Source organism: Cajanus cajan, chromosome 1 (assembly GCF_000230855.2).
Source record: "Cajanus cajan strain Asha chromosome 1, NIPB_CcT2T_4, whole genome shotgun sequence".
In the NCBI taxonomy this organism is placed as follows: domain Eukaryota; kingdom Viridiplantae; phylum Streptophyta; class Magnoliopsida; order Fabales; family Fabaceae; genus Cajanus; species Cajanus cajan.
The window spans coordinates 13,614,819-13,686,907 of record NC_138517.1 but is presented as its reverse complement, the minus strand read 5'-3'; the positions used below and the strand labels follow the sequence as shown (position 1 = coordinate 13,686,907).

General features: G+C 34.0%; 4 protein-coding genes across 7 annotated transcripts; 2 read left to right on the top strand and 2 right to left on the bottom strand.

Moving 5' to 3' along the window:
- Positions 1-4,669: 4,669 nt before the first annotated feature.
- On the bottom strand, positions 4,670-6,514 carry LOC145959087 (uncharacterized). The gene has a single exon (XM_083077180.1). The coding sequence runs from the start codon at positions 6,512-6,514 to the stop codon at positions 4,670-4,672; it is 1,845 nt and encodes a 614-aa protein (XP_082933306.1).
- Positions 6,515-25,965: 19,451 nt separating this feature from the next.
- Positions 25,966-28,430, top strand: LOC109818756 (putative F-box/FBD/LRR-repeat protein At4g13965). The gene is made up of 4 exons (XM_020384283.3): positions 25,966-26,099; positions 26,603-27,559; positions 27,679-27,888; positions 28,165-28,430. Exons 1-3 carry the CDS (start codon positions 26,097-26,099, stop codon positions 27,850-27,852), a joined length of 1,134 nt encoding a protein of 377 aa, XP_020239872.1. The 5' UTR covers positions 25,966-26,096; the 3' UTR covers positions 27,853-27,888; positions 28,165-28,430.
- Positions 28,431-36,196: 7,766 nt separating this feature from the next.
- On the bottom strand, positions 36,197-44,815 carry LOC109818747 (single-stranded DNA endonuclease family protein). 4 transcript variants are annotated; one of them, XM_083075378.1, is made up of 15 exons: positions 44,591-44,815; positions 44,348-44,505; positions 42,643-42,704; positions 42,406-42,533; positions 41,873-41,924; positions 41,656-41,728; positions 41,482-41,552; positions 41,302-41,376; positions 40,926-40,985; positions 40,704-40,797; positions 38,621-38,720; positions 38,149-38,231; positions 37,763-37,863; positions 37,138-37,268; positions 36,197-36,906 (listed from the first exon to the last, which is right to left on the bottom strand). In XM_083075378.1, the coding sequence occupies exons 1-15, from the start codon at positions 44,656-44,658 to the stop codon at positions 36,387-36,389; spliced, it is 1,776 nt and encodes a 591-aa protein (XP_082931504.1). In that variant the 5' UTR covers positions 44,659-44,815; the 3' UTR covers positions 36,197-36,386. The 4 variants fall into 4 exon arrangements, with proteins under 4 accessions (XP_082931504.1, XP_020239860.2, XP_082931514.1 ...); XM_020384271.3 differs by having other exon boundaries at positions 41,482-41,555; positions 44,591-44,814; XM_083075388.1 differs by lacking the exon at positions 41,302-41,376 and having other exon boundaries at positions 44,591-44,814.
- Positions 44,816-45,854: 1,039 nt separating this feature from the next.
- LOC109818752 (membrane steroid-binding protein 1) lies at positions 45,855-51,482 on the top strand. The gene is made up of 2 exons (XM_020384279.3): positions 45,855-46,297; positions 50,790-51,482. Exons 1-2 carry the CDS (start codon positions 45,987-45,989, stop codon positions 51,142-51,144), a joined length of 666 nt encoding a protein of 221 aa, XP_020239868.1. The 5' UTR covers positions 45,855-45,986; the 3' UTR covers positions 51,145-51,482.
- Positions 51,483-72,089: the final 20,607 nt, after the last annotated feature.

The following is a 72,089-nucleotide window of genomic DNA, read 5'->3' as shown; positions in this document are numbered from 1 at the left end:
TGATCGATTTAGCATTAAAGATCGAAGTGGCTAGGATCTGTGTTGTAGAAATTTTCTTCCAAGTTTTTCTCTGGCCGAAAGGGTGCCGATGGGTGTCCTTTTTGGTGGGCAAAGCGATTTTGTTCTATTTTGGCCAAGTAAAGGAGTACTCGGCTGAAATGCGATAATTTTAACTTCGGTTGAGGAAGTTCCTGAGGAAGTAAACTTTGGTCCCCCTTAGTCGAACAATAGGTAAAGGGATAAGGTTTCTTCCTTGGCCGAGACGGTCTCGTAGATTCCGTTCGACTTTGGCAGGTAAAGAATGTTCTACCTTTGCCGATAGGATGTTTCGGGAGGGGTTCGATTCATTCAACCTTGGTCGAGTGAGAGTTCTCGGGAGGGATTATCTCATTTAGCCTTGGCCGAGGTGATGTCTCGGCAGGGATTATTTGATTCATCCTTGGCCGAGAGGAGGATTCTCGGGAGGGGTTATTTCATTCAACCTTGGCCGAGAGGATGTCTCGGGAGGGATTATTTGATTCAACCTTGACCGAGAAGATATCTCAGGAGGGATTATTTGATTCATCCTTGGCCGAGAGGAGGATTCTCGGGAGGGAATTGTTTATTCAACCTTGACCGAGCGAGGGTGCTTGGGAGGGAATTGTTATTTCAACCTTGGCCGAAATGGTACTCGGGAGGGAGTGAATTTTTCATCCTTGGCCGAGATGGTACCCGGGAGGGAAGTGTTTATATCAACCTTGGTCGAGCTAGAGCGCTCGGGAGGGATTATTTGATTCATCCTTGGTCGAGAGGAGGATTCTTGGGCGGGAATTGTTTATTCAACCTTAACCGAGTGAGGGTGCTCGGGAGGGAATTGTTATTTCAACCTTGGCCGAGATGGTACTCGGGATGGATTGAGTTTTTCATCCTTGGCCGAGATGGTACCCGGGAGGGAAGTGTTTATATCAACCTTGGCCGAGCTAGATCGCTCGGGAGGGATTCAGTTATTTGACTTGGGATTTAACATTGTAGATAAAAATTTTTTGAGAACAAGCTTGTTTCATTGATATGGTGCCTCGTTAAAAACCTTTTCTCAGAAAAACCTCTTTCCTTACTTTTTTAAGAGGATAAAACCTTAGAGAAGGAAAAGAGTGCACCGAAACATTTATATGGTGTTTGCTCAACTAAAATAATGCTTTAAGTGTGTTGCATTCCATGTTCGTGGGATAGCTTTTCCTGTGAGTTCTTCCAACTTGTATGCTCCGTTTTGCAAATGGTGCATTACGCGATAGGGACCATCCCAGTTTGGTGCTAGCTTTTCGTGAGCCTTGTCCTTTCTTGCTTCGCCTGTGACTCGCCATACTAAATCTCTAGGCTGAAATTCTCGTGGCTTAACCTTGGTTTGATATTTTCTGGTTGACCTAGTCCGGTAGGCCTCCATGTGGATGAGTGTCTGGTCACGAGCTTCGTCGACCAGATCCAGTTCTACGTTGAGGGCTTGTTCATTAGTTCCTTGATCAAACTGCGTCTGTCTTAAAGAAGGTTCTCCGACTTCTACTGGAATCATGGCATCTGTGCCATAGGTTAGCCGGAAGGGGGTCTCTCTAGTTGAGGTTTGCGGAGTACACCAGTAAGCCCATAGGATTTCTGGTAGGCAATCAGGCCACGTCCCCTTTGCTTGTTCGAGTCGTCGCTTCAGTTCCTTAAGTATGACCTTATTGGCCGCCTCCGCTTGCCCATTTGTTTGGGGGTGCTCCACTAAAGTCATTTTGTGCTTAATCCCCAATCCGGAAAGAAAATCGTTGAAGCGACGATCAGTGAATTGTAACCCATTATCTGTGATTAGAGCGTAGGGGATTCCGAAACGAGTTATGACATTCTTCCAGAAGAACTTCTGCACGTTATTGGCCATGATGGTGGCTAATGCTTCCGCCTCGATCCATTTAGTGAAATGGTCAATGGCCACAATGAGAAACTTTAGTTGGCCTTTTGCGGGTGGGAATGGTCCCAAGATATCCATGCCCCATGTAGAGAATGGCCAAGGGGTGATGATGGAGTGCAACTCCTCTGGAGGTTGATGTGTCAAGGGTCCATGCTGTTGACAGGGTTTGCATTGCTGGACAAACTTGGTGCAGTCTGCTACTAATGTCGGCCAATAGTATCCTGCTCGGATGAACTTTGTTGCAAGAGTGCGGCTTCCCAAGTGAGTTTCACATATGCCTTCGTGGATTTCTCGAATCACATAGTGCGCCTGTTCCGGTGTCAAGCATTTTAGCAAGGGCGACGAGATTCCCCTCTTGAACAAGTCTCCTGCGATCAGGGTGTATCGGGCCGCCGTTGTTCTCATCTTCTTTGCCTCTAGGGGGTTGGTAGGCAATGATCCAGTTTCAAGGTATTCAATTATTCCGGTCGTCCAATTGGGTGTCCCTTGTTGAACCTGTAAGCACTCCATTCCCTTGACACTGGGCGTTTGCAGTTCTTGTTGTATGATACTGCGCAAGTGGCCGGTCTTTTTGCTGCTTGCCAACCTGGCCAATTGGTCGGCTCTCATGTTGAGCCCCCGAGGCGTGTGCTCAACGTGGACTTCTTCAAAGTTGTCCTTCAGCTTTTGAAAAGCATGGAAGTATAAAAGTAACGTTGGTTCTTTGGTTTGAAAGGTGCCGTTGACCTGGCCTGTTACCACTTGAGAATCGCTCCAACACTTGATCTTGTTAACGCCTAGTTCATTTGCTAGCCTTAAACTATCAAGAAGAGCCTCGTATTCGGCTTGATTGTTGGAGGCTTTGAAACCGAATCGTAATGATTGCTCGATCACAACTTCCCCAGGGCCATCTAAAATGATGCCAGCACCGCTGCCTCGTTGGTTTGATGACCCGTCAACATGCAGGGTCCAAGTGTGGGACATGGGGAGCATTTGCGGTGTGAATTCATTCACGAAGTCGGCCATGCTTTGTGCCTTGATGGGTCCTCTTGGTTCGAAACGAATATCAAATTGTGAGAGTTCAATGGACCAGGCGACCATTCGCCCTGCCAACTCTGGCTTCCGCAAAACCTTGGTTATAGGGTTGTCAGTTCGGACAACTATCCGATGGCTCTGGAAATAGTGTCGAAGGCGCCTATCAGTGTGTACCAGGGCTAACACCGTTTTCTCGAGATGTTGATACCTTGTTTCGGCGTCTTGCAGTACTCGGCTGACGAAGTATATCGACACTTGTTCTATTTTTTCTTGCACTAACACAGTGCTGATGGCTTTGTCTGAAGCCGAAAGATATACTATCATGTCTAACTGGGGATCCGGTTTGGCTAATAAAGGTAGAGCTGCTAGTATTGTTTTGAAGTCTTGGAAGGCTGACTCACATTCGTCAGTCCACTTGAATTTGGTGGCTTTCTTCAGTAGAGACATAATGGGTCTGGATTTATCTGCCATGCAAGGCAGGAATCGAGCTAGGGAGGCGATGCGTCCGACCAAACGCTGCACTTCTTTTACATTAAGAGGGCTTCTCATATTGATGATGGCCTGGCACTTGTCGGGGTTGGCTTCTATGCCTCTTTTTGACAAATTGAAGCCTAGAAATTTTCCACCGGCCACCCCGAACGTACACTTGGTCGGGTTCAATCGCATGTGGTGCCGCCTTACTTCGTCAAAAATTGTGTGGAGGTCTTTCAGGTGGTCGGCAGCGGAGTTGGACTTGATCACCATATCGTCCACATAGACTTCCAAGCACGCTCCAATCTGTCGACGAAAAATCTTGTCCATGAGGCGCTGGTAAGTCGCCCTTGCGTTCCTCAAGCCAAAAGGCATTACCCTATAACAAAAGTTGGCCGAATCCGTGATAAACGCGGTTTTTTCTTCATCCGGGGGATACATAGGTATTTGATTATACCTCGAATATGCGTCCAGGAAACTCAACCTCTGATCGCCGGCCGCTCCGTCGACCAATGTATCGATGTGGGGCAAAGGGTAAGCGTCTTTCGGGCATGCTTTGTTCAGGTCCGTGTAATCTGTACACATCCGCTACTTTCCATTCGACTTCTTAACCATCACCACGTTGGCCAACCAAGTGGAGTACTTGACTTCCCTTATGAATCTTGCTTGGAGCAATTTGGTGGTCTCTTCTTTTATTGCCTGGGCCCTCTCTCCACCCATTTTTCTCTTCTTTTGAGCGACGGGCTTGGCGTCTCGACATATTGAGAGTCGGTGGCAATGGAAACTTGGATCGATGCCCGGTATGTCCGCTGCAGTCCAGGCGAATAAATCCGAGTACTTACGTAGAACTTGCTTAATGTCCTTAGCCTCTATTGCAGATAGTTGAGAGCTCAAAAAAGTGACTTGGTCTTCATTCTTTCCAAGTTGGAACGGAACCGTTGTTTCAATAGGCTCGACCCTATCTTCATCATCCATCCTTGGATCAAGTTCTAGGCCTTCAGCTAACTTCTGTTGGCCAGCATCGCCTATAACGTTGACATCTCATCTCGGCTTTGGAGTTGGTTGTATTTTCAAACTGGCGAAGTAACATTCGCGTGCTATTTTCTAATCAACGTGCACGGTGATAACGGTCCCTTCTTCTGATGGAAACTTCATGGCCAAATGTGGGGTAGATACGATGGCTCGGAGCTTATTCAGAGAGGGTCTGCCCAACAGAATGTTGTACGAGGTGTTGGCATGCACAACCACGTAGCGCACTTTGATTCATCTACGATGGTCGTCCCCGAAGTAAGTATACAGGTCTATCATCCCTCGGGTGTCTACACGTTCACCCGAAAACCCCACCAAAGGCTCATTGTAAGGTGTCAACTCTTGTTCCGGAATGCCCAGTTGCTCGAACGTCTTCCAGTATAAGATGTCCGCCGAACTACCCTGATCGACCAGGGTCTTCTTCACGATGCAGTTAATGATCTCTACGCTGATGACCATGGGGTCATCTTGCGCCGGGTCAATGCCTTGGAAATCCTGGTTAGTGAACGTTATAGGGGGCATACGAATAGGGGATGCCCGTCCTATAGCGTTTACTGACTTGATGGCCCTTAAGTGTCTCTTCCAGGCCGAAGATGAGCTTCCTCCTCCTGCAAAGCCTCCGACAATGGTGTTTATCACTCGCCAGGGCTGATTACGCTCTCGCTGGTCACTTCTGTCTTGAGACCTACTGCGCTCACGAGGTCGGTTCCTTGGAGGTGCCCGATCTCGGTTATCCCTTCTATATTCCCCTCTTCCGGATCGGTGGTCGTTCCTTCGGTTGTCTGTCGTTCGAATGAAGTTTTGAAGGTGGCCGGCCTTGACGAGATCTTCAATACGGTCCCGAAGGGCAGAGCACTCTTCCGTGGTGTGTCCCCTATTCCGATGGAATTGGCATGCTTTCGTCTTATCAGCGTGAGGTGGGGTCATAGCTCTTCGGCGAACAGCTAGGACTTCTGTGGCCAAGGCTTGCTCCAACACTTTAGCCCTGCTGGTATTGAGCGGTGTATATTGCATATACCTTTGCCCCCTGTTGTTCCTTTCTCGATCAGATGTATCTCGAGGGCGAGATCTTGGAGGGTGCTCCTTCTCAGCTTCTTTCTTCCCGAGGGAGAAGTCGGGCCGGTTTTGGTTTCTGAACTCGGCCAGTTCCTCCATCTGCATGTACTTGGTGGCCCTTTGCCTAAGGTCATCCAGGTCTCTGGGTGGTTTTTTGCATAAGCTATTCACAAAAGGACCCAGCCTCAACGCCGTGGTGAGATGGTGCATTGCCACCGCAGGGTCCAGATTTCGGATGGACAAGGTCACTTTTCCGAACCTTTCCATAAATGTTCTGAGGGGTTCCTTCTTTTCTTGACGGATGTTGACTAACGCGATTGAGGTTAGTTGGTGAGGGCGGCTCGTGGCGAATTGTATTACGAAACGGGATGACAAGGTTGTGAATGAATCAACCGATCCGGGGGGGAGCCGCGTGAACCAATTGAGTGCTGGTCCTTTCAATGAAGTTGGAAAGACTTTACACATGATTGCATCGTCATCGGTGTACAGACCGACCTTGGTGACGAACGTGTCGAGGTGTTCCTCTGGGTTAGCCGTACCGTTATACTTTTCCAGGGCCATGTTTTTCCAATTGTCAGGTAAGCGGGCTCCGGCGATGTCCGGGGTGAATGGAGTCCTCCCTTGTCGGCGTTGCTGATCGAGAGTAGTAGTTGTCACTCCTGTTGGGGGCTTAGGATCCCTTGTTTCTTTGTACCATCCCGACGAGTCCCCATGATCCCGAGTGGATTGTGTGTTGGGGATGTCGTGGGATGGATGCCACGACCGGTTGTCGCTTCTGAGCTCGGCGTTTTCCTTTCTCAAGACCGACAACTCATGGGCATCCTTTTCTCGGAGCCTTTTGAGTTCCATCATTTCGGCCTTCAGTTGTTCGATGGCCGATGACGGGTTTGGTTGTTGAGATCGGTCCACATACGATTCTTCCATCTCGTCCTCATTCTGGTTAGTTTGTCGCCTGATGGTGTCTCGGGGCATCCCGTAGGGGTAGTCGGTTGCGTTCTCCTGCTGACTCCTTGTGGTAACCATCTTGCTTCAGGGTCGAGAACTGTTTTGGTTTCGCCCCATGGTGGGCGCCAAAATGTTCCTGCGTAGAAACACTCCTCTTGTCATTCTTCCTTCTTTGCCTTCAGGGTCCTTGGTGCCGACCGAATACGGTCTCGAAGGGGTGGGGAGGGTACCTACAAAGGCACTCCAACGATCAAGTGAGTATTCGATATAGAGCAATAAGTTCTTTTATATTGGATAATAACGTACCTCATTTATGTCACATCACCTGTGTATTTATAGTGACACAATTGGGCCTGGTGGGCCTTCAGTCTTGGGAGATGGGTAACACTTGAGTTAACCTTAATCTCTTCTTAATCTGTCATAATAATTAATGCATAATAAGCATCTAACTTGCCGCGTGTTCTTTGTTCTGTCCTTTGTTGAAGTCTTCGGCTAGGCACAAGGCCGAAAGGGTGTTCGGCGTACAATAAGGCTGAGGAGGTGTTCGGCCTAGGTCAAGGCCGAAGAGGTGTTCGGCCCAGGTCAAGGCCGAGGAGGTGTTCGTCCAAGATCAAGACCGAGGAAGGGATATTTGGCTCGTCCTTGATTGGGGTGTTCGGCTGATCCGAAGACCGAGGGGGTGTTCGACCTATGTCCATGCCGAGAAGGTGTTCGGCTCAGCTTAACACCGAGAGGTTTTGTTGGGTGTTCACTTCTAGAGGTAAGGGAGTCCTGGGGTACTCCTTTGGCCGGGATCCGAAGGGGTTGTGTCTTTGTCAGCTCGGGCACCCCTTTCGGCCTATTGTCTGACCGAATGGGTGCTAACTGGTGTCTTTGTCGGTACGGACACCCCTTTCGGCCTATTGTCTGACCGAAGGGGTGCCTATTGGTACAAACTCCTTTGTAGATCCACAAGTACATTAAGTAACCTTCGAATAGATATTAAGTTCATCCCATACTCCTTTCAATTTGGTGTAGTACGTTGAAACAAAGAGTGTTCCCTGTTATGATCGATCAATTTCTCATTTCAACGCATGAACATGAGGGGAATTTCCTTGCAAATATCTTTCCACTATATCTTTCTACATATCATTAGTGTGTCTCATAGAAGGCAAAACTATCACGAAGATCAATCTTTAACAAGTTAAAAATCCACGAGACTACCATTGAGTTGCATCTGATGCAATCTTGCTTTAAGCACTCGATTTTGGTTTAACAAGTTTAAAACCCATCTTTGTTCTTGGCACGAAGGGCATTGATCATGGCCCTTTACCATGTTGAGTAATTTGCACCATTGAGAGGACAAGATATCATGGCACTCCTTGGGTTGTTTAATAGGTTGAGATAATAAGGTGATGAAAGGCCTCATCTATCTATAGTGTTTTGGACTAAAAATTTGAATCTGAATACTTCTGCATACATATTCAAAAAGTATTCAATATTTTTTAATTTGTTTTTTTTCACTTTTTTTCATTGATACTTCTAGATATGTATCTGAAAAATATTTTAAAGTTTTTTATGGTTATGTTTTTTTCATGTTGTGTAAGTAATTGAAATGCATACTCCTTTATTCATTATTTGAAAAAAATAAAATGGATTCAAAGGGGTAAAAGATTTAGTTTATGTGCATTTCAAGCTTCAACTTTTATCAATGAAAGATGAAAGGCATAAAAAAAGTGAGACTAGGTTGTGGGATAATGGTAGAATATACATCTTCCACTTGATAATGGTGTTAGACTTCTTTAATTGGTAGAGTTATCTCTTAATGAACTCAACTTTAAAACTATTTTATTTTTTCTAGATAATGATGGTAATAGGGGAGAAAAGAGAGGTACAATAAGCACTCACTTAAAAAAAATACTATTTAACAACCAACAAAATTCATCACTATTTCATGTATTTCAATCGCTATTAGAGTTAGCAACCGGAAAATTTCGTTGCAAAAAGCCTAGTCGTTGTTGGTAATAGCGACCAAAATTTTGTTCAGCACTACTTAGTGACTAAATACAGACGTAGCTATATAAAACATATCCATTGCTATAATATTGGTTGTTGAGCTTGTATGACTAACTTGGCGACCAAAAAATATGGTTGCAATTTAAGTTGCTATATAATATTTTTAAAAAATAAATAATGGTCATTTAAATTTGGTCGCTGATTTGGTCACCAAAACAATCACTAATTTGTTTGGTTGCCATTTTTGTCACTAAAAAAATAAAATTTTAGTTTTAATTTTTCTTCCTAATCATACAGATGGTCACTAGCTAATTCAGTAGCAAATTAATTTGTAAATTTGTTACTAAATTTATTAGTCTCTAATTTGGTCTCTAATTTTAACCCCTATATTTTTTTTTTGAATTAAGAGCATAATTTTAGACCTATTAATAATTATAACAAAATATTTGTCATCAAAATATTAATTTCACAATTTAAAATACTAAACAATAACATACTAAATGTTCTCCCATAACATCTCATCAATGTCAAACCAATAAGTCAAATATGATGCACTAAAAACATAACAATAATATAAAAAGTTAGAACATCAACAAAGTAAATCTGAAATACAACCACAAAAGCTAAAACAAGTAAATTAAAGGAGCATAATCAAAGGTCTTCTACTATATCCCAAGAGCATCATCAACATTGTGTTTAGGAATATTTGTAATAGTACTTGGTAAAGGAGAGGCTAGCCTTAAAGGCTCAATCTGGAGGTGTCATAGAATATATTGCATCTACTCATCATGTTGTCGTATATGCACTTCCAATTGTTTTTCCTTTGCTTCTTTTGCAGCAAGCTCAACATTTAATTTAGCTATCCTATTTTGCATTTCCTTTATCACCCCTATAGTGACTGGTGATGTTTGGAACATACAAGACTGGGGATGTGTGGAGCGAATGAAGTCATCAGCCAATCCAACAAGCTCATACAAGTTTCCATTCACATCCTTCTTAACAACCTGTAAATAAACTTCATTATCACTGATAAAGGTAGAAGTAGAGCCCTATGTGCCTTCGTTTGTGGCTTGTTGCTTGACCTCATTTAAATGTTACTTATATTTCTCCTTCACCAAATAATGTCAAATATTTTTTGCTTATCCTATTTGAATTCCAAAACTATCTATATTAATATGAGCATCACCATATGAACCATCAACAACATCAATATTCTATTCCTGATGATAAAGAACTTTCATTTGATGTAACATTTACAACATATGCATCCCACAAGACAATAATGACATTAAACAAAAACTATTTCAACCAAATAAAAAAAAACATAAAGAGAAAGGGATATGCATCTCACAAGACAATCATGACACTAAACACAAACTATTTGAACCAACTAAAAATCATCAAGAAAGTGGAGACAACTATATATACAACATTATTAGCTTTCTTAAACCAAATTATAATCCATAAGAAGTTTGATATCTATGCACTAAACCACGTAGTTGAGAAATTAAAGTTCTCTTATATTTATTTATAATAATCTAAAATTAAATTTGATATTTAAAAATATATATTCATTGTTTTACTACACATTACTTAATTACTTGGGTTTTTGTCTTCTTTTTTTACTTTTTTTTGGAGTTTCACTAATTTGATATCTAGCTCTATGGTTCTATTTAAAACTCTATGTCAATAGTATACTACATAATGTTTGTTTCTAATGTGATGAAAGCAATTACTATATGAGATCATGCATGTTAATTAGTAATGTTGTCACAATTTGTCTCTTTCACACACTTTCATTCTACAATATACAATACACACATGCACACAAAGCCAACCAATATATATTTTTTATAATTTTGATAGTGTTGCAAATGTTTACTTAAAAAGGCTAACTTACAACAATATCGTAAACTCTATCATTGACCCATTCTCTAGTCTTCAACTTCTTTATCTTTTCCACCAATTCCGTAAGGGGTCGACAAAGCTCCTTAGTCTTTAAAAATTTAAATATTAGTCGATATACTCCTTAAATCAATCAATTATATTATACTTAAACAAATTAAATAGAAATGAAAATATGATTAATAAACTTTCCAACTTCTCAAAGTGAGCTCCAGCAGATATAGAGCCACTAGTGTAGGTTATTACTCCATTCTCAACAGCTCAAATTTCCATTTTTCAAAAGAATTGATCCCTTGTGCTCAAAAGCCTTTCTTATAGCCCGACCATGTTGTGGATCCCACTTATACTCTTTCTGCATGAAAAATAAATTAGGATTAACACTAAACACAACGCACAACAAATTTTAAATAGAACCAAGATTAATTACCTGAAACTCTTTAAACCACCTATTTCGAATTGATTCATCTACAACTTTCCAAGTGGGTCATGCTCCCTCAAATTTTTGCTTGAAGATCCCTAAGATGACATCATTAATTAACTTAATATATTTATTCATCTTAAATCTAAGATATAAAATTTAAAAAATGTATTTATCCTTGTTTTATTTTCTAATTATCAACCATTAATAAAATACTAATTTAAAATCTTATCTAATTATATCATAATATTTTCATATTAAATTTAAAATCAGATATTAGTTATACAAAAATATCAAGATCATATAGTAAATTGTCAATAAGATTCTAGTTAAATAATTTAAAATAATTAATTTTTCAACTATATTATTTTTAAATAATGTATTCCAAAGCTAATCAATTTTTTATATATTAATTATTAGTAAAATTTAATAACTTTAAATTTATATTACTGAAAAAAATTTATCCGTCGAAAATATAAATTTTCTGACGGATTTGTATCCGTCAGAAATTATTCGTCGGTAATTTGCATTTTTCTTGTAGTGGAAGTAGGTGTATTATGAATTGATTCTCCTACAAAGGTGGGAATTGGTTCTCCTTGAACCGTAGGAAGTGGGTTTCTTGTGATTTAAATATCAAATTATGAAAAGTTTTTTAGCAATTTAATTGACAAAGGGAATTAATTTACATAAAATTTTAACTTGGAAGACTAAAATTTCATATAGGACCAAAATTTTGAATATAAAATATTACAGGGACCAAAAGTATAATTTAGTCATATACTTGATCTTGCTTGTATATACTTTTTAAATTAAAACTTTAGTTTAGTTTTTTTAATTTCCTGCAACATAAAGTTAGCGATTGAAATTATTCGGTTGCTATTATTAAGATGTGTGGCAACCAATTTCATATTCGGTTGCTATTATTGAATTTTTTTCTCTTGAATTATGTTCGGTCATATTAGACATTAATATCATTTTGTAGCCAGCGAAGCATCATTGGTTGCTATTTATATTTAAAAAATTCATATTTAGCAACTAATACTCAGTTGGTCGCTAACATATTTAAATTCAATAACAATTCGGTCACGATTTTGGTCACAAAATTTAATTATAAAAAACTATTTAAACAACGACGCGTTTAGTGATTGAATGTCTTGCCACTGATTATTTTAGTCGTTATTTCGATCGTTATGGAAATGTAATGACCAAATATTAAATCGGTCGTTGATTTAGTTGCAGATGAGATACTAATTATTTTTTGTCGTTAAATTTGATCATTATTTCACTTTTTTGTAGTGACTGCTGTAGTAGATAGTAATTTAGTAATGATGCTTTTAAGTTGTAGTTCATTATATATAACCAATACTAATTTTAAGGAATTTGCACACACACCCCTTTCGAATATAATTCCATAATTTAATCCACACACACAGCCCATATAATTCTATTATTTAAGGAATCAAAAACCTTCCTAATATAATTCCATAATGTAAGAAATGACATAACTAGGGATAGACATGATATGGTAGCACATAATGAAGAATATATGCTAAAATTATAATTTTGTAATATGAACATGTATATCTCTAGTATTTATAATTAAGTAACCCATAGATCACTTTACTTGTTATGAGTTTATTTGAACTTAATAAAATTATGCTAATATATAAATTTATACCAATAACATAATTAAAAATATGTTGTTATATATAGATTCGAGATGTTCTTATGATTTCTTTACTATGTAATTCAAATTTACTTAAAGGCAACGATGCCAAAAGCAATTTTTAAATCTCAAGCTAAACCAAATTTTAATAAATTATGATGATGTATCACACAAACATAAAAATAAAAAATAAAAACTATTGAATCTTATGTTTATTAATTGACCTTCTTATCTAAATTCTAATTATTTCTTGATGCAATCCAATATTTTATTGTCCTTAATCAACCAATACTTAGTGCAAGATAACTTTTGTATCGAAATTATTTTGATCGATAAGGTCAACTTTTTTTTTTCTCTCTTACGTAACTCTTTTTTCACACCCACAAAGAGAATTCTTCACTCTTATATTTAATTATCAGCCAGAGTTAATTTATATACATAATGATTACTTTTAGTTAATTATTTTTAACTTCTGGTTGCACTGCACTTCATTTGTTTACAACCTTTTTAGTTTCTGTCCAACTATGTTTTTATTCTTAAATAATCACTTTCCTACTAATAGTCATACACCTCATATTATAGCTTTGGTATACTATATATTCTAATTGATTTTTACTTGATTTCAAAGCTTTATGTTCCTTTTATCTTGTTTTTATTCCATATGATGCAATATGCATTACAAATTCATTTATGCGACATCCGAGTACACACACATATATATGTGCAATTAATATTCATGTATAATCGTTCAAAGGCTAATACTTATATGAGAGTATAAAATATTTTATACACATGATATATGTCACACATATAAAGCTTTATACATAATTTCATCTTATAGGCTTATCATGTACTCATGTCATTCACATAACACATCATTAAGATGTTAATATCATATCACATATTATTATCTTCTATCACATATTTGGCTCAATTAACATATAATTCATGGGTACAAACATCTCAAACACACATAACTTATAGCACATAAAATAGTTTATCAAACAACATCTCAAACACAATTTTAGCCTTTAACATTTCTCACATATCTTACGGACACAAAGTCCCAAACATAAGGTTTTACAAATATAATTTCACACTCATAATTCATCACATAGTCACATCATTCACATTACATATATATCACATAACTCCTTTATATAATTTGCTCAATAACTCAGACACAAACATCTCAAATCACATCATGCATAACTATCTCATATGACATAATGTATAACCATTGCATATCATATATATGAATTATTCATGTCATGTTTACATCATATCATGCATGTCACGTAGAAACATCTCATATCACATATAAACACAACCTCACACACAAATTCTCACAACATAATTTTGTATTTTCATCATAACTCATTAATTCACAAATATCTCATCTCATTCTTTTTCTTTATTAACCATTGATATAAGTTTATCAAAACATTCATAAGATTAAATTCTTAAAGGGTAAAAAATTCACTATTACAACTCACAAACTATCTCTTCTTATCTCAATCTCCTACGACATTATGAGGCATAAACATGATATATCAAGTTATACTTATGAAATCAAGTTGATATCAATTTTGTTAGAAAGCTTATATAATTATATAAAACTCTTATGTTGACTTCAAGTTTTGATTCTTTCGTCTACTATTTTTAAAAATACAAAATCGTAATGTTTCATACTAGATTTGACAATTTGACCTCTACTAATTAAATTGACCATAATTTGACTTGTAGGCCTACTTTCAAGGTTATTCTAGCAAAATTTGAAAGTTAACATTTAAGACTACAACTTTCATGAAGATCACAAAAAATAATTTGACCGTCTACTCACTTAATTAAACAAGTCAATCATTCGTTTAAGCAAGGTTAACTCGCTTGGAGCAAGCATTAAATGAAGTCAATTTACTCAAAGATATCTAAAATTCGATTGAAGCAAACAACTACCAAAATCTCTCTGGCAAGACTTGCTTGAACGAGCCTAAGGTTGCTTAAAGCTAGTCTAAGGTCATTTCAAGCGAGTTACAAATAGTTCATAACCTAATATTATATTATTCATAGGTTTCTAACATTCTCTATACTATTTCTTAACACCTTCAATCCAAATCCAATTGATATGATGTCAAATTAAAGCTTATTGGTGTGTACAATTAAGTTATCAATTACTGAAATTCACAAGTTCATACCAATTTTCTCACAACAAAACTTTTTAACAATTAAATGAATAACAAATTATATTTAAATTTTTTTTTTAGTTTCAATAAGATCAGAAACTAAATTAACAAGAACGATATACATTTTCAAATTTAACCACTTAGTCTCTCTCTCTTTTTATATATATATATAATCTGTACAATATATAACTAAATAATCAACTCATCACTCTATTTAATTATGCATGATGAATTTATTTGATCTTAATAGAACTGTTGCCAATATATAACCATTGCTAACATTTAAACTCATACCAAGGTTAAAAAAAATAAAATGTTGCTAATATATAGATTCATGATGTTCTTAGAAATCTCGACGTTATTGTTCAATTTACTTAAATGCAATAATACCAAAAGCAACAAATAAATTTTGACCTTAACCAGATTTTAATGAATTATCATGATATATCACACGAACAAAAAAAAAAAAGACATCATAGAATATTATGTTTATTAATTGGCATTCCTATCTAAAACACCAAGTATTATAAAGGTTTGTTGAATGACAGAGTTGGCATAGTATATATATAGAATTTTACATTTGAATTTTAGTGTCTTCCTTAAAATTTTTTTAAAAAGTTCTTATTTATAATATGTTAATAATTTTTTTAATAGATAAATATAGTTATATAAATAATTCATTAATGATAATTTTTTATTAACCAAAAGTGTGATACTTATGTTGTTTTTGACATAGAAGAAAGAAAATAAAATAGAAAAGAGGAGAAATAATTAAGAAATAATGTAAAAACTAAAATTGTTTGCTATAAGAAAATTAGGGGGGGAAAGTGAAGAAAAGATGAATTTTTAATTAATTTACATTAAATGAAATAAAAAATCAAATTAAATAATTTTTAATATTATATATATATATATAACATAATCGCATATGTTATAAAATATACTCGTGAAAAAGAAAAATTGCAACGAATAAATAGTAACATGCATTTGAACAGTAACATCTATGAAAATCTCTTCATTTTCGCGAAATTGATTTAGTAGGGACCCTTTTAATTTTATATATTTATTTATTTATGCTCATACTCCTCTCTCTTTTTACACCCAACACTTCTACACACTTCCAACCTCTTTCCTCCACCCTTCCCTTGCACCAAACGGGATGTTAAGTATCTTATAATGTAATATTTAAATCTTCAATCGCTTAATAAGTGATCTAATAGAAATTTAAAAGGATAGAGATGAATTATGTGAATTAAAAGATAAAAAATAAAAATATATGTTTAAAGAAGAGGTACGATGACAATTGTGAATTATAAGTAAATTTTAAAGTTGAAGTTTCAACCCTCTAATATGGGAGGATTGTGTGCAAAAATAAGAGACTTAAAAAGTTAAATTATGAAACTAACATCAAACTCGTGGCTCTCTTTATTTTAGCTCATGTTTCCGTAGCAAAGCTTAAGCTCTGTTGTTAAGCATGTCTGTTGAACAACAAACTCTGTTACTAAAAATTATCATTTTCAACTATAGTATCATGGTAATGTAATATACAACTATTACAGAAAAGAGCTATAGCAGCATAATGGATTATACCGCTAAATTATTTAAAAATAATAATTCTATTACGTATATGTGAAAACATAAAAAAGAGAATTAAAACGGTATTTTTATATTATTTATTTTTATATTAATTTTTTTTACCAATTTCATAACATTTTTCTTAAATTATCTTTGTTAAAAATTCTAAAAGTTAATAGTGCATTTTAAACATTATGCAAAAGAATGATATTTTAGAGAAGTAGTTGAGATTTATTTATATTTAAAAATAAAAAATTATATATTTCTTTTCTTCTTATAATATAAAAAAAGAGTATAATTCAGTAATATTAGTTAATTTTTTTAATAAATGTAAATCAATTTATTTATTATTGTTTATAAGTCTATTTGGATAAATTTCACCATAAAAACACATCTAAAAGAAAAGAAAATGATATAAAATCTTGCATAAGTTAAAATTGACTCGTGCATAAATTAATTTTTAGAAATCTTCTTTTATTAGTTTTTTCAAAATTTGATTTTTAACTTATTTATAAGTTAATTTTTTCTTGAGGAGTTAATTTTGTTTTTCTAACTCTTTTTTTAACTATAGAAATGTTTCTAGAAAAAAATTATTCAAACTTCTAGAAAAAATTATTCAAATATATACTATATATAAGATGAGGGTGAATATTTTGATAAGCTACTTTAATGGGACATAAAAATACTTACTATATTGAGCTTTCCACTCTAAAACTTAGTTTTCTTAAAAACAATAATTTTTGCGATTGTCACCAACTCTCCTCTACATATAATCTTTCTTTTCTTGAAGAAATAGATATTCGCACCCATTCTTATATGTAATCTCCTTTTATCTTAAGTTTGTTGGAACTGTTTTCTAATGTAAAGAAAATGGCATATGCTCATTGATACCCAAAGTTTATTTAAATGTTAGTTTATTTTTTTTATTGTTTGCTTTCTTTTTTACATTTAAATTGTTTTTTTATTTGTTTTCTTTTTTATGGCCAAATATTTGGCTTTTAATATTTTTACATATTTGAATACCCACTGTAACGTGTTTTCAATTAATTCTAATTTTGTAGGCTGTAATAAATGATGGTTCAGCGGAAACTCAACCTCTATGCTTTGTTGGATTAGAGTCATTGAAAGTGAAAGTGGATGAATTGTCCTATGCATATGATGAAGTAATCAAGGTTGTGCAGGTTTTTTATTTTTTTTTTCTTTTTATAATTAGTATTAATATAAAATATCTATCGTTTTACAAAATTTGTTAAATTTTTTTATTAAAATTTAGATTTAAAATATATAAGACCTTGTACAATTGTGTGCAAAATATTTGATAAAATAATAAAAATATCATATTCTTCTTATCAATAAATCTATCATAAAAACAAGTGTAAAACACAATCTTAATAAAACACTCAAACCCTTTTCTTATTTACATGAAAGAGAGAAATAAATGAAAAACAAAATAAAATTTTGCATTGCATGATTTAAAAAAATAAAATAAAATACTTTCAAAAAAATAATGTAACTAAGCATTCAGTTTTTTCTGATACAAATTTAGAAGAGTTTTTAAAATTTTATTTATTAAACATAATTTTTTTCAATACATAAATTCTCAATAATACTTAGAAACTTTTGTTTTTTTTAGAAACACTCATTTTCAAATAAAGTCAAAACAAAATTATACAAATATAACTTTATAAAAAAAAAAAAAAAGTAGACTTCTCTTTTTTATAAATACGAATTTATTAACTCCTCTTGGGAAATCACAAGTCAGAACACGGCACAGGAATGTCCATCGAGCTTTACTATGATACTCGTGAATCATACTCCACTCTGACTATTTAGTGCTCCACGCATTTAAATCCAACGTCCAACAATATTTCAAGTTTCTTTGTTACTGAGTACTTAGCTTTGCAAATAGGTTGGATTTCCAAGTCACTATGACATTAAGAAAACTATTTTTTTTTTTTTTTTAATATCTCTCATTATTGCTGTCTTCACTCACCCTCCGCATGTTGTAAATAATAAGTTTTTTTTTTTTTTCATTTTTAATATTAAAATTTTGGCCCGTTTAATATTTCATATCTGAATATCTAATGTAATAATATGTTTATAATTCATTCTAATTTTGTAGGTTCCATGGAATCTCATTTCTGTGGAAGCTGATCAACCTCCTTGTTTAGTTAGATTACTTTCATTGAAAGTTATAGCGGATGATTATTTTAGTGCAACTGATGAAGAAATAACCAGGACTGTGCAGTTTTTATTTCAGAACTCCCCATTAGACACATTTGATGATGTCTTAAGGTGTTTCATAAAATCTGTTCTTGTACTTTTTATGATGAATTTTTACAATATATATATAGTTTTCTCTTCATTTTATGATTAACATCCCTCAGTTCCTTGCTTGTGTTTTCTTACCTCAAATCTTCTACTGTATTTTGAGTGCATTTTTTATTTTGCTCCATTCTTTTTCTTAATTGGCCATGTCAAATTATTATTATTTTAATTATGATAATTGCTAGTGTTTGAATCGTTATATTTGTTATTCAAAGACATTATTAGCTAATCAAATAGGATCCAATAATAAAATCATCATATGAAATTTTTTAAGTGGATAGTTGTAAAATAAATTAGAATGGGAAATTCATTTTGAAAATGAAATTGAAGTTGAGCTTCTATAAGGAACGAAAACTGGAGTTTGTATTTGGAATATAAGATTCACGATGTACGATTTATTTACATAATAATCTATGTTTGCATATAATATTCATGTCATGTGTTTTCTTATATATTTGCTAATCTTCTGTTTCCTGGCAGATGAAGTTTCATTTTGTTTTGTGCTTTGCAAAAATTAATTTTGTTTATTATTTTTGTTAAATTGTTAGGTTTGGTGATAAAAATTCATCAAACAAGTTGAAGGTGAAGTTAATGCAGAGTGATGGAGATAGTAAGGTGGTCGAGGACGGGATCTATGATCTCATTGTTTTGTTTAGTGTAGTAGTTTCTGCTATTACGAATTATATAGATTTTAGTTCCTTTTATTTCTGAAGTTCTTTTAGATTATTAATAATTCTTAGTATGGCTGCCTAGTTTTTCTTTTTATTTTGGCTTTAATTTGTTCATAATTTTTTAATTTGAATGAATTATCAATTTTTGGTATGGTGTGAAATGTCTTACATAATTTTGTCGTTTTGTTAATGACCTGAAAAGAAGAATATTTATAATATTACTATTAGTTATTGCCCTGGAGACAACATATTTCTCTTAATAATCGTTATTGGTTTTTAGTGTTGCACTCTTTATTGTTAGGAAAACAATATAGAAAATAATTTTTTTTAAATAAGTACAGTCTTTTTTCTTTTTTTTTTTTAATACCGAAACTACCATCTTTTATTACATTACAATTAGAAATTAGAAGTTAATGCAACAAAAAATAATCATCCATTATTATCAATCTTTTATTATATTTTGATTTTTTTAAAATTTTGAAGTATGTGGCACTTGTTTTCTGCAGTGAAATTGTTTAAATAAAAAGTTAAATTATACTTTTTATCTCTTCTCTTTATTATTTTTTAAATTTTAATTTGGTCTTATTATTTTTAAATAGTTTAATTTAATTTTTTAATTTTCAAAAAGTTTAATATTATCTTTCTGTTTAAATTGATATTAATGACATGAAATTCAATAGGACAATATTGAACATTATTTTTAAAATTATATAACTAAATTGAATCATTTAAGAAGTTTAATTTTATCCCTTTTTTTAAATGTTTAATTTTATTTTTTAATTTTAAAAATATTTTAAAAAAATTTGTCTAATTTTATTAATGTTGTTGGTGTGAATTTGAACGAAAATATAATATTGAATATTTTTAAAAAATTAAAGAACAAAATTAAAATTTTAAAAATAATAAAACTAAATTAAATTTCAAAAATAAATAGAAAACCTTAAAATATAATTTATTCTTGAAAAAACTAATGACAATCGATAAATTTAGTGGTTAAAGGATTGGAATAACATCCACACTAACTTTGGTAGTGTTTGTAATTCTAATGATATAACTAAATGAGACATTTGGAGACTATATATAATTATTTAAAAATAAATTAAATTAAAAATAAATATATAGAAAAATGGAATGAAAATAAAGATAGTAAAAATTATATAATGTTAGGTTAGTAAGTGATTTGATCGAGTAGTTTGAAGTAATTATATGATACATTTGTTTTAAAAAAAATTATATACTAACTTGTATCCCCTTATTGACTAGTAATTGCTTGAGTTACTATGCTTGTCTATATATATTTTTGAGAGATGTTTGGAGAAGGTAATTAAAGTAAAATATAAAATATATATTTGTGTGTATATAATTGCATGAAGTATTTTTTTTTATACATATTTTTATTTTGAAGGGCCAGTTTGTTTTAAAAATTAGATTAAATTCCTTATCTTCATGATTCTTACATTTTAAATTATATAATTTAGTTGATATAATTTAAGATATTATATAAATTACATTTTTCTATATTAAGAGTTCGTTTTGTTTAAAAGAAAGGAGAGGTGAGAGGTTTAAATGAAGGAGAAAGAGATTGAAGGAGCTAGGTTTTTTGTTTAGTTGAAAGAAATGGAGATAATTTTTATTTTTATTTTTATTTTTATGTTGAATTCATAAGAGGAGGAGAAATATTTTAAAAAATAATATATTTTTGTATCCTAATAATTTTAAAGTTAAAAATATAAGGATATTTAAAATGTAACGTAGCAAGTTGTTTCAGAAGGCCCAAAAGTCCAGTATAGGTGATTCAGTAGCCTAGAACGGGTCGTTCCCAAACTGGAATGGGCTTTTCCAAACTACTGAATTGACCTATAAAATGTAGTTGAGAACGGGGCATTCCAAACCCTAGAACAGGCCGTTCTGGAAGGAGTACGGGCCGTTCTGGTTAGAGAACGGGTCATTCTGGATGAGTCCCAGAACGGGCCGTTCTGATTTCAGAACGGGCCGTTCTGCATGTAATTTTTGTACGTGATGAAGGGGTGCAAAACGGGCCGTTCCGATTTCGGAATAGGCCGTTCTGGCCACTTCGGAACTTCTATAAATAGGGGTTGGTGGTTGAGAAGAAAGTGAAGTTTTTAGAGAGAAGTTTTAAAGCGAAGGACTCTAGGTCTGTGAGCTCCTTTCTCTCCCAAATTTCTCTGTATGATTCTTTTTCTCCTTTAGATCACTAATGCCTTCTATTTTTTTTTTAAATTCAGATTAGGAAGCTTGCTTTGGGAGGATTGAAGTTCCGGGTTGAGCTTCGGAAGGGAATTCTACTTCTTCTCAGTTATTGGCTATTTTGAGCCAATCTTCAGGTGAGGGAAACTATAATGTAGGTTGTTTAATTTCAGGAGAGTTAGGGAAGCTTTATGCATAGTATTCTTTTGTTGAAATAGTTGAGTTGTTGGGTGCTTAGGTTGATTTATGTTGTTTATATTATGTAAGTTGACATGATATATGAATTTTAAATATGTTGTATATTGCTGAAGTTGTTTATAAAGTTGTTAAGTTGCATTAAGTTGATATTATAATGACTATCATTGTTTAATTAAGTTGTTTGCATGTTGTTAAAATTATTAAAGTTGCATAGTTGTATGATTGAATAAGAAGTTGTCAAGCTGGTATATAATGTCTATTGTTGTATTGTTGTAAGTTGTCTATTGTTGTTAAGATGTATATTGCTATAAAGTTGTTAAGATGTCTATTGCTGAAAAGTTGTATGTTGTTTAAGTTGTTAATTAAGCTGATTAAGTTGTGATGATGAGTTGTTGATCACTAGGACTAGGGGAGATGTTTTCGAAGTTTCTCATCCTATTGTGTGGATTGAGATAGTTGTGGTGCTCTGAGAGCCCAATTTGTTGAAAAACCCTCCTTGGAAAGTTGTCCCTTGGAGTGGATGTTGTGTTGTTCTCCTCTAGGACTTAGTTGATCCCGTGTGTGGGCAAGGTCGAGGCACACGTGTACAAAGCGACCACGGTATAGGGGTCAGGCCGAGCTATACTGATTACAAGCGGCCAGATGTTTATTGTTGTAAAGTTGTTATGGTGTCTATTGTTGTAAAGTTGAAAAGTTGGGGACATATGGTGAAGATATATATCCTATGTTGAGATACATAATACTAAGGTGATAAGTTGAAAGTTGTTTTAAAGTTGAATCACTTAGTACTGTGTGGACGACATGGAAATAGTCGATCCATGTCATGGTTGAATGACCAATTTGAGTAAGGTATCTAGTTAGAGATGTAGTCTTTGACTAGGTACTGGAGGGTGCGTGGTACTTGGAAGACAGTGGGTGGGCTAACTCCACATGTGGATTGGTGATGCTAGCCAAGGTCGTGGTAGGCTCATACCCAAACCCTTCTGTCCTGACAGTAGTACTGAACCTTCGAGTCTAAGTGGCACACTTGAGCAATCGCCTATTATTTTCTATACCTGGTTCTCTTCGGAGTTTCTAACACTGTTCTATACCTGACCTGGTTGAGATAGGTCAAACGCTAGATTCAGTAGGGTTTATGCCACCTAGACTGCTCAACCTCAGTTATTAGAGATCTCCTAGTTGTACATGCGTGACGAAGCATTAAATATTAAGTTGTATATTATTGTTGTTGTTGTTGTATTAAAGTTGTTTCTAAGTTGTATGAATGAGTTGGGTTTTTATGTTGAACTATATGGTCGTTTGTGATGATGATTGATATGCATTAATATCTGTCATGAGATGCATTTATTTCATGATTGTTAATATGATGAAGTGTGTGGTGTTTGGCTTCATGATTGATGGATTGTATTTTATGCATTAGTAGTATTGGATAGAGTATGATGTGACTCTATGAACATGATTGATAGTTGGATGATTGTGTGGTATAGACTATTGTCTGTACTTGTATGATTGATTTTTGAACTCTAGCTTACCCTTCTGTTTCCATGTGGTGGAACTGCGATGATCATATTTGGTATGGGAGTAGGTCAGGACTAGCTTGGAGTTGAGGTGACCGCTACGAGACGGGGAGTTTTGATCCTCGTGTTAGAGTTACCATTTTGGGTAACGATTTTGTCTGTGCTTGACCGGCACTAGAAAATATTATTTTTGGGATGACTATACATATATAGTGTTTTATTTTATAACCAGAAACTTAGTTATTGTCATTCTTATTTATACCTGTATGTATGAGTTATCCAGCTTAATATTTCTCTTAATTCACTAGTAGTAATGCGATTCCACTAAATGTAGAGACCATGGTGGGTCGTTACATAAAACATTATACTAAAGATGTTTTAAAAAATTCTCATCCTTTTAAATTTTCCAAATATTAGAGGACAGATAAAATTAGATGAGAAAAGAGGTTTTATGTCACTTCTCTATTAAAGATTGAACCAAATATGAGTAGGTTATAAAAACTTTTCTTCTCTCATTTCTTTCATTTTCCTTCGACCAAACATAAAAGATGCAAATATTATACTATCTATACATCATATGTTAAAATATAGAAAACTTACATCGTTATCCATTATTAAATTTTAAAAAGCTATCTTTGTTAATTAAAAATGTTCAGTTTTAGAATTTAAAAATCTATCAATTTTTTTAATTAAATTATTTTTTTAATGTTAAAAATCTACCAATTTATTAATTAAATATGTCCACTATTTTTTCAATTTAAAAAATCTATCAATTTATCATGTAATTGGTGAATAATGTGCTTCTTTTTGCTTAGAATAGGGTTGGAAATGAGCTGATGAGTTGAACCAAGACTCGACTTAACTCAATAATATTTGTCTTAGCTTATAGTTCGGCTTGAGTTTGATATGGACAATTTTTTTCAACTTAAACTCGATTTAATTCGAACTCATTAAGTACGATAGCGACAATGCACAAGTATAACATTTTTACTAGTGTCATATGCATGATAACATGTAGTCTATGTCCATTGCAAACACATTATAAATATACCTGTTATTGTTTATTATGTTGTGGCTGAGCTAAGTATGATGATTACTTTTAACTACGTATGCTATATAATGTTATATGTGTTGTTTATGTTTGACTAGCGGGTTTGTATTCCTATACTATGAGCTCTAGTGAGATGTTTCTCACTCTTTTTCCTTTTATGCTATTTTCTTATGATTTTTACAGGTAATCATCGTAATGATAATGAGGATGTCAGTGATGAGACTTAGTTCTCAATGTTAGATTTTACTCCTATAGGACACGTAACACCGAAAAATTAGTTAAGACTAGTTAATTACTTTGAGTAGTTTAATTTTTATTTTCATTGTAATTGTTATTTCTGCTAAATCTAATTTATGCTAATGATTTTCTCTACCTGTGTGAATCTTGAGTCTATTTATTATATTGAGATTATTCAGTTTTATATTGTATTATGACATGTGGGATAAAGGTGTCACATAAACTGTCCATGATTTTTTAAATTTTCAAAAGTTTACCCATTTATTAAGTAAATATGCACATTTTTTATTTTAAAAATCTAGAAATTTGTTAAATTAATTCATGATACTTATTATTATTGTTTTTGAAAGGCAGTTAGAAAAAAAATGTCTTCCTTAAAAACCAACCACCATCATTCTTTAATAGTGTTTAGTTTAAAGGAAAGTAAGAACTTTAATGGAATGTGAAATAGAATTTAAAATTTTGTTTAATTGAGAAGATAGTAAGGAAAGTATCGTTTTTTTTTTTTTTTATATTTGATTTACAAGAGAAAGAGATAAATTTTAAAAATTAATTTATCTTTGTATCTTTATAATTCTAAATTTTAAAACCTTTCTCTTCTTCCTAAATCTCCTGATATCGAAGGGTAAGTAAAATTAGATGGGTTTTACTCCCCTCCTAAATTGAACCCAACAAAAAGTTTACAAAAATTCATCCCCTACCTTCAATTACTGATGAATAAGTGAGACCTTAAATATGAATTTATAGTCTTATCTATTTAAAATTTGACCAAATATATTTAATTAAAAGGTAATTAAAAGTTTGAACTTAAAAACTAATATACATATTATATTATTAACAATATAATTAAATAAATAAAATTTGTAATATACAAATTAAATTATTAATATCAAATTTTATTATGTTTAAATATTTTACATTATCAAATCTTTAATGACTCTTTTTTTTCATCTTCATAATTAATTATTTAAATTATTTTAAATGAACTATAAAAAGTATTTAATTTTTTTAACAAGATTATCTTCTTTTATGTGTCTCAGTGTACATTTGTGTACACACATATATATATATATATATATATATATACATACATATATATATATACGAGTTGTCTTTCTTTTAATTTTTTTTTAAAATCTAAATTTTAATAATAATGGAAGAAGTTATTTTTTTATTACACAAATTAAAAAAAAAATTGCAAGTATATTTAAAAATATTTTTATTGGCTTATTTAAAATTATGTTAATTTTTCTATTTAACTTGTTAATATAAAATAAAAAGTTAAGTTATATTTATAAAAAAAAATGTTTAAGATAAATAATAAATTAATTTTAAACTAATTTTATAAAACAAGTATACTTAAAGTCTCCCCAAACATAAATTATCCTAACATGTCTTTGATAGCACACTATATGTGAAGGAGTTATTTATCACACTTTTTTTTTTCCAGATTTATCTCTCACTTTATTACTTTTTTAAAATCTTTGGCCAACTTACGGCGCAACGGAGTAAACCCTAATGTAAAAAAAAGTCTTTAAATATTTAACAATAATATAAATTTATATTCTTATTTTAAAAATCTCATGATTATGTTTTGCTCTCTACTACCGTTCAGTGCACCACAGACTCCAATCCAAAAAATAACATTTCTCTTGAACCGATCATCTACTCTACATTGTTACTGAATCAGCTGAATCGCCAACCGAAGATGGTATTTTTTCGATCACCCCTTACCTAGAATTGTTCTTTTGTAGCTTTTCACATTTTGATACTGTATTGTAAAGCGTAAAAGGATGCGCGAAATCTTTTATGTTTTGTGTTATCACATACATAAATTTGTTTATTACAAGCCAATATTCCTTTTGATGAAAAAAAAACCGACATGCAAACATATATAGGCCGTAGAATCTCTTTTGTGATGAACTTGATTATGAAATAGATTACAATAAATGAGAAATGTTTATTTTATGTGTGTTCATGACTCTAATAAAGATCAGTCAATACTTTTGACAGATGTGATATTTCATACATAAATCATGGTTACTATTTTTTTATTTATTTATTTTTTATTTGTTTAGTGATAAATTTTTGGAATAAAATAGATATGATTTTAAGTTGGAATCTTGCTAACTTCATTGCGACTATAATGGATTTTTCAAAAATTCTCTTTGATCTAAACGAAATTTTGAAGTATTTGTCTAATTTTTTGGTCAGACATTAGTAAAAGGAAAAGGAAAAGAAAAAGATGGAAAATTGGTGAAGACGAGGAAGCAACGAATATCAAGTAGAAGAAATTGCAAAGAAGACAGGATCAGTAACTTGCCTAAGGGTGTTTTGCTCCATATATTGAACTTAATGGAAGTGAAAACTATTTTTCAGACTTCTGTATTATCAAAACAATGGAAGGATCTTTGGAAAAGTGTCACCTATCTCTCTCTCAATTCCTCTCACTTTAGAACAGTTGCTGATTTTAACAAATTTGTGTCTCATTTTCTTTCTAATAGAGATGACTCCATTTCTCTACTTAAGCTTTTTGTTCATCTCCATCGTTGTAGTGAGCTCAAACTCCTGAATAGGATGATGAAATATGCTGTGTTGCACAAGGTTGAGAGGTTGGCAATTGAGATATCATGTTTGTCTTTAGCGGCCAATAATAAATTTCCCCCTTCTATTTTTTCAAGTCCATCTATCTCATTTCTTTGGCTTTTTGTAGCTATCTATGGCCCAATTATGAAATTACCACCATCTCTGCAGTTGCCAGCACTAACAACCTTGAGTCTCCACAAGGTTTGTTTTACTGCAGGAGACAATGATTGTGCTGAGCCCTTTTCATCATGTAAATTGTTGAAGACTTTATTCCTTAATGAATGTTCTTTGCATGATGATGCAAAAAGGCTTTGGATATCTAATTCTAGTCTTGCAAAATTGACCCTGCATCATTCCTTTACAGAAACTTACAAACTTGTTCTTTCTACTCCAAATCTTAGTTTTCTCAGTGTCACTGGTAATATCCGGTCATGTTATGGTGAAGTCTCCTCCACATGCAATCTTTCATTTCTTGAAGAAGGAAATATTGGTGCCAGATATTCAATCATGTCAAACTGGCTGCAACTGTTTGCTAATGTAAAGAAATTGACACTGTTTGGGATTGGCATGGAGAATATTTTAAGTGTAAGATATTTTCATAATGCTCCAGAGATATTTGCATTCTTATGCTAATTTTTACCTTTTCATTCTTATATTTCTGAGTATCCATTATAACATGTCTTCAAATAATTCTAACTGTGTAGGTTCTTGCTTATCCTTTGCCGGAGGAAATTCAACATCCTTACTTTGTTAGATTAAGGTCATTGGAACTGATGATGGATTCAGAACGAAAACTATCTGATGAAAAAGTAGACAGTATTGTGCAGTATTTTCTTCGGAACTCTCCACTGAGCAGAGTTAATGTCATCAAGGACTGAAAGTTATATATTCCTATTTCATGCTTGTTTATTTAGGTAAATATGTTTCCAAAGTATTCCATTGTCTCATTATTTTATGTTTCCCTTTCTTCTAGATGCTTTCTTCTGACTAGAAATTACAGGATGTTTATATAGCTGGGATCAGACTGGAACCTAAAATTTTCTTATTCTTTGACATGTTTACTAAAATCTATGTTAGGTGAAGATTTTTCAAATATAGTTCAGTTTTTATTTCATTTTATTGAAGTCAATGACTCCATTTTACACATTTGTAAGCATCGAACTTATGAAATATTTTTGTGAATTTTATAGGTTTGGTTTGTTTGAAGGAAAGGAACATTGGGCAAGTTGAAGTTGAAGAGAATGATGTTGGGTGACAGCTAGAAATGAGAAGGACAATATCAGTGGCATGGGCACCTTACTTTGTTCTGTTCAGCATACTGAAATATTTATGTATTAGTTTTTGTCTAATATTTTGCTTTATTAACCTTTATGATGCTCGCTTAGACTCTTCTAAAGGTTGTTGTGCAATGAGTTTCATGATTATCCTCTTGAATATAGACTTTTCTTTGCTGTTATTTTTGGCTTCTGTTCAGCATACTGAAATATTTATGTATTAGTTTTTGTCTAATATTTTGCTTTATTAACCTTTATGATGCTCGCTTAGACTCTTCTAAAGGTTGTTGTGCAATGAGTTTCTTGATTATCCTCTTGAATATAGACTTTTATATTGCTGTTATTTTTGGCTTCGCAGATGAAAATTTTAATTATAAGAAACTATCACCATGTGGAATAATTTGTGTTAGTTGTTTTGTTTGTGTTATGCCAAGATTAGGAAAAAAGTTTTTTATTTTTTATTTTTTTACTTTAATCATTCCGTGTATATGGGTAGTTAAGGCAAATGTTTAACTTGTATTGATTATTGGCTGATTAGGAATACATAATTTTAAACTTAGAATGCTTAAGTAAAGAGTTAGAGTTGTTCTAGACAAGGACACTTAATAAACTAAAGAATTTGTAATGTCAGTATTTGTTGTTGTATGCTTTATCATCATAATAATTCATTAAATCTGATTTAGGCTAAGAATTAATTAATTTTAGGGTTCATTTCCTTTAAGCAAATTAAACTATATAGTAGACAATTCATAACAAAATCACGAATAAGAGTTCTATCAATAGCTTTTGATCAAGTATAATAGATAACAATGACATGTTACACAACCATTATCCTTAAAACAAGTCACATAATGTTGCTGAGTCTGTAACCTTAAAAATCCTAACATTATTGTTACCCATCTAACAATGAAAACTGTTCATAACAAAAAAACAGCTCCATATCCATTTTGCGTACCTTTTAAACTTATAGTTTGCTTAAGCTTCAACAGTTCTTGAGCTACATAAAACTTACTACTGTTTTTTCTACAATCACCCACTCATACAAAATCTTAATCCACATTGAACTTGTTTTCAACAACCATCCACCGCTTTTGAACATAAAAAAATCTAACAAAAGGAAGATAGGTAAGTCCTTGAACAAGAAAATTAGTTAAATTTGAACAAATATTACCATTGAATTTGGGTATTGTGTAACATTTTCCCTGGGTGTTCATCCATATATGAGATGAATTTCACTTCCTGTTTCTTACGATGTCATAATATTCGCATTTAATTTTTTATCCTCTTTGTTTATAAGACAAGACTTAGGTGCATTTTTATTATTATTTATCAAAATTAAAGTTTTATCTTAATAATATAGGTATCATAGAACAGTAGTACCTATGAAACTATATATAAGTATTAGTGTTTTCTTTTATATACCCCCTTCTATTGTAGTTTTTTTCTATTTACAATTTCCCTTTGATTTCTCTCACTATATGTTACTTTTATGATTCATTTTTGTTGTTGTCATGCTACAAATATCTCTCAATTCATTAAGTCATAAACTAATTTCGGTCAGTATCATGATTATTGTTGGTTAGATGTGTTTTCATGTTTGATGAAATTGATTGCATACTAGATTTTCCACTAATCAGATTGTTCCTATTAAATACATTGTTTGTACAATGTGTAAATTTATTATGCTATACGCTTATTGCGAAGGCATTTTGCACCCATTGCAATCATCCTTATTTGCTAGCCTTTCTAGAGAGGTGGTTTCCTTTTTGTACATATATCTTTGGGAGAGATTATAGTATAGAGGAAGAGGATATTGTTGTATTCATACACTGTTAGAATTGTCAATTATGGTCAATTTGACATTCATGTTAGGTTAGGTCAATTTGACGTTGGACTAAAGTATTTTTTAACCTAGCCTAGTCCATAATGGACTCTGGCCAGTCATGGACTAGCCAATTTTCAAAATAGAAAAAAAATATTAAAATAATTTTTTTGTATAATAATTTAATAAAACATTTTTTAATCACTATAAACTATAACAAGAAAATATATATTGTTATTTATACTATGAAATAGCAAAACATAATACATAATAATAAAAATAAGATAAAGTAAATTAATTATAACTAAAAGGATAAAAATAAAAATACATAAAAACATTAACTTTAAAATGAACATATTTATATATGTTAGAAAAGAATGGCACAATCCAAGAGGGGGGGTGAATTGGATTCAATGACCCTTTAAAAATTTATCAGAGTATTTTGCATCTTAATTTCAATCAAAACTTTTCTATGACAGAATTTCCAAATGAAGCTCTTCTAAAGACTTGTTATGAAAATATGAATGCAATATGCTCACTTGATTACAACATAATGAGGTTCAAAAATAATGTTCAATTACAGATTTAAACCATCAAGATTCACATACACTTGTTAATCAAGTTTTATCTTCTTCGAAGTTGAACCAAGAAATTACACAATGTAAAAGATAAGGTAGAAGAAGATTGCACAAGTCTTTTTATACTGGTTCAGCCACTCCACATGTGATCTACATCCAGTCCTTAATCAACACCTGATTAAGATTTGTTCCACTATCTTTAAGCAAGAAGGTTTACAAGCACACACACATGCATATACTTCAACACTAAAAGATAACCACTTTCTTGACCCCAAGAAAGCACCCCTTGTAGAACCCACTACAAGAAACCTTATTACTTGAGAAACTCTTCTCAAGATTTTCCACAAAGATTCACAAAGAATAAAAGGAACGAATTTACCTGGAATTCTTGAACAAATCTTTATCTTCCCCTTTCAAGAATATGATGATGATGATCTTCTACCAAAGCTTTTCACAAACGTTTTCACTCTTGGATTTCACAAAGAAAACTCTCCAAGATGTCACAAAGACTCACAAAAACGTTTTTCACAAATTGATTATCAGTTCTAACTCATGTCTGAAGTTTCTCAAGGTTCAAACTATTTATAAAAGTTTCAGACACAGATAATCAATTATTTTAAAGAATAATCAATTATTTTGTTCTTCAGATTTTCTGGAAATCAACCAAGAATAATATAATCGATTATTTAGCTGGATAATCGATTATTCCAGAGAGTTGTTCCTGGGATAATCGATTATTTTGGCAAATAATTGATTATTACAGCAAGGCATTCCACTTAGCCTATTTGCTGAAATAATCGATTATATTTAACAATAATCGATTATTTTGAGTTAGTTCTTAAAACTTCATTTTAAGACTCAAAATAACTTTTCAATGTTTTTAACTCATCATCATATACTCTCTACTTAGTTTAGATAAGATTTGCTCATGCACAAAGCATACTTAAGCACACAAAATATAGAAACTCATTCAAAACAATCTATATCCTAAGTTCTATTACATAGCTCCATCTCATAGCATTTTCTTGATTCTTCTTTGACTTTGTTTTTGTGCTCCAAGTTGTTGTTCTCATGTTGTGATCATCAAAACTCTTTAAGCTTCTCCTAAGCTCAACAATATATGTACTATTAAATCTATTATTTATTATCTTAAATGGGTCAGGGAAGAAGAATAAATTCACCTGTTTTTAAAGTTTTCACAATTAATGAAGACAATTAATGAAGACATGAGTGAAAGTGCACGTTGTAATGAATCTTTGTTCTTTTCAAATAAGTGAATATAGTGAAGGAATCCCTGCAAAAGCACACTGTTAGATCCCATTTTGGTTTCTTCAAAAAGGAGTTTCTTCATTAGAGGAGAAGGGTTGAAGATGACTCAACAAAATTGATAAAATAACTAGTGAAAAAAATCACGACTCAACTTGTAAGTAAATAACATGATGCACATACACAAACACACACGCACACATACACACATATAAGGAGTTTAGGGTTTAGGATTCTATACTTTTAGATTATATATATAATTTTTTTTCTTAATTCAAGATAGTTTGATACCTCATTCTTATATAATAAAATTGACGTAATATATCTATTTTGAAATATACTAAAATATGAATACTTTGATTATGTTCAAATTTGCACTTAGATTCCAAAGAGTTGAGAGTAATATTTATAAAATTATCCTCTATAATTGATGTGACAGTCTACTGTGTAAGTGGGTTCAATTGAACCGAGTTTGGATAAATTTGTTACTTAATCCAATCAAAATTAAATGGAATTGGGTTGGGTTGGATAGGATTGGATTAGGTTGAGTCAATCAAGTCAACATAGTTAAATTTATTTATTTATTTTTTATAAAAATTTAAATATTTCAAAATAAATATAAATTATTTGATATATTGCTACAAATGTAATGTTATTAATCAACAAAGTAAATAATGATACAAACTAAATTCTAAAATAAGTTTGTTGATTTGCTACATTGTTATCGGCTCAAACGACTATCATTTATATAAAATAAAATTTAAAATTATATGTGTATTGTTACAATAGTATCAATTCAAAAACACAATATCTTTTATAGAGTAAGAATGACAACGAGTATTATCCTAAACAAGTATACGAACTTATTATATATATATATATACACACACATATATATATGATCAGGTTAGGTTAGATCACAAGTCAAAAAATACAAAATATGTTGCTCAACCTGTATGATATCGAATTTTGATTATGTTGGATTGAGTTTGATCCAAATACTAAAAGATTTCAATCCGAACTCATTGGATCGATTTGGGTCAATTCAGATTCGCGAGTCACTTGTATCTACTTATACCTTAGTACTAATAAAGGTGGATAAGTGACCACATCATATTTATTCAACTCACAAGAAGCACTAAAATATGTTAATCAAAACATGTATGGAAGTAATACTCAATATATTTTATGCTCTTTTGGACTCTTAGTAATAGTTAGTTAAAATATTTTTAGTCATCCATATAATTTCAATTACTTTTATCTTTAAGTTTTGATAGTTTGTAATAAAATTTTTTAATCATTATACTTATCTTTTTCAATCATTTTTAATTCCTGTAATTTAAATAGATCTTTTTAATTCTTATATTTTTTTATCATTTTAATCTTTATCTTTAATCTTTTTATAATTGTGTTGACATGGTAAAATATTTCAATTTTGTGACAATAAAAAAAGATATCTCAACAATGTATATCACAAATGAGAAAAAGATAGAAGTGCTGAAAGAAATAATTTAAATTTAACAAAATAAATTCAACATAAAATACGCAAAATTGAATTAATTTCTCTATCACATCATCACAAAAAAAAATGTCACAGAAAAAAAAATTAACGATAAAGACAAAAGATATCAAAAGAATTATAAATATAGAGACTAAAAAAATATATCTTAAATTATAAAAATTAAAATTATTAAAAAAATAAGTATAAAAAGTTAAAAAAAATAATTATAAAAATTAAAAAATAAAGTAAGTAAAATTATATAAATTTTTTTTATCCTTGACTATTCCAGCAATGAATCTTGGTCCTTGTTTATTCTCGTCGATGATAATCTTTTTTATGTTAATGAATATTTTTCATAATATATATTGTGGGATGATTCTTACTTTTTTAACTTAAATTTCTTTATTATATGCTTATAAATGACAAGGAAAAAGTAATTATCCATAATGCATGATGACTAGGAAAAAGGAATTATCCATAATGCATATGTATTAATGACTGGATGAGGAAAATGTTCAACTTATATTCTCCTATGCTATTAGTAAAAAAAAAATTCTCCTATAATATAGGTTGTATAATTATATTTTCTTTTTATTTTTCTTTTTCATTTTTTTAATGACAATTAGGTTGCAATACTGGTATGGGTCTCCTTTAGGATTTTCAAATAAAATTCATACTCATCCTTATGAAAATATGGGATACCGTCAGCCTCAAGCGCGGGTTGGTAGGATAACTGTCTATAACTTTATTGTTGAAGGAACAATTAAAAAAATGTTATTTAATTTATATAATAGAAAAATTATGTATTAAAAAATAAATTAATTGTGAATAATTAAACAATAATATTATTTTTCAGTAGAAAAAAATTATTCATAATTTTAAGAAAATAAATAAGTAATATTAAATATAATGAGAAAAGTGTAATATATATATATTTTTTTGTTAGTGTAAAATTATAAATAATAGATATCTTTAACTTTCTCTTTTTTTTTTCTTCCTTTATCTCTAGTTTTTTTATTTTCTTTTTACTTTTTAAATTGTGACATATCTTATTTAGTTGAAATTTCAAAATTAAATTGTAAATATCTACCTCTCCATTTTAATTTTCTTTGTAATGATAATTATTGATTAACTTTTCAATATGCACGGATTTTGTATAGATATTTTACTTTCGTACAAATGCACTATATGTTTAGTCATTTTTTTAAGCAATAGCGTGTTTAATTGTTTGTGCTTACACATTTAAGTTTAGAAATTATGATCATGAGTAATATTTAAATAATTATAAGGATTTCATTTTTTCACTTTGTATAATGCACCAAAAAAAACTCAAGGTCGATCTTGATTGTAAATATAAATTTTTTTTATAGTGTCTACTAATTAAAAAGTAGTATAAATATGACTTTCAACACAATTATTTTAAAAATCAATAACTATCATAAATAATAATAGTGTAAAATTATTTTATATTGTAAGTACATATCCTTCTTTTTCTAAAAATATTCCTCAACCATGTAACTTCAAATTCGTGCCTTTCACTTGTTGGTTGGTTTAACAGAATATGTAAGTCATTTAAGGGAGTACAAAAGTGTCTTCCAAATTATAATTGAACCTTAAATCCACCGTCATTTTAGTTGCTCTCTTCTGATATTCTCTTCAAACTTTTAATAACCATACATAGACGGGGACAGGGCAACCTCTCGCCGTGATCTCACTATCCGTTGATGCCCAAATATCACAAGGGTTGCATTGGCAACATCATCCTCGATTACCTTTTATTTTATGAGTATCATAACAATAAGGGTTGCTCATAAGCTATTAAGAATTTGACATGCACTTGGGTGAGTCCCTCATTTTACTAGTAGTTATCATAACAAATAAGGGTTGTTTGTTCAGTCGGGTTTGTCACATACCAAGGCACATTACCTTAATTAAGTGGTACATATATCGTATCAAAGTATGGATAAAGCCATAAAACATTAAGTATAGTATCTTTACTTAATAATTCATTAAATAGGGGCATAAATCATCCCTAAGCAATGTTATCATATACATGTCTAAGGATTCCCTTGCATACGAGATCCTAAACAAAATAATACTACTATTTTTGGGAAGCTAGCTTACGAAGATATATAATCTTCGAAACATCAATATCTTCTTGACCATGATCTTTTCACCATGTTCAATCTGAAACATAAAACTAAACTAATGAGTGCTACAAGCATTTAAATGTCTCATAAATGTGTCCTTTTCATTAAACTTAAACATTTTTTTTAACACAACTATTAACTTTGACATGCTTACTTCCCATATAAACAATACCAAAATCAAAATATGATAATATACATTGTTATCACAAAAATATTTTTTGACACCAAATTTTTAAACTAATTTGTAATATATATATATATATATATATATATATATATATATATATTATAACTCTTGGTGCAACCTTGCTATCTAGAGGAAGTCAATTTTTTTTTCTTTTGTTAAATAAATCCTTTTGAAATTTTGCAATACATAAAATAATTGACAAAATCTCTTTTTTTAACATTAGAGTATTTTTATTGAGCTAGATGTCAGATACGTGATATTTGACTATTTGTTATTTCTAATAGTTGAGACAACTGCTTTAAGGCTCCCATGTAGTCTACATCTGACGCATTTGTCTCTACAATCAAAAAGGCATGAGTTTGGAATTTCTGTACATGGTCACTTATTGACAATTTGCTTAGCTACTTGACTTGAGACATTTCATTATTCCCAAGCAGGAGACTATTTTCTCAATTGCACAAAGGGGCACAATTGATTCTAATATTGAGAATAAAATGTTACATAATTGATACATCCTAAAAATCTTAAAAGTTGAGGACTGTCTCAACCTTTTAAGGACTACGTTGATCATACCGCTAGTCAATGTTCACCTCAACTACACTAATAAAATCTGCTCATGTACAAAAGTTGCTTTTCAATGACTATCATTCCTAATACTAGCTAAGAACAATCTCAGCTCCTTCACTTTCTGCTTGTGTTCAACGGACATATCATTTTCTGAATCACTCAAATTAATCACTTCAATATGTTGGTCACTTGATTGCTGGCATTTTGAGGAAAAATTGGATTTCTTTGGTGGGGAAGGGCTCAGAAGATCTATGATCTCGTTTTTATCTACACTGGAAACCGCCTCATTGCTATCAGTGTTGCTAATATTCTGAATCAACCCAGTGTGTTCTATGTCATGTGATAGATGCAACGGATCAGCTTCAGCAATAGTAGTTGTAATCCTAGATATCCTCCCTGAAGTATCAGAGGCATTGAAGTTGGCTTGGTCTCTCAAATTATCATCAAGCAACAAATTCTGAAGTTTTAGATCAAGCTCAGCCAGAGTTGACGTAGATTCCTTTTTCTTTGGTCTTCTTTTATGAATATTCTGTTTCTTCCGTTGAGCTTTTCTTTCCTCGAACACCAAAATCTTCTCACGACAGGCACTGCAGTTGATTAATAATGAGACAATAATAAAAACATAAACTAGTCTTTAGTTGTCAACTTCAAAATACTGCAAGGAATTCATGTCTAGGAAAAAAAAAGAAAAGAACCCACCAGCCTTGTTAACTGAGTTGTTAAAAATTATACTTGGTATATACGCAGTCACGCAGCAATAAAATAATAGCTCAACTAGGGAATTCAAGCAAGTTCATCAATTATGTCATATGTATTACCTTTCTAAAAGATCTGCGGGTACTATTGAATTTTCAAGTCCGTCCATTCCTTCCCAAGAAACCTCATAGCATTCTCTCCCTTGAACTTTTCGACTCTTAATGACTTCTGACACAGGACACTTCACAGGGATCTGTGATCATATATAATATACATAAGATTCACACACAGATACACACACATATATATAGATATAGATATACATACATATATCCTGGTTTAAAAATAAGGAGCCTGTAGATACAGTGTATGTTCACTTTCACTAATGATACTAACAGCATTATAGAAACTCAATGAATAACAGATTTCCCTGTTTATTGGTGATACGCTGAATGCAGTAGAAGTTCATGACCGTAAATCAATGATCAATGAAGAATTGAACCATTGCTATTTACCAAAATAGAAAATCTGTTGCATATTTACGTTACTTAATCAAATGGACAGTTTTGATCTTAAATAATGAACAAGTGAAAGGGAACATCAGTTATCCGGATGCCACGGGACTCTCATGAGCATGGAGCGGTCATTCTTTTGGTTTAAAATATTTAAATTTTAGAACTTTTCAAATGAGCTCATACAAGCAATGAAATGTTAATTAGGTAGTGGAAAGGGTTAGCAATACCATACCTCATGTAAAGGAAGGTTCAATCCAACTTCAGATGAAGTTAAACGCAAATTGGCAAATCGTCGTAAATCTCTTTCAGCTATACTTGGAAGAATATACCCATCTATTAAATAAAATGTCATTTAGCATCGCAAAATAACTTACAACATTCCAGCCCAGACATAGCACCACTCAACTTTTATATTTCAAATGCATAAGGCTTCCAAGTTAGGTAAGGATTAAATGCAAACTCTAGAATTCATTACATGACGAATGAACAACTTAGTTGTAAAACCAGGCCACCCCCAAAACATAATTAAGACATTTACAAATTACAATAATAAATTATTCAACTGGATGTATGAATTGTTGATCTATAAGAATAAGTTTGTTAAAGTAGATGAAGAACCTGTTTTCTCTGAAGGCCACCGAAAGAACTCAGCACATATCTGCTGGAGTTCAGTACGTTGAAACGGATATTGAGCAAGAACCCTATAGAGATGAATCAAACTTTAAGTAGCTGATAATAATGCTGTACAAGGTGTATTCCAGATTTAATTCATCAGATTACATCAAAAATAAAATTCCAATTAATTAAATTTTAAATAAACACTTGATATCTGTAACTGTTTCAGATTGGACTTCACATCAGTTTTCAGAAACTGACGTTTATACCTGATCAGTAATTAGTATTAAGAACAAAAACAGATACTCATGACCTTTCTTAGTTAGAAAGAGCATGAGAAGTGTTAAAATTCCCAGAGGTCAATTGACTCAGTTTCCACATTTTCGAATTGGTGAGTATATTGAACATATTTCAATCAGCTCTAAATATCAATCTTTAGGAGTTGGAAACAATGAATAATAAAAGATAAACCTACTTGTGTACAATATCTGAATCTGCTGGGTGACATTTTGGCTTCATATAAGCATTAATGACTTGTAAAATGTTATCATCTTGCCGTAAATCATTCTTACCTCCTGCATACGCAAAAGATAGAAACTAAGATACAAAATTAAAGAGACACTGACAATCGTTCATTTGACAAAAAAAAAATAAAAATGAACTGCAAGTCATCATTTGTATACAAGTTGACGCAGACAATACATTCTAGAAGAAATAAAATAAGCATAAAGGTATTAGGCATATACATTCCATCAATTGGTTTAGATGTATATATTATATATAACCTAACCGTAACATCTCAGTGCTTTACAATTTACATTTAAATGGACAGTAAACAGTTAGGGTTAATTTAACTATTTTTTAAGCTAATATTATATTTTCAGATATTGGGATTATTTCATTAGTTTAGCTCTGTTGGTTATTTCTTACGGTATTGTTATTTAGGCTTATATTTATGTCATCAGAGGCTGGAAATTTGATCTTGATCATGAGTTGTAGATTATTTGGTTCCCAAGATTGACTAGTCCTATATAAGTCATTTAACTAGTTATAAACAAATTAGGCAGTAGGTTGCGTCCATCGGATTGAATTGACTTAATAAATCCGATAATTCAATCCTAATCAAGACATCAAACCAATTAAATTGATTCAATTAATTAACTTTTTTTCATTTCAAATATGAACCAAACCAATTATAATTAATTCAGTTGTTGAATTTATCTTTTTTCAATTAGCACTAACCCAATGAATTGATCAATTATATTTTAACTTTTGGAATTTGAATTAATACATTTTTTCCTCAAATTTTTCTTCTACTTGTCATTTCTTTCCTTTTAATTCATTTTTATCTTTTTATAATCCTTTCTAGTGTTACCGAATGTCTTAATTTGTCATGTTTATTATGTATTCTTTTACTTTAGAAAATAAATTAATGAGATATATAAAGTAATAATTATAGAAAAACTAAATATTAATAAAAGAGCAAAGATGCATTAATACAAAATTAAAAAGTTATGTAAAATAGACAATAAATGAACATAAAAAGTTGAAAAGAATACTTTTTTAATCATAATCCGATGTAAACCAAACTAACCGAGGTTAATTAAACTTGATAAGTTTGGCTTTGATTTGACTTTAAAGTCGAATCAATCCAACCCATTAACACTCCTACTAAACTCTGTGAATGGAGAAATTGTTTTCAGGGAAAAACACTCCTAAAAACCCATATCATCGGAGATTCCTAAATTAAATATGATAGATGTTATTCTTATGATATTTTTCTCATTTCATCTTCTGCTCAAGTTTTCTTAATTTTTAGAACAGCCTTTTATCAGATTTCCATGGTAAAAGGTATTAATTGCCTTGAGAAATACACCCTAATTGCCTCGAGAATTTGATCCTTTTCACCCCCATTTTTTTTAATAAGTGGAATATCAACAAGGTGGGTGGGCACTTACATTATCTATGCTTCAACCGATAAGGTTTTGCTAGTGGAAAGGGACCTGGAAGAGATGTAATATAAAATCATTCACGTGGGTTCATTTAACAGTTTAAGCTTTTGAAATAGTTGGTTCATAGTACTTCTCATTAATGCTTCCCACTTGGAATAATACAAACATGAGTATAAACGACATGGTCTTTTCACTTTCACATAAACACATCCAACTTATCAGAATTTGAAAAACAACTTCTGTTAAAATAGTGTGCACGCTATAATATAATTTGGACAATGTACCAGTCAATAACTCTGGACTTCAAAGTTTACATTTATTATGTACAATTAACAACATGCAAACAAAATCCTGACATATTTGTTGACAAAATTCTTTAAAAATAAGAGCTAAAACCTCTCTCATATGTCAAAATATTTGGTGCAGTATCACATAATTTGGACGGATAATTCTCTGGAAAATTTTCGTATAGCAACAATTTTGAGTTGCATGCAAAATGATTACAACTAAATTTATTGAAAAAAATATATATATCTCGAGAAAAGTAACAGTTGTATGACATTAAGATTAAGATACTCAAATTAGAATGTAATATAGAAGGTATACCTTTTCTTTTTTTCACCCATTCAAGTCCTTCAGATGCAAATTTTTTAAGAACATATTTGTCCCCAATCGATTTGACAATCTGACACGCCGACTCCTATGGCCATGGAAAAAATAAGCAAACACATAAGCATGTGTAAACATGTAATCTCCAGCTTTGTTATACAACAAGGGGGAAAAGCCGAAAACGTAATATGATCGTGAAAGACAGATTTCAGGACTTACTGGACCCAGACCATGAACTCCTTGATAATAATCACTGCCAAGAAGCAAGGAGAGAGCAATCTGGAGATCACAAGAACCAGTTACTGATATTCACCAGAAAAGAAAACAATAACCTTGAATCAATATATATATGCAGGATATGAACTCTTACTAATTGAATAAGTCAAAACATGCAGGGAGGACGGCGGTAGGAAAGAAAACATCATAATCACAGATATGCAAGTAAAATTCCTATATTCAACGTGATATGTTAAAAAACATTTCCAATTCAAACAATTTAAGGTCAATTATGCTTCCTTTACAGGGAAAATTCTATTTTTACAGGCTTTTTAATTAGGCTTCACATGATGACCTTAACTGTAAAGTTAAAAGTTACCCTATTGTTCATGGACCTAACTTTCTCTTTTGGGCTTGACATGCACATATCTAACTGAATTTGTATTGGACAGCACTGGACAATGAAAGATCATCTATTAAAAAAAACAAAATAAATATGAAAAGAAAAGCAATTAAACACTGGTTCATAAGTATGTTGAAAAGTAAATCAGAAATTTACCAACGAGTCCCTTCCAAATCCAAGTTTTCTTTCAATATCTGTCATCTCATAACAAACAACATATCCACCATCTCCTAACTCATTAATAAACAAATCCTCATAAGTCGGATGATGACATAATTAATACAAAAAAAAAAAAAATCCCCCAATAATAAAACAAGTTGATCTACTCACCAAGGCAGATATCCCTATAAACTGTCCTTGCACCAAAAAGGAATATGTCTGAATCTGAACTGAAACACCCATCCTGCCATAATTATTATGAATGAATGACAGCAATGATGACAGGTTAGCCAACAGAAATAGCATAAGCATCCGATGAATATCGGAAATAACAAAGTGTGTAAAAAGAACTTGAAAATATATAAGCATACACAGACACGGTGCTTACACATAATGATTCAAAATTCAACAAAGCACACTGAGCTTCAGCTTCTTCAATCCTGAATTTTGGAAAAGAGCAATATAATATTAGTTCATATTGTGCAGTAACTATTTTATTATCCAGCAATGTAACTTTTTCAATCAACTATTGAAAAAAATATATCCATTTTTAAGCACGAGTTAAGCTGTTTAGTGCCGCTAAAACAAGACATCAAGAACATTTTCAATATTTTTATACAAGAATACAGCATACCATACAATGTTGAGCACCTTCCATCTCATAATGAATCAGTGCTATCATATATACCACTATATAAAAGAAAAACTTATTAGTCCAATTGACAACTGCTCAGCAATGGACATGGTAAAAGTAAATAACTTTCTTCTTGAACTATTATTACTATAATAAATTTACAAAAAAAAAAATCCATTTTTTACTCATTTTAAGTAAAATATATTTTAATACCAACAATTACCGGGCACAATATGAGAGTGTCCTCTAAAACAAAACACTGAACCTTAAATTCAATTATATATTACCCATTCAAACAAGCAATGCCAAGACCCATCCCCAAGACTTTAGCCTCTTTGATCATGCAAGAAAACTCAGACCCCATGTTTCTCCGTAATGAAGTAGCTTTCTGTAAGTTAGTTTCATTTTGTGCTACCTGCATTATTATGATTTACTAGCCAAAGTTAGTTCAGAAGAAAGTATGGAGGTTGTATAAAGTATACACGAGAAACTGCAAGAGAAAAGAAATATGAGAGGCTACCAACCTCCTTTCCAACATTTAAGCGACGCCTATAGGTTGACAATTTGATGGCGGGAATTGATCCATCTACCAGACATCAAAGATTAATAACTCGGAAGGAATATGAAAGACTAATGTAAATGAAAACACATTCGAAAAGTAAATAAGCTGAATGAATGGTGACAAAAACATCATAATTAAGTCATCCTGAAAGAACCTAATCATCATAAATATGACCATCAAGTAACATGTCATAAGTCAATGACATACACCAGAATTTCAAATCTGAGATATTACATTAGAAGCAAAGGGGCCAGCATAAGCTACACCACTCCCCTTGTTTCCAGATGACAGCTAATAAATCGGACTGATAGGGTGATATGAAATGTATTACTTGCATAGTTTGTATAGTGTCAGTAGAACCACACAATATCATAGAAATTGAGATGTGACAATGAAATCACCAAACCAAAGCCCGTGCAAATAACAGTTGTCCAGTGTCAAATATTGATAGAGAAAAAAAAAATTCAGAGAAAGCTGATCCAAAAGGACACCTATATCACTAGAGACCCATTCTCAAATCTCACATGATGAAATGCTCACTTAAAATGAATACTTCTTTCATCCAAACATACCCTAAGGTTTTCAAGCTTGGTATAAGTATTGCCCATTGCTTTCTTTAGCTAGCATATTCAGCCCATGCAAAACAGCCAATGCTCACAAACTTAGGGCCTGTTTATATAAACTTTTCCAAAAGCAGAAAAAAATAGGAAGGAGAATCAAAATAAGATTTTCCACAAGTTAAAAGTAGCTTATGTATAAGTTAAAAATAAGATTTTGGAGAAGTTAATAGGAGAGAGCTTCTACAAATTACCTTATGCATAAGCTAATTTCAACTTATGGAGAAATTTATTTTATTTTTCCTTCCTATTTTTTCTCTCCTAAAAGTGCTTCTAAAGAATTTTACCCAAATAGACCCTTCAGAGGTTCACAACACAAATACAACCACAGCTACAATTTAAAACCCTGATATACACACACAAACATAACCTACGGTTTCCAGGGTTGGTATTAGTATTGCTGAATGCTTTCATTAGTTAGAATATTCAGCCCATGCAAAGCACCCAATGCTCACCAAAACAAACACGACCACAACTACAATTTAAAACCCTGATACATACAAACACATGCACGTTCGTCCATACACACAACTTCATAACCAAACTTACATGCATAAACGCAACTTGTACCAAAAGTCTAATGTGGTCGTTTTCAACTCTACCTATTGTCGGGAATATGAGGGGGCTAAACTCATATACACCAACTAGCCATGAACAAATCACACAAGTGAAGTCAACACAGTCAACACCACATCTTAACAAAACTGAGCATATCTCCTCATATGTTACTCAACATCCCTATCTCTATCCAATGTGAGACTTCCCACTCACACTTGCACTCCAAAGTCTGAGTCACTCTCTTCTATCCCCATCCATATTTCTCACAACTGAACTAACTACCCCAAACACTCTGTACTTAAAACCTCACTGGTAAAGTTCAAATAGGTGCCATGCAAACAAAATATCCAATTCAAATATACTCACTAACCCAGTTAAAGAACAACCACCTCTTTCACAAGACCAAACAAAAAATTCAATTTTTATAAAGTAAAAAATCCCAATTCTCGAGCAGTGAGCGAAAAATAAAATAAAAAACTCAAATTGAGAAACCTGCGACGAAGACGACGCTGCAATTGAGCGCAATGAGTGCTCTGAGCCGGTGAAAGAGTCCTTTGAGGTACACCTTCTCCTTGACGCAGGCGTGCGACTTGCTGACGCTGTGAAGCTGCACCATCCAGCACGAGAGGTCCACGCACACCCTCTTGTTCCTGAACAACAACAACACAAAGACGCGCGTTAATTCACACACCGTAACGAAGGAGAGAACGGAGTTTCGGGAAAGTTCAACGCAACTGTAGGTGGTGAAGGGGAACCGTTTTCTTGCACGATTCGAGGATGTCCCATAAATTCTTCACGCCCATTGGAATGGGGATTGAAACGTTGGTTAGTGAGGTGAGAGACGAGGATTTTTCTGGCGAGAGGGAAAAATGAAGGGAGGGTTTCGTTTGAGTTTTTAAAATTCGAAACGCGAATTCAAGCGCTTTCAGATCTATGCTGCGTACTTTTTCTTTTGGTTAGAGTGTTTTTTGTCCGTTATAACTAATTTTTATTAGCATCTTTTTGACTCATCATCTAATTACACTAGTATTTTAAGTTTGTGAAATATAGATTTTAATTTTGTATAACTAAAATTATAATTTATAATAAATAATATTTTTTAATATACGAATTATGAATTAGAAATTATTAATTATTTTTCTTTGTCAATTATATTCTTGTATCTATTTAAATTTTAATTAATTTGATAACTATTATATATTATATATTTATTATAAAGTAAAATAAATAAAAAGATAACAAAAAATATTAGAATTACCGACATTAAATATTTTTTAATCTATTATTTAATTTAATTTTTTTATTTATCATATTTATTTATGAATTAAATTTAATAATCTTATATTTTAACTTAAATTATTTATCTTAAATTTAAAATATACTTTATATGTTTAAAATATTTATTTATATAAATTTTAAATATGTTTATATATTCAAATTATAATATTTATTCATAAATATAATTTATTATAAATATAATTATATATGTAACCCCAAGCGTGTGTTTTAGCGGTAGGGATTGATCCACACTTAAGCAAAGTCAGGGTTCGAATCCTGCCTTGTGTATGCAGCCGCGCTAAATCTTGGGGCCAGCTATCTCACCCTTACGAGAAATAGAAAATTTAATTCCTTATTATTTTCTTTGAATTGATATGAGTAAACTATTAAAATCAAAAAGGACTTTTGTAGGCGGCGTTAGGGACCATTAAAAACTATATGAGAGGAATAAATCTTAATATAATTATTTTGTTTTATATTTTTATACAGATATTTTCTGTCATATTTTTCTTTTAATAATTTATTAAAGTTACTTTTTCTTACAAATGACTTTTCATTCTTTTTATTTGTTTATTTATTTAAAATTAATATATAAATATTTTTAACATATAAATTGTAAGATAAAATACATATAAAATAAAGATTAATATTTAATATATAAGAATTTATGTTAAAATAAAATGAGAAAAAGAGTACGGCAACTGACAAATAGTTGAAAAGCTGCACTTTTCCATCGGTGATGACGGCATCATAAAAATCTCACCCTTTTCAACTTTCCTTTCTATCCCTCTCCCGATTCTCTCTCTGCCACCAACACTCAAACACATAGTGTGCAGCACCAGCAACCGCAAAAATGGCACTGCAAATATGGGAGACACTGAAGGAAGCCATAGTCGCCTACACAGGCCTCTCTCCACCCACCTTCTTCACCCTCCTCGCCCTCTTCCTCGCCATCTACTACGTCGTTTCGGGCCTCTTCCCCTCCTCCGACAACCACCGCCACGTGGCTTCGCGCGACTTCGAGCCCCAGATGGAGCCTCTGCGACCACCCGTTCAGATCGGCGAGGTCTCCGAGGAGGAGCTCCGAGCCTACGACGGCTCCGATCCCGAGAAGCCCCTCCTCATGGCCATCAAGGGCCAGATCTACGACGTGTCGCAGAGCAGGTATAGTCCTTCAATATAACTCTGATAACACCAACTCATCACTATACAACACCCCTTTTGTTGATTTTGGTTTTTGAGTTTTACCCTTTTTGTTTTTTGTGGTTTTGGTGGTGGGTTTTCGTTTGTTTGGTCAACGGGGCCTTTTTTGGGTTCTGGGTGCTTTTTTCTGTTGCTTGAATAAGCATTTTACGAATAGAAAGAATTTAGAGCAGTTATATAGATGCTTTTAGCGTTGTTTTTGGGATTAAAATTAGAGTTTTATTTTGTTAATTTGTGTAATGAAGGTTTGAATTAAATGTCAACATAGACTATCTAGAGGAAACTTCAATTTTGATCGGTAAACAACACCAAAAGCACACAAGAGACTGCATTTTGGTGTTGTTTTGTAATCAAAATTAGTGTTCTACTGTTTTACTTTTTTAATTTGTGGAGTGAAGGTTTGAATTAAATGTCAACATGGATTATCAAGGTGAAACTTCAATTTTGATTAGAGAACAATACCAGAAACACCTAAGAAATTGCATTTAGATTTTTTTGGGACAAATATGCATTTTGAGTTTTCCCCCCTTTTTCTTTGGGTTACTCTTGTTAAAAATTGATCCCTTTTTTTAAGGTATGCTTTAGGTTTTTTTTTTTTTTTTTTTTTTTTGTGGAATGGTGTTGGTGTTTAGGTTTGAAGAAATTATGTGATTTTTCAGTTTCTTTTTCCTACTTAAAGTTAGAGGTCTTGAATTTGTTTTTATTTTATGATGAGGGGAGGATGCAATTCTACTAAGGTTTTGAAGTCTCATGTTTTTAACTAAGCATTTTTTGGTATGCATAGTAGGAGTGGATAATGGGAGGATTGAAGATAGTGAATGTGTATGGAGTTGTTTAATGTTGTATTGAATTATGTTATTTTTTAGGCCACCATTTTCCTACTATTGGCCTACACTTCTGCTAGCCTGGCCTCAGAGTCTGAGTTGATTAGGTGGTAAGTGGGCAGGAGGAAAATGGATTGCTGACTGAAAATGACATTTTACCAAAGTAATGACCTCGAGAGAAAGTGACTTGGATTAATTTCCACCTTTCTCAACTGAAAGTCTAATATCATGTATTGAATGTAATGTGACATTCATTTCAAGTTTTCTTCAAGTTGAGTGAAAAAGAATTGCATGATACTCGGTTGAGTAGGTTCTATTAATTGGATTGTTTAAAATATGATGGAATGCATTCTGTTTCATGTAATCCATTATCCCCCATTCCCATTTTCTTTCCTTTCAATTTGGAAAATACAGAATGAAACTAATCTTATTTTTGTTCCACTGTAAAAATATCTGAATGATGTAATGATTTATATGCCCTTCCATCTCAATGATCCCATTTCATTTCATTCCACTCACCATTCAAGTCAAAATTACTTTTACTTTGTTGAAAAGGGTGTACCTCTTTTTATGTATGCTGTTACTTTCCTATGTTTTTTACTGTAGTTTTCATGCATCTGAAAGAGAGTTTGACGAAATAGTATTCATATCATTTTTTGTTCTAAACAGGCTAAAAAGATTGACCAAGGTGATTGGTATGCCAGGGTCATTAATCATTATCTCTCACTGTAGTGTTCTTTCATTCTCCAGAAATAATGAATGGGTGTTTATTTAGTCTCACCTGGAAATTATGATTCTGGGGTGGTTAGGCCTGTTGGAAATACTGCCTTTTGTAAATTTTGAACTTGGGAATCCCCACTTATTATCAAATCTAAGTTGTCCAGTAGGCTAAATTTTTCGTACAAATTTTTTATTATATGAATCATACAAGTTTTTGATTGAGTAGGTGGGTGTGACAGGCGAGGGAAAACAAACGCATGTTATTTTTAATGTAGGTTGGTAAGACCTAATAGGCAGTTGTACGTAGTTTGCCAATTTAGTGTTTCATTTAACTCTGATTACACCAGTTATCCTAAAGTTGCTTGCTTTATTTTTGCTGCTCTATTCAGTCTGTTATACGCCCCCGCAAATTTAAACTGCCCTCGCCCCCGCCCCCAATACCCGCTGGGGATAAAATCTGGGTCCCCATCCCCGCCCCCGGCGGGGTTCGGGTTTCCCCGCCCCGCCCCCGTTTCTATTTTTTTTCTTCTTTTTTTCTTTTAAATAAATATGAACAATTTAAAAAAAAAATAAAAGAAAAGTAAAATAATATAAATTTTTACATATAAATATTTCTAATTTTGGTTTATATATATATATAAATAATTTTTTAATTATATTATTAAGCGGGGCGGGGGCGGGTATGGGGGCGGGGGCGGGGTGGGTATTGACATCCCCACCCCCGCCCCCGATTTTATCAATCGGGGAAAACCCGAACCCAATAAACACGGGTTTTCCCCGTCCAAATCGGGGCGGGTTCGGGCAGGTATCCACAGGAGCGGGTTAAATTGCCATGTCTAGCCTGTTCTAGTTACCATAGAAGATCCTCAAGTCTTTAGTATGAAATTGTCTCTTTAACAACCTTCTCTTTGGCAGTCTGGCATTTTCTTTCTACTTGAAACTCTATTTTTCATCTTCTACTCAAATGAGTCAAAACCATCAAAGTTTGATTAAATCATCCTAAACTTTGTTGCTCTCAAAATTCACTTACCAAAGTATCAAACTTCACCCAGAATAAAAATATTAAAAAAAATTCTCCTCTTGAAACCCTAATCTCACATCCAACTTCATTTTATGAAGTTTCCACTAAACAAAGTGGGGAGACTATAATTGCATGCAGTCTAAACTAGAAGGACCAAAAATGTAATCAAGTAAAAAAAGGTTTTAGTGTTGACTATTCATGTTGCTTAAAACTTTAAAACCCATTCAAACTGAGCTTGGGTAACCCTATCTAATCTCTTACTTGCTACCTGCTATAACAATCCATGATTGTCAAATCATGAGTAAAACAATACAAGTATGACAGCATTTTTTCCATTCATGTATGACTCAAAATTAAACATTGCTTAAAATGCATCTTCTATACAATAACATATGTTTCAATCATTCAAGAACTGAAATACCAACCAACTATCCCAAGCCACATTACTGATGTTAAAGAAATTAAACTGTGTAAGCTCTAAAAGTAAATGAAGATTCTCGTCCTATAGTCAACTCAAATTTTAGAGGTAAGTGAACCACATATGTTAAACTAAGGGAGGAAATTAAAAGAACTAAGGTTAGTGATGCAAAATCTGGACAAAGGGGTAATCTATGGAGTAGGTTGAACATATTCTGCTCTAGATCAGAAGATCCAAAATCCTTTTCATCCTTTATTCCCTTTCCCTTCCCTGTTTCCTAAACAAATATAGGGGAATTGAATCAATTTTCATTTGGGTTGCATGTTGGATCCTTTGTGACTCGGTGGGAATCATGGGTTCAAAATGGTTTGAATTGCACTAGAACTTCCGTTCAAGCTCTATCAAAAGGAGTCACCTAAGGACTCGACTCCCTGTATTGCTTTTAACCATGGTAGTAAGTATCGCACGATTTGCGATTCGTATCTTACGATACGATACGATTCCGAGACTCCGCGATTTGAATCGCACGTTGATTAGAACTAGACCTTATTATTTTCTTTTGATTACATAGGTCCAAGAAACTTGAATGCCAAGATTGGTAAGGGAAAATCAATAATATAAGATGAGGATGAAATTGAAGATAATGTAGAAGAAGAAGAACTTTTGATATTAGAAGATGAAGATGACTTGAGTGATGTAGATCTTGGGGTTGGGGATGATGAATGATCTTGGATAGGGGCATTTTGTATTTATTTTTTGAGGTTATATGACTGAATTTGTGTGCCAGAATTTGTGTGGCAGTAGCACCACTTGTTGCTGAGTTTATGCAGCAACAACACTAATATTTTTTTTGGGTGGCTATATTGCTGAATTAGAGTAGCAAACAGCCCCTGGTGGCTGGTATATGCATATATTTAGCAACAACAATGATTTTTTGGAGGCTTTGTTGTTGAACTGTGCAGTCATTTATTTTGGCTTTGAGACTGTTATTATTTGTATAATTGTATCTTTGTTTGTATTGAAGTTTATATGTTACTATATATTTATGTATGACTTCATTTTTTCTGTTTCTTTATGTTAAAATGTGCTTAGAGTGCTTTTATATGTCTTGTATGCATATATATACACTATGTTTTTATTGATCATGAATCTTACGATTCATGATATGATTCGATTCACGATTCAAAAAATAAGTTTTCCGATACATTATTTATATCTCGATTCAACTACCATGGTTTTAACATGTATATCTTTTGTTAGTGAGAACTAAGGTTATTATTGTAGAATTTAGATGTGAGAATCATCAGAAAACCCACAGAATACCTGATTTTTTTTCCTAGTTGAAAAAATATTGTATAGATTCTTCTTTTGATTTCTACTTTTAAATGTCACTGACAAAATAGCAAAAAGGAAATTGATATATGTTTTTCTTTTCTGTTTTTTCAATGTTTCTGTAATTTGCCCTACCAGAATGTTTTATGGACCTGGTGGACCCTATGCTCTATTTGCTGGCAAGGATGCTAGCAGAGCTTTAGCAAAGATGTCTTTTGAAGAGAAAGATCTAACTGGAGATATTTCTGGCCTTGGTCCATTTGAGCTTGAGGCCCTGCAAGACTGGGAATACAAGTTTATGGGCAAGTATGTAAAAGTTGGAACTGTCAAAGCGACAGTTCCAGTGACCAAACCAGAATCCACTGGTGAAGCATCAGAATCTACACCCCATGATGCTGAATCTTCCAAGCCTACTGAAGATGTTCCATCAGAATCAGCAGCCGTTAAATATGATGAAACTCCTTCAAAGGTTGATGCAGATAAAGAGGAATAATCGTTGGGTAAATAATTGTTGTCTTGCAAGCAATGGAAACAATTACACAGAAGCTTCTGAAATAGACTGATCCTTGCTGAATGTATTCAGCAAATGTGGGACGAGTTATTGGTGTAGGCCACCCCGTTTGCACTGAAACTTTTTCCAAGTTTTCTGTTTGATAAATAAGGAATTCTTAGTATTTAATTTCAGCTTTACTGAGTTTAAGCTTCTTGTATTCCATAAGATATGTATTACTTAAGAGGGAACAAACCAAGTGACATTTGGGACCATATACTGATCCAAGTATTGAATGAATGCATTTGGTCTTATATGGTATAAGGTATAATCGTTTATTACGTTTGTGCTTTGGTTTTTCCTTCCTGGAATAATTCCATTGATATCCCATCTTTAATTCTTAATCCCATGAATTTTAGCAGGTAAATGATGTGATTTGATCGAACGATGTTATGTTGCTTTCTTCTTGTATCAGCGTTCCGATCCCTTAGAAGACCACAAGCTCGTACATTTTATTTGTTTGACAGAAACGAAACAAAGTGAAAGAAAATTAGGATAGACAGAAATGGAAAAGAGAGAAATGAATTAGAAATATGATGGAAATTTGGATTATTTAACTTGAAAGAAATAGAAAGGAAACTGAAAATAAATAATATTATGAGGTTTTTTTTAGTTTAGAGGAAGTAAATTATATTATATTAGAATAAAAGTAAAATTTGCTATCTTGTATACAACCTGTATTATGTCATAAACTATTGAAGATCAACGACTAATTTAGAGGTGGAACAAGAAACTATTCAAGCTCGTTTCTCTGTCAATTTTCACTATTTGACGTGATTTTAAGGGTTACCGTGGATCTCTTGTACAAAATCAAACATGTATTTAATCGATTGTAATTTCTATATCATAGATTGCTTTTAACAAATGATATAGTCATCTATTCTTCAAACTTGAGATCAACTCCACATTATAAATGCATTTATGGTTTGTTTAGATGAAAAATTTTATAAATTTAAGAAATTTTAAATTTTTTGTATTTGAATTACTTTGATTTCAATTTCTATCATTCTTAAAATATTTTGTTTGGATACGTCAATTTAAATTTTTTAAATTTTAAAATGTTGGGTTGGATATGATAATTTGATTCTACCATGATAAAATTAATTTTAAAAATATATTTATATGTTAAAATTTTTAAATTAAATTTTATAAAAATAAATATTAGCTAATTTTTAAATATTTAATAATTTTAAAAATTAATATTAGATAATATTTAATAATTTTAAAAATATTTTTAAATATTTAATAATTAAAAACATGAAAAATAAGAGATAAAATAAAATATATAAGTGAAATAAGAAAAAAAATATATTAAAATTTTACTATTTCAAAAAATTTTATAAATACTTAAATTTTAAATTCTTTATAAATTTTTTATCCAAAAATGATATTTCATTTCAAAAGATTTAAAATTCTTTAAATAAATAAATTATTTTATTTAAATTCTTTATCTAAATAAACTATTACAAATTTTGAATCCTCGTATTCATCCTGGATTAATCGTTTATTTGTCAATAAATTTATATTCACGATGTTCCACTATTTTACGTAGAACATGATGTTCATTGCAATTGTGTCACTGTTCATGAGCTTCCCATTGTCAGACTATGAGTACGACTTCAATAATTTTTCTAAAAAAATCATGGGAATATCAGCAGATGGCATGTCTCAATGCGCAGAATTTGTGATATAGTATAAAAGCATCTACTTTAAATGGGTCCCAAACACCATAGTATGAAACCATCGACTCATTTCAAGTTCCAAGTATCGGAGTTTTAGGAAGAACTAATTTAAAAAAAAAAGTTTCTTGTCACTTACTCCAATGACAATTTCTTGTAAATTCTATCTCTTATTTTTAAGATGCACCTTAAATAACTCCTATTAAAATTGCTCTAACAAAATATATTATAACAAGATATTTTCATCTCAACAAAAGTTGGTTGGATTGATAAGAAATGAACTGATATATCTAGAAAGGTGAGTTGAATTAACATGTAAATACTCTTGTAACTATTCATGAAATCATGAAACTTGTCATGACTCCAATAAATCTCTCGATCTCTTCAGCTAAACTTTTTTATTTTTTTATTTTACATGAAAAGAAAAATAAATATTTTCATGGTGGATATTATGACCCCTAGCTCCATTAAATAGGTTGTATATAACCTGTCTCGTTGCGCAGAATTTGTGCGACTCTTTTATAAGAATAAACATTTTTCGTCACCTAAAAGGAGATTAAATAAGGTCTACTATATTAGCAAGGAAGTGAGGGTGAAAAAGAAAACCATGACATATTGTGTGGCAATTGCATAATGCCACGTTGAGGGAAAAACATCAAATATAAAGCAAAACCAAACAAGGTCTCTTTTTATCTCAAATAATTAAATATATCATTTTATATTCATCAACTAGCTCATAAACTAACCTTACCAAATATCTTTTATTCAAATATTCAATTTATAAGTTTTTAATCTTTTTTATTTTCTAATTTATAAATCTTTAACTAAATTAAAAGATTTCAATTTGCTTATAAATTAGCTTTATCAAACACACTTTTAATGATATTCTTCACTGATTCAATCTTTATACTTATTTTTTTTTAAGTTACATCAACTTTTCTCATAAAGGTATATTGTGTAATTTGTATCTTGAGTAAGATGGATTTCAATGTAATATATTTCAAATAATTAAGAAGTGTGGGTACAAAGATGAGAGAGAGAGAGTAGTAAAGGGAATTAGAGTAATCTCATTATTCTTTTAGTTTATTTATTTATGAACCAAAATAGATAAGATAATTTAAATATACTTAAATAAATAATTTAATTAAAAATTTACTTATTAAATTCTTATCATATGACAATTTATGCAATAAATTTTATTAAATAAACTAAAACTACTTTATTTCATTATTGTTCATAAAAAAAAAACTTAAAATAGTTTATGAGGATTTAAATTGTTTTTATAAATCTAAATAATCTCTTCTTTTTTTTTTTTTTCTTTTCATTTGATCACATGTTATCTTTTATATTCCAACCACCAATCTAAGTTGGACAGCAGTACAATGCTAACAAACGAAAAGGGTGTGCCTTTGTCACATCCATTATCCTTTCATGTTTACAATTACAATATCTCGAACAACGATTGGACTGTCTTCCTTGTCTTCATCACACGGACACAACGAATAACAATTTCTTACCTAATACATGATTTGTGCATATTAAGATAATAAAAACTGATACATCAATATTATTGATCAAATAATACAAATTGTGAGACCCCGTACGGAAAACTCCTTTTTGCTCTCAACCTTCACTCTCTTTTTCTCACTCCATCTTCCTTTCTCTGTTTCCCCAATATTCTGATTTGTTGATTTCGTTTCTTTGGGATTTGAAGGTGCTGATCCAGAGTAGACCAAGGCTAGCAAATTTTCGGAGTTCTCTCTCTCTTGTTCTTCCGTGATCGTTCAAGCTCTCTTTCGTCCCTCTCTTTCGTTCTTCTTGTCCCTAAGCTCCAATTTATGGATTCAAGGTAAGGGAAGTTAGTATTTTGGCTGCGTTTTTGGCTGGAAAATGAGTTTAGGAACTCATTTGGCTGCTGGTGATTGATTTTGTGGTTGGCTGGGTTGCTGGAAAAATTGGGGTTTTGGGGTTTTATGGTTTTGAGTCAAAATTTGAGATTTTCTTTGATCTGTTGTTGCATGCGCATAAAGCTGGTACTTTCGAGCTCCTTGATGAAAATGTGGCACTTTGAACCGTTTGCATGTGAGTTTTCTGTGAAATTTTGCAGGTTTTGGAAATTTTTCGAACTTGGGAGAGTTACTGATGAGTTCGCGCTGAGCGCTGTTCGTCGCGCCGGGCGCGTGACCACCAGGAGACTCTGTTTAGGCAAGCCCGCCGGGCGCAAGGCTGTGTGCGCTGGGCGAGCTTGCAAATGGGGGTCTCTGGTTGGCCCGCGCCGGGCCTGGCTCGAGCTGCGCTGGGCGCGATATCAAGAGTAACATGTTTTTGGGATACTTGGATTGCGCTAAGCGCACTTTTGGACTCGCTGGGCGCGGAGGCTCCTTGGGAGTCTCTGCCAAGGGCACGCTGGGCGCAATTGTGAATTGCGCTGGGCGCGAGACCCTGGTAGGTCTCTGCCTTGCCCACGCTGGGCGCGGGTTAGGCTCCGCTGGGCGCACGAGACTTCTTGAGTCTCTGCCAGACAGGCGCTAGGCGCAATTTGGAATTGCGCCAGGCGCGGGAGAGCCTTGGTGCTCTCGGGTTGAGTCGCGCTGGGCGCAACCTCGAGTGCGCCGGGCGCGCAAGGAGATGATGATCTATAGGATGTTGACTGTTGAGTTGTGCCAAAATTGTTAATCAATGATGTTATATGCTGAACCAAGCGAATTTGATGAATATGTTGTGATGATTAGGGAATTAAGCTGAGATAAATATGTTAGTTGTATTAGAGGTGTATTGTTGAGCTGGAATCAATGGATTAATAAGAGAAATTATATAGTATAGCGGAATCATAGACCGTTGGGCTGAATTGTAGAAAGTAATAATTTTGTTGAATTGTTGTGCTGTGCTGTGCTGTACTGTGCTGAGATATGCTGGGTTGGGTGATCTTATAGCCGCTAAGTCGGTGCTGTTGTTAGCCACACATGTGGTGCTGATTCTAACCGCTAAGGCGGTGCTGTTGTTGCCGCTTTGCGGTGCCGTTATAGCCACTAGAGTGGTGCTGTTGTTGCCGCTTTGCGGTGCCGTTATAGCCACTAGAGTGGTGCTGTTGTTGCTGCTAAGCAGTGCTGATATTGCCGCATTGCGGTGCTGATATTGTTGAGTGGTATAAGCTGTACAAGTGTGCTGATAACTGTATCTGTTGTTATTTATATTGCCAATTATATAATTGTATGATGAATTTTAATTTCACTAGCTTACCCTTCTGTTGTTTTCCATGTTTTTGGACTGCGATGATCATACTATGTATGGGAGCAGGGCAGGAATAGAGGTGCGTCTTGTGGTGAGGTTGGTGGACCTTGCAGCTGTTTTGCTTGGCGATGTGTTGTTTTGCTTGTGGCTACGTGGGATAGTAGCATTTGGTTGTATTTTTCTTTAGTACACTTTAACTCTAGTCAGATTGGAACCTTGTATATCTATATATTCTAGATCCTATATTCATATACTTGTTCTATCTGCCTGGTGTTTCTAGTGTGCTATGCCGGGCGTAGTGACCAGTCGGGTCGTTACACTTTAGTGGTATCAGAGCAGTTCGAGTCTAGTGGACACTCTTTGGGGGTGGTCCCTTTAGGCTTTTTGCTGTGTTAGCTCTGTGCTGTGTTGTTTTGCTGTGATGTCTGCTGTGCTGAAAATTGCTGTGCTGAAATTGTTGTGGTGATTTGTTGTGTTATTGATTTTGTGTGGTTTAGTTACTGTTTACTAAAGAAGTTGTTACCTTTGTAGAAGATGACTAGGACAAATGAGCAGATAGCCCGTGCCCTAGAGATGTTGGCCATGGCTATGCAACAGCAAAATGCCTATTTTGCTAGGATGGAGGCTGAGAGAGCTGCAGCTGGTGCAGCAAGACCTGCAGGGTCACAGGAGAGCCGGGATCTTGCTGAGTTCCGGAAGTGTAATCCTCCACAGTTTGCAGGAGATGCGGATCCAGAAGTGGCTGACCGCTGGATCCGTGAATTAGAGAAGATCTTTACCGTACTGGGATGTCCTCCAGAGAGGAGGTTAGCATACGCTGTATACATGCTTGTTGGGGAGGCTGAACATTGGTGGAGAGGCACCTATCAGATGCTTGTTGCTAGGGGAGTTACAGTTGATTGGGAGTGCTTCCGGACAGTGTTTATGGAGAAGTTCTTTCCGGAAAGCGTGAGGCATGCCAAGGAGGCAGAGTTTATGCGATTGCATCAGGGTGGGATGACAGTATCAGAGTATGCGATAAAATTCGAGCACCTAGCCTGTTTTTATTCGCAGGGTATGCCTGAGGCTTGGAAATGCAGGAAATTTGCAGATGGATTGAAATATGAGCTGAAGAGGATGGTGGTGCCTATGGCCATCACGGAGTTCCCAGCCTTAGTGGAGAAGGCGAAGGTAGTTGAGCAGTTGGAAGGTGGCAACCGTGCGGTGAGGACTATTGGGGGACCATCTGGGTCCAAGAAGGGTGAGAGTCAGAGGAAACCATATGATAGGCCCCAACCACAGCAAGGGGGTTCTGTTTCTAGGCGATCTTCCAGTGCTGCTAGTGGAGGTAGACAGAGTGGAGGTGCTACTCTGAGATGTTTTAGGTGTGCTGGGCCCCACTTTATCAAGGACTGTCCGCACACGGAGAGCCGTTGCTTCAGATGTCATCAGATGGGCCACGAATCGGCAAATTATCCTGCGAGGGATAGACCAGAGAGGAGCACTCAGAGGAGTAATGTACAGAGGGCTGATACTCAGAGGAGTAGTGCACAGAGAGCTGATACACAGAGGGGTGACAGACCTACTACTGCTGGTAGGGTATTTGCTTTGACGGGTGCTGAGGCTTCGACTTCTTCTGATCTTGTGAAGGGGAAGGGCAAGGCCGCTGGTAAGGATGTGATGATTCTATTTGACTCTGGTGCTACGCATTCATTTATATCATATGCATGTGCTGCTTTGTTGGGTGTGCCTGTGTGTGAGTTGGGGTTGAGACTACTTGTGTCGACGCCCGCTTCTACTTCTGTGATTGCTTCTGAATTGTGCGTGGGTTGTCCAGTTGTGGTGAATGAGAAGAAGTACAAGGTGAACTTGATTTGTTTACCTTTGCTGGATATTGACATAATCTTAGGGATGGATTGGTTGTCTGCCAATCGCATCCTTATAGACTGTGCCAATAGGCGGTTAATCTTCCCTCAAGAGGAGGATGAGCTGTTGATCTCAGCTGTTCAAGCTGAGTCCTTGCTGAGGGATGGGGCAGAGTGCTGTCTTCTGCTTGCTGCCACGAGTGTGGAGACCGAGAGGATCTTAGCTGGTATCGATGTGGTGAGGGAGTATGCCGAGGTGTTCCCTGACGAGGTGCCTGGGTTGCCTCCTGTTAGGGAGATGGAGTTCAGCATTGACCTGGTTCCAAGTGCGGGACCAGTGTCAGTAGCTCCCTATAGGATGGCTCCTGCTGAGCTGGCTGAGCTGAAAGATCAGTTGGAGGACTTATTGAAAAAGCAGTTGGTGCGACCGAGTGTTTCGCCGTGGGGTGCCCCTGTGTTGTTGGTAAAGAAGAAGGATGGGGGTAGTCGACTGTGTGTTGATTACCGGCAGCTGAACAAATTGACCATTAAGAACAAATATCCACTTCCCCGGATAGATGACTTAATGGATCAACTGAGGGGCGCGTCGGTGTTTTCTAAGATTGACTTGAGGTCAGGATATCACCAGATTAGGGTGAAGGAGGGTGACATACCGAAGACTGCTTTCAGGACTAGGTATGGACACTATGAATATATTGTGATGCCGTTCGGTGTGACCAACGCCCCCGCAGTGTTCATGGACTACATGAACAGGATCTTCCGGCCGTTCTTGGATAAATTCGTGGTAGTGTTTATTGATGATATCTTAATCTATTCAAGGACCCCGGAGGAACATGGAGAGCACTTGAGGACAGTGTTGGAGATTTTGAAAGCGAAGCAATTGTATGCTAAGCTTTCAAAATGTGAGTTCTGGTTGGATGAGGTGAAGTTCTTGGGCCACGTGATTTCAGTTAAGGGGATTGCTGTTGATCTGGCTAAGGTGGAGTCGGTATTGCAGTGGGAGCGCCCGAGGACTGTCACGGATATACGGAGCTTTGTGGGTTTAGCGGGTTACTATCGGAGGTTCATTGAAGGGTTCTCTAGGATAGTAGCGCCTCTGACCCAGTTGACGAGGAAGGAGCAGCCGTTTATTTGGACAGATGCCTGTGAGCGGAGCTTTGAGGAGTTGAAGAGAAGGTTGACTACTTCTCCTGTGTTGGTGTTACCGGATTCTGGTGAGCCTTTTGACGTGTATTGTGATGCTTCTCATCAGGGTCTGGGGTGTGTGCTGATGCAAAACGGGAGAGTGGTGGCATATGCTTCAAGGCAACTGAAGATTCATGAGAGGAACTACCCCACTCATGACTTAGAGTTAGCAGCTGTGGTGTTTGCCTTGAAAATTTGGAGGCATTATTTATATGGTGCTCGGTTCAACGTTTTTAGTGATCACAAGAGTCTGAAGTACTTATTTGATCAGAAAGAGCTGAACATGAGGCAGAGGCAGTGGATGGAGTTTCTGAAGGATTATGATTTTCAGTTGATGTATCATCCGGGCAAGGCCAATGTGGTGGCAGATGCACTAAGTAGGAAATCCATCCACATGTCGAACATGATGGTGAGAGAGCTGGAGCTGGTTGAGAAGTTCAGAGATTTGAATCTCTGTGTGAAGTTAGCTCAGGATCACATTAGTTGTGGGGCAGTTACCATAACTAATGAGTTCTTGAGGCAGGTTGGACTCAAGCAGTTGCAGGATGAGGAATTGGTGAGACTTCTTGGTTTATTGGGCACCGAGAAAGCTGCTGGTTTTGAGCTGGGAGAAGATGGGATCTTGAGGTTTAGGGGCAGGATTTGCCTACCTCAGGATGCTGAGCTGAAGAGAGCTGTGCTGGAGGAGGGCCACAAAAGTAGACTTAGCATACACCCAGGTATGACTAAGATGTACCAAGACCTCAAGAAGACTTTCTGGTGGTCTGGTATGAAGAGGGAGATAGCTGAGTATGTGGCGGTCTGTTTGACCTGTCAGAAGGCAAAGGTTGAGCATCAGAAGCCGAGTGGGTTAATACAACTGATGGAAATTCCGGAATGGAAGTGGGATAGCATTACTATGGATTTCATTGTGGGGTTGCCTAGGTCCGCTAGGAATAGTGATGCTATCTGGGTAATTGTTGATCGGTTGACCAAGTGTGCGCATTTCTTGCCTGTCAACATAAAGTGGTCCTTAGAGAAGCTGACATAGTTGTATGTGAGGGAGATAGTACGGTTGCACGGGGTGCCTTCCAGTATTATTTCTGACCGAGATCCGAGGTTCACTTCCAGATTCTGGCAAAGTCTACACCAAGCTTTAGGCACAAAGCTGAAGCTGAGTTCTGCTTATCATCCGCAGACGGATGGTCAGTCGGAGAGGACAATCCAGTCCTTGGAGGATCTGCTGAGGGCTTGTATGTTAGATCACTTGGGTAGTTGGGAGGAAGTATTACCGCTTGTGGAGTTTACTTACAACAACAGTTTCCATGCTAGTATTGGGATGGCGCCGTTTGAAGCCTTATATGGCAGGAGATGTAGGACTCCTCTGTGCTGGTATCAGGATGGTGAGTCAGTGGTTGTGGGACCGGAGTTGATCCTACAGACTACTGAGAAGGTGAAGATGATTCAGGAGAAAATGAGGACTGCCCAGAGTAGGCAGAAATCATATGCTGACAAAAGGCGTAAGCCTTTGGAGTTTGCTGAGGGGGAACATGTGTTTCTGAAGGTGACTCCGACTTCTGGTGTGGGTAGAGCGCTGAAGGCTCGGAAGTTAACACCAAGATTCGTGGGTCCCTATCAGATAATACAGCGTGTGGGTCCGGTTGCTTATCGGTTGGCTTTGCCACCGTCTCTTTCAAACCTACACGATGTATTTCATGTGTCTCAACTGAGGAAGTACATTCATGACCCGAGTCATGTGGTGGAGCTGGATGATGTTCAAGTGAAGGGACATCTGACATTTGAGAAGTTGCCGGTGGCGGTGGTTGATCATAAGCTGAAGGAGCTGAGAGGCAAATCCATTCCTCTGGTAAAGTTGTTGTGGGATGCAACTACTGGTGAGGCTACTTGGGAAGTTGAGCAGCAGTGCCGAGATCAGTATCCGTTTCTTTTCCCAAGTAAGTCTGTTTTCGGGGACGAAAACTCTTGTTGTTGGGGAGGTTGTGAGACCCCGTACGGAAAACTCCTTTTTGCTCTCAACCTTCACTCTCTTCTTCTCACTCCATCTTCCTTTCTCTGTTTCCCCAATATTCTCTACTCACTTGGCTGATTTGTTGATTTCGTTTCTTTGGGATTTGAAGGTGCTGATCCAGAGTAGACCAAGGCTAGCAAATTTTCGGAGTTCTCTCTCTCTTGTTCTTCCGTGATCGTTCAAGCTCTCTTTCGTCCCTCTCTTTCGTTCTTCTTGTCCCTAAGCTCCAATTTCTGGATTCAAGGTAAGGGAAGTTAGTATTTTGGCTGCGTTTTTGGCTGGAAAATGAGTTTAGGAACTCATTTGGCTGCTGGTGATTGATTTTGTGGTTGGCTGGGTTGCTGGAAAAATTGGGGTTTTGGGGTTTTATGGTTTTGAGTCAAAATTTGAGATTTTCTTTGATCTGTTGTTGCATGCGGATAAAGTTGGTACTTTCGAGCTCCTTGATGAAAATGTGGCACTTTGAACCGTTTGCATGTGAGTTTTCTGTGAAATTTTGCAGGTTTTGGAAATTTTTCGAACTTGGGAGAGTTACTGATGAGTTCGCGCTGAGCGCTGTTCGTCGCGCCGGGCGCGTGACTACCAGGAGACTCTGTTTAGGCAAGCCCGCCGGGCGCAAGGCTGTGTGCGCTGGGCGAGCTTGCAAATGGGGGTCTCTGGTTGGCCCGCGCCGGGCCTGGCTCGAGCTGCGCTGGGCGCGATATCAAGAGTAACATGTTTTTGGGATACTTGGATTGCGCTAAGCGCACTTTTGGACTCGCTGGGCGCGGAGGCTCCTTGGGAGTCTCTGCCAAGGGCACGCTGGGCGCAATTGTGAATTGCGCTGGGCGCGAGACCCTGGTAGGTCTCTGCCTTGCCCACGCTGGGCGCGGGTTAGGCTCCGCTGGGCGCACGAGACTTCTTGAGTCTCTGCCAGACAGGCGCTAGGCGCAATTTGGAATTGCGCCAGGCGCGGGAGAGCCTTGGTGCTCTCGGGTTGAGTCGCGCTGGGCGCAACCTCGAGTGCGCCGGGCGCGCAAGGAGATGATGATCTATAGGATGTTGACTGTTGAGTTGTGCCGAAATTGTTAATCAATGATGTTATATGCTGAACCAAGCGAATTTGATGAATATGTTGTGATGATTAGGGAATTAAGCTGAGATAAATATGTTAGTTGTATTAGAGGTGTATTGTTGAGCTGGAATCAATGGATTAATAAGAGAAATTATATAGTATAGCGGAATCATAGACCGTTGGGCTGAATTGTAGAAAGTAATAATTTTGTTGAATTGCTGTGCTGTGCTGTGCTGTACTGTGCTGAGATATGCTGGGTTGGGTGATCTTATAGCCGCTAAGTCGGTGCTGTTGTTAGCCACACATGTGGTGCTGATTCTAACCGCTAAGGCGGTGCTGTTGTTGCCGCTTTGCGGTGCCGTTATAGCCACTAGAGTGGTGCTGTTGTTGCCGCTTTGCGGTGCCGTTATAGCCACTAGAGTGGTGCTGTTGTTGCCGCTTTGCGGTGCCGTTATAGCCACTAGAGTGGTGCTGTTGTTGCTGCTAAGCAGTGCTGATATTGCCGCATTGCGGTGCTGATATTGTTGAGTGGTATAAGCTGTACAAGTGTGCTGATAACTGTATCTGTTGTTATTTATATTGCCAATTATATAATTGTATGATGAATTTTAATTTCACTAGCTTACCCTTCTGTTGTTTTCCATGTTTTTGGACTGCGATGATCATACTATGTATGGGAGCAGGGCAGGAATAGAGGTGCGTCTTGTGGTGAGGTTGGTGGACCTTGCAGCTGTTTTGCTTGGCGATGTGTTGTTTTGCTTGTGGCTACGTGGGATAGTAGCATTTGTTTGTATTTTTCTTTAGTACACTTTAACTCTAGTCAGATTGGAACCTTGTATATCTATATATTCTAGATCCTATATTCATATACTTGTTCTATCTGCCTGGTGTTTCTAGTGTGCTATGCCGGGCGTAGTGACCAGTCGGGTCGTTACACAAAACACCATGCTAAAATGACATGACATCGCACGTGTCAGTTGGTTTAGCAGTAAATTTCTTTGGAGGTGAATATGGGGATTGGTATGAAGTCTCGTCTTTATTTTTGAAGTTTAGGGTGTAACTTTTTGTTATAAAGTCTTTTATAAAAAAATTATTTATCAATTATTTCTTTCTAAGATTAAACATCAAAACAAAAATAACAATTTATAACTCAAGTGTCATCAAGTCTTTTAAGAGTTAGGTAACACATTTATTTCTTTAATTAAACTAATTAAAAAATTGTAACTCGATTGTCATTATTTTTTTTTAAAACAAATTGTCCAGTAGTATATAGTTGCGAAAGAGATAGACTATAAGAAAACAATTTTATCAATAATATCTGTTATTGTATTATAAATTAATTAGAATGCATGATTTGGAGAGTAAATATTATTTTCATTTGCTTAATTTGACATTTTTAATATTTCATACATTTTCTTTTTTGGAAATACATTTCGCAGACTACTCTCCTCAACTAGCAAAAAAGCTTTCCACAACCATCTCAAACTATATTAATATTTTTAATAGTCTATTCTTTTTAAATTTATCAAATTTTATCTTTAATTTCAAATTGATTTACAATGGCTTTTTTTTATAAATAAATTTATTTAAAATAACCTTAAACCACGACTAGTATTTCACTTTGTACATTGTATGAGATAAATGTTTGTTTTTATATAATTAAAACTTATAATAATAAATATTTTTAATATATAAATTATATTATATTTTAATTTCATAATGGAAATTTTAAATTGTGATATAATATTTTTTTAAACTATTGATAATTTTTTTTTAAAAAAATGAATTTATATACAGAGAAAGAAAAAAAAAAGATAAATTTAAAATTTAAAACACTACTAAAAATAAAGTTACCTTTTCTAACAATTCTTCTCTACCTTAATCATCATCCTCTTCTTTTTATTCTTTCTCTCTTCATCCTTAACAAGCATCACCATAGAATACAACCCCTCATCCATCCTTAACCCTATTTTTTTCCTTTCATGACTTCCACCTTATATCAAGGTAAATGAGTGGAAGTTAAGTGGGGAAAAATGTCTTGGTAAGATAGAAATTAGCTTCACATACTAAATCTTGAGATCATTCTTCCAAAAAATTTCATCACTTTTTACAATACCAAAGAAATAAATCCAACACCACAAAATTTCTTAGATAACAACCTCTACTTTCTCCCATTTTTCGATCTCTTGCTTTCAATAAATGCACCCCTCTAATCTCATTTCCCCTCTCTAGTAGATATTTATGTGTGATGTCAAGTGGGAGAGTCAATGATGGTGACTTTGCTAGGCTTCTCCACCCTGCCTTTCTTGCCACATTTGGTGCCTCTCCATTTTGTTATTTGTTAGGCGAATGTAGCTTCCATATTGTTTTTATAGGGTAACTATTAAAGTGTGAAAGAAAAGGGATAAGATGGGATGTAACGAAGGTAGGGTTTGTGAAAGTGACAAGGTGTCGGTGTATTCAATTGAATCCGGTGATGAGAGAAGGTTTAGAAGACCCTCTCCTCTTCTTTCTTTCCACCCTATAGCTTACACTTTGATTAATCCTAGAGAAGGATGGAAATAAGGGTGAAGAAGAACTATAGTTTTGGTGAGAAATCTCACGTATACGTATATCTTGATAAGTAAAAGCTGATAGGAAGATGAATGTGAATTAAAATATGGAAGACTAAATTTAAAAGAAAAATTGTAATTAATATATGAGGAGAGATTCAATTATATTTCAAGAGTAAATCTTGATAAATTTATTATATTTAATAACTTATGTTTTGTATCAAATTTTTTCGATCTAATTATTAAATCAAAAGTTTTCAATAAATATATAAAGTATAAATTTTTGAAAACTATTTGATATTTCTTTTCATTAATTCAAATTAATGTATAAATTTTTTTTATCATTATTTGTCAATTTAAATTAATGAAATGAAATATCAAATAGTTTTCAATTTTTTAAAGAATTTACAAGTTTGATCTATATATAAAAAAAAACTTATAATTTAACGATTGAATTATTAAAATTTAATGTAGAACATGAGTTATTGAATGATGTAAGTTTATAAAAACTTACTTTTATAATAAATAGATCCTTCATCTTAATATATATATATATATATATATATATATATATATATATATATATATATATAGAGAGAGAGAGAGAGAGAGAGAGAGAGAGAGAGGAGGGTTCAAACAATTCAAGTGCAATTTTTACTAAATATTACATTGTTCAATAACTTTATATTAAATACAAATTTTATAAATTTAACCATTAGATTGAAAGTTCATATCACTTTATATGTTTATATCAAATTTTGTTAAAATTAAACAACAACTTGTAGGTAATTAAAGTGTTCATATTTTATTATATTTTAAAATGTATATATTACATCAATTTTATTTTATAAAATGAATTATCAAATCATCTTAGATTAATAAAAAAAATTGTATATATGATCTAAAAGTAAAGAACTTTCAATTTAACAGTTGAATTTATAAAATTAATATTTAATATAAAATTATTGAATAATTTAATAACTAATAAAAATTACACCGGTATCGTTTGAACTCTCCTTTTATATATATATATATATATATATATATATATATATATATATATATATATATATATATATATATATATATATATATATATATATATATATCACACTAAAATATAATACTAATTTTACCGTAACTACCGTTGGAAGTTGGGATAATGTCCTCAAAGTCTTAAGTTCAAATTTAATATCTTCATTGTGATTCTAATGAATTAAAAAGAAAAGTATAAAAGAAAATGTGTAAATGGATACCATTCGTGTAAACATTAATTTGATATCATCATAAATTACTAATGTTATTTAGTGTGAATAATGTGTAAAGAGTAGTTTTTTTATCCAATGATAATTGAACACAAGTAACAAAGGAGTTTACGATGCACGGACCTTATTCTATTAACTTGCTAAATTCCGACAGTGATACAAAGAAGTAAGTGGATAATTTATTGTCTTTATTTAGATAGAAATTTTAACTAGGTTATTTATTTAATTTCCTATTTAACCCTAATCAAAATATATGGAACAAAATTGAGTCGCATCTTTTTAATGTAATATATCAATTTAATATTATATATAATTACATTGTAGAATAAAAGAAATATAATTTTAAATTGAAGTACATTTTATAATAATTTAAAATAATTTTCATTATAAATATTAGTAAAATAAAATAATTTTGTATTTCTATGTATTTTATTTAAATAAAAAATAAAAAGAGAAAATGAAATTTAAGATAAAAGAGAGGATTAGTTATAATAGTATAGAATGAAAAAAAAGTCAAGTCAAAATGTGTACACAAAAAGAGTAGAATCATGTTTATGAATAGTATAGAATATAAATATTATATAATGTTATAAAATTATTATCTATTAAATAAAAATATTAATAACGTATAATAGTTCTAAAGATTTATTTTTTTATTATCAAAATATAAAACACTAAATTAGATTAGAATGATTTGAAGAATAGCCTAAATTTATTCTTAAAATGTATAAGATCACTAATTAGTTTGCAGGATGCAAAATCTAATTAATTTGAAGACTTGCTAATTAACTTGCATGTGAAACTTGTTTAAAATATCTGCATACAACACATAAAATTCATTTTATATTTTTTTTTAGACATTGCCACTCTACCATATTTATTATCACACTTATTGATTTTTTTAATCAAATTAATAGTAAAAATTACTCGTATATAAATAGCATTATATACAATAGAGTCATAATAACTGGTGTAACGACTCGTCATGGCCTTTACATTACGGAACAACACTACACACTGCTCGAATATATACTAAAATTCATCTATCATGTCAACTTACACAATATAAACAACATAAATCAACTTAAGCACCCAACAACTCAACTATTTCAACAAAAGAACACCATGCATAAAGCTTCCCTAACTCTCCTAAAATTAAACAACTTACATTCTAGCTTCCCTCACCTAATGATTGGTTTAGAATAGCCAAGAACTGAGAAGAAGAGGAATTCTCTTTCCGAAGCTCAACCCGGAACTTCAATCCACCCAAAGCAAGCTTCCTAATCCAGAGCCCTTCTCTCTAGAACTTCTCTCTAAAACCTCCCTAATTTCTCCTCAACTGCCCACAAGTCCTATTTATAGAAATCTGAACTAGCCAGAACGGCCCGTTCCAAATCCGGAACGGCCCATTCTGGGTTTCTTCATCATGTGTAAAATTTACATGCAGAACGGCCCGTTCTGAAATCGGAACGGCCCGTTCTTGCACGTCAAGAACGACCCGTTCTAAAACCGGAACGGCCCGTTCTAGAGTTGAATCTAACTCACAATGACCACTTTAGAACGGCCCGTTCCAGTCCAAGATTCACGGGTCTATTTAGTAGTTTGGAACGGCCCGTTCCAGTTTGAGAACGGCCCGTTCTAGGCTACTAAATCACCATTATTTTAGTAGTTTAGAACGGCCCGTTTTAATCTGGGAACGCCCCGTTCCAGTCTACTAACTACGTTACAATTAGAACGACCCGTTCTAAAATCAGAACGGCCCGTTCTGAAGTTGAATCTAACTCACAATGACCATTTTGGAACGGCCCGTTCTAGTCCAAGATTCACAGGTCTATTTAGTAGTTTGGAATGACCCGTTCCAGTTTGGGAATGACCCGTTCTAGGCTACTAAATCACCCTTATTTTAGTAGTTTGAAACAGCCCGTTCCAATCTTGGAACGTCCCGTTCCAGTCTACTAACTACGTTACAATACCCCCCAACAAATAAGAATTTTCGTCCTTGAAAATATATTTACTTGGAAGTAGGAAAAGATACTACTCTCTATACAGTTGCTCAATCTCCCAAGTAGTCTCACCAGTAGTTGCAACCCACAAGATCTTCACCAATCCAGTGGACTTTCCCCTCAACTCCTTCAACTTGTAATCAATCACAGCTATCGGTCTCTTCTCATAAGTCAGGTTTCTCCTTGACCTGAATCTCACCCATCTCAACTACATGACTCGGGTCATGGACATACTTCCTCAATTGTGAAACGTGAAACACATGCCCCTCTCCAGAAAACTCCAAAGGCATATTGCCTTCTATCAACTTTTGATTTCTACCTACTCTAGGCAAACCTCATCCTCTCTTGAATCAACTTTATTTTCTCAATAGTCTGTAGGACTAACTCCGGCCCCACAACCACTGATTCACTATCTTGGTACCAACATAGTGGAGTCCTACACCTCTTACCATACAGGGCTTCAAACGGTGCCATCCCGATACTAGCATGAAAGCTATTGATAGAAATGAACTCTACTAGTAGTAAGACTTCCTCCCAACTCCCCAAGTAGTCTAGCACACAAGCCCTCAATAAATCCTCCAAGGACTACATTGTCCTCTCTGACTGATCATCTGTCTGTGGATGATAAGCAGAACTCAACCTCAACCTCGTGCCTAAGGCTTGGTGTAGACTCTGCCAAAAATCTGGAAGTGAACCTCAGATCCCTATCTGAAATAATACTGGAAGGCACCCCGTGCAACCATACTATTTCTTTCACATATAGTTGTGTCAACTTCTCCAAGGATCACTTGATATTGACAGGCAAGAAATGTGCACACTTAGTCAATCTTTCAACCATAACTCAAATAGCATTACTATTCCTAGTCAACTTAGGCAATCCATCAATGAAATCCATATTGATACTATCCAACTTCCACTACAGGATCTCCATCATCTACAATTAAATCACAAGACTTCTAGTGCCCAACCTTAGCCTTCTGATAGGTCAGACATGCCACCATATATTCAACAATGTCTCTCTACACTCATAATCTTGAGGTAGGCAAATTCTGCCCTTAAACCTCAAATCCCATCTTCACTCATCTCAAAGCCAAATGCTTTCTCTGTATCCAACAAATTAAGAACCTTCACAACTTTCAAATCTTACAACTACTTCATACCAACTTGCTACAAGAACTCACTAGCAATGGTAGTCATGCCCCAGCTAATGTGGTCTTGAGCCAACTCCACATACAGATTCAAATCTCTAAATTTCTCAACCAGCTCCAACTCCTTTACCATCAAACTAGACATGTGGATGGACTTCCTACTCAAAGCGTCTGCCACTACATTGGCCTTCCTAGGGTGATACATCAACTGAAATTCATAGTCTTTTAAAATATTCCATCCACCATCTCTGTCTCATGTTCAACTCCTTCTGATCAAGCAAATACTTCAGACTCTTGTAATCACCAAAGACGTTGAACCCTACACTATAAAATAGTGCATCCATACCTTTAAGGCAAAACAACTGCTACCAACTCTAAGTCATGAGTAGGGTAATTCCTATCATGATTCTTTAATTTCCTTAAAGCATATGCAACTACTCTCCTATTCTACATCAACACACACCCCAACCCTTGGTGAGAAACATCACAACACACCTCAAATGAGTCACTAGGATTAGGCAACATCAACATAGGAGAAGTAATCAATCTTTCTCTTCAACTCTTTCACCTAACATTTTAATTCAACCAACTCTGTTGAGGCCATCTTATAGGGAGCAACCAACACTGCCCCTACACCAGGGACCAAATAAATGCTAATCTCAATCTCCCTAGTAGGAGGTAACCCAGACACCTCATCCAAAAACACCTTCAAAAATTTCCTCATAACTCCTACCTATTAATCACCTTCTCAGTTTTCACACTTACAGCAGCAAAAAAAATACAACACTCTGCTCCATCTCTTAACATCACTTCAGCTTGGCTGGTTGAAATAAACAATTCATCCTCCCCCTAAGGGAAAAACCAACTCCATATTGGCACAATCTATAAGAATGTGATTGGCAAATAACAAATCCATCCCTAAGATTATGTCAATATCCACTAAAGGCAAACAGATCAATTTCACCTTATACTTCCTATCACACATCTCCAAGGGATAACCAACACACATCTCATAGGCAATAATAGAAATAGAAGCGGGCATAGACACAAGCAGTCTCAACCCCGAATTACATACAGGTAAACCCCACTTTTCAGCACATGCATATGAAATAAATAAATGGGAGGACTTGAGTCAAATAATATCATCACATCCTTACCAGTAGCTTTACCCTTCCCTTTCACTAGATCAGATGAAGTGGAAGCTTCGGCTCTGGTCAAGGAAAACACCCTCCCAGCTGCAGTAGATTTATCACCCCTCGGGGCACTCCTAGTCTGTCTGGCACCTGCAAGACAACTAGTGATGGAAGTACTTGGAGAGGATTGATATTCTTCCAAGCTTTCCATGCAAGGACCGAAATGCTCCATGAGGTTGAACTCCTTGAAGGTGGCGGAATCACCTTGGAGGATTCTCCAACGGTGGAGAAGCACCTAAGAGAGGTTCGGTTACCTCTTGAAAAAGTGAAGAAGCTTGAGAAACCAAGCTTCTAGGAGAAGGAACCTTGAGAGAGAACCTAGGAGGAGGTTTCTCACGAAATTGACTCTTGAAAATGAGAGAGAAATTTGATTTCTAATTCTCATAAATGTCCAAAAGTGATTACAAGTGAAGAGAAAACGAAATTATAGGGAGAGGTAGCTTCTAGGAGAAGCCAACCTTAACCATGGTTCACTAGGAACCATGGTAAGGTGTAGCTAACCTTCCATGGTTTATAAAACTTGTAGGAGAAGCTAACCTTGACCATGGTTCACTTAAGAACTATGGTAAGGTCAGCCTAACCTACCAAGGTTTAGAAACTTGGAAGGCAAGCTTCAAAACTTGAAGAAAGAACTAGTCAATTTTGGCCAAGAACTAAGACACAAGCTAGGCGGTCAAGGCTCCAAAATGCTCCATGATTTATTTTGAAATTCTTTGATTTGGTTTAGTTTAGGTTCATCATATGATGATGAGACCTAGCTAAATCAAATCTATGAAAAATTAGGAGCAAAATGAGTCTAATATGCAAAATTTTGCCTAGGCCCAATTCTGGCCCAATTACTAGTCATACCCTCAAGCATTGCTAAATGCCACCCCTTTTTCCCTACTGAAAAAATATAAAATGAATGTATCAACAAAGGAGGTTAAATGGAGTTAAACTCTCCAAGTAACCCACCCTAAAAACATTATACAATCACTAATAAAAGCCAGTAAAGTGCCTCACAAATACAAAGGCAAAAATAAGCCTATACAAAGAAACTACTATATGTACAAACATATGAAAAAGGTCTTTAAGATCATCCCATTCCTCTTGGTTCTTTTAAGATATCACCTCTTGGATTCCTTGGCCTTGGCCTTGGCCATAGTCTATCAACTAGTCGACATGTGACCCATCTGGCCACACCTAAAGCACTTGCTCTCGGTATGAGGGCAATCACGAATGAAGTGAGGTCCACCACATCTGTAATATCTAAGAGTAGTAGCTCCACTCTAACCCCCACTCCTAGCTGTGTCAATAGGTTTCCTTGTGACAGAACCCCCTTGCTATGATTTGAGGCCTATCATAAGGCTTCATCTTAGAACCACCACCACTCTTGGACCCAACTGGCCCACCAACAATCTTCGTCGGCTTGTTGACGCTCTCTAGTCGCTCTACAACCTTCGCCTTCTCCACCATAGGCACCACCACTCTCCTCAAATCATACTTCAAGCCTTCAGCAACTTCCTACACTTCCAAGCCTCAGAGGTGGCTTGGGTGTAGAAGTGTGCCAAGTGCTCGAATCTCATGGCGTACTCGATCACGAACATTCTCCCCTGCTGTAATCTCATAAACTCTGCCTCCCAAGCATGCCTAACACTCTCTGGAAAGTACTTCTCAAGGAAGGCTCTCTTGAAGCACACCCAGTCCACAACCACTACACGGTCAATTCAGCATCTGACCAGTACCT

What these genes read in the sequence shown, in the direction of transcription:
- LOC109818752 (XM_020384279.3), top strand. Translation starts at nt 45,987, where the DNA reads ATGGCACTGCAAATATGGGAGACACTGAAGGAAGCCATAGTCGCCTAC. An exon ending in TACGACGTGTCGCAGAGCAG is followed by an intron (nt 46,298 to 50,789) that starts GTATAGTCCTTC and finishes TTGCCCTACCAG; the next exon opens with AATGTTTTATGGACCTGGTG.
- LOC145959087 (XM_083077180.1), bottom strand. Translation starts at nt 6,514, where the DNA reads ATGGTTACCACAAGGAGTCAGCAGGAGAACGCAACCGACTACCCCTAC.
- LOC109818747 (XM_020384271.3), bottom strand. Translation starts at nt 44,658, where the DNA reads ATGGGCGTGAAGAATTTATGGGACATCCTCGAATCGTGCAAGAAAACG. An exon ending in GTTCCCCTTCACCACCTACA is followed by an intron (nt 44,506 to 44,590) that starts GTTGCGTTGAAC and finishes GTTGTTGTTCAG; the next exon opens with GAACAAGAGGGTGTGCGTGG. An exon ending in TTATAGGGATATCTGCCTTG is followed by an intron (nt 41,556 to 41,655) that starts GTGAGTAGATCA and finishes TTAATGAGTTAG; the next exon opens with GAGATGGTGGATATGTTGTT.
- LOC109818756 (XM_020384283.3), top strand. An exon ending in GCATGGAGAATATTTTAAGT is followed by an intron (nt 27,560 to 27,678) that starts GTAAGATATTTT and finishes CTAACTGTGTAG; the next exon opens with GTTCTTGCTTATCCTTTGCC.